General features: G+C 42.7%; 1 protein-coding gene across 1 annotated transcript; it reads left to right on the top strand.

Annotated features, from left to right (window-relative positions):
• The first annotated feature begins 43,194 nt into the window (after positions 1 to 43,194).
• On the top strand, positions 43,195 to 47,786 carry LOC125344098 (potassium voltage-gated channel subfamily C member 1-like). Its single transcript, XM_048336701.1, has 4 exons — positions 43,195 to 43,594; positions 43,855 to 44,039; positions 44,677 to 45,210; positions 45,424 to 47,786. Exons 1-4 carry the CDS (start codon positions 43,471 to 43,473, stop codon positions 46,255 to 46,257), a joined length of 1,677 nt encoding a protein of 558 aa, XP_048192658.1. The 5' UTR covers positions 43,195 to 43,470; the 3' UTR covers positions 46,258 to 47,786.
• Positions 47,787 to 72,089: the final 24,303 nt, after the last annotated feature.

Here is a 72,089-nt window from a genome sequence, read left to right as displayed (position 1 = left end):
TCCAGTTTACCAAAATCATTTACAGTAACCACATGGGGCACGCCAAAGGAAATTCACCTAGTACATTAAACATAACGACAACGATAAAATCCTCCTGTTTCCCTCTCTTGGAGTTCACTCTGCTCAGCCTCATCTTATACAATCATATGCACATAGCTGTTGAGCTACTGTGATCCTCTGTTAGGTCTATTCTAGACCATTTTATGTTTGTTTGGCAATTTTTTGGTTTGAGATACACAATGCAAATTCGCTGACCCAAACGTGGAGATACCATCTGAAAAGAAGTTTGCCACCCTGCAGACCTGATCTCCACTGTTCTTCCCCCTCACCCCAACAATCACATATCAAGGAAACCATGAGCCTATGTTCTCAGTGTTCCAGGCTTGTCTCGCTCAACATTATTTGTTCAAGATCTAACATTTCCCTGTGAATACATTATTTTTTTTTACCATTTCTAATCGCTATGTAGTATTCCATTGTGTACAGGTAGCACATTTTTTGATCCATTCATCTGTAGCGGGGCATCTGGGTTGTTTCCATATTTTGGCTGTTGTGAATTGTGCAGTGATAAACACGAATGTGCAGATGTCTTTATGGTATCCTGGGACCTGTTGTTCAGGATAAATGCCTAGGAGTGGTATCGCTGGGTCATAGGGTATGTCTATGCTGAGTTTTTGAGGAACCTCCATATTGTTCTCCAAAGTGGTACTCGCACCAACAGTGGAGAAGGGTTCCTCTTTCCCGCATCCTCTCCAGCATTTGTTGTTGCCTGAGTTCAGACTATAGGCCATTCTAACTGCAGTGAGGTGGTATCTCATGGTTGTTTTTATTTGCATTTCCTTTACTTCCAGGGATATTGAGCATTTCCTCATATGTTTCTTTGCCATTTTTATTTCTTCTCCTGTGAAGTCTCTCTTAGGTCCTTTGCCCATTTAAAAATTGGTTTACTGGGTTTGGAGGGGGTTAGTTTCTTGAGTTCTCTGTAGATGACAGATATTAGGCCTTTGTCTGTTGCTGTGCTGGTGAAGATCCTTTCCCATATGGTTGGCTGTCTTTCTAGTTTAGTGGCTATGTCTTTAGCTGTGCAGAAACTTTTTGGTAGTAGTATCATTTGTAGAGTCTCTCCCCTATCTGTTGTGCCCTTGGGATTCTGTTCAGGAAGTTCCTGCCTGTTCCTATAAGTTCTAGTGTCTTTCCTACTCTGTCCTTCAGTAATTTCAGATCAGTTAGGGAGTGTGCCTGCCTACAAAGCTAGGAACAGCCTTGTCTGCAGGAATGCTGATATCATCCAAAGACCTTGTCTTCAATTCAGAGCAGCCAGCTCTAAACTCAACTACTGAAATGGGGATATAGTTGAAGTAGATTGTTTGCATGGATGAAAATGGGACAGTGAAACTTGTTGGAATTGTTTGGGGAAATGGGGAGTGGGGTAAGGAAGAGATATGATGGGGGTGGTGTTGGTTGGGAAACATTGTATGCACGGGTGGAAATGTCACAATGACAGCCCCCCTGTATTATATACCTAATGTATGCTAATTTAAAAACACTATTCTCATTTCTGAGGTGATTAATATGTTTGGTACATTGATTGTGGCCATTGTTTTGTGGACGTCCACATAGGTGAATGCTGATCAAATTTTACAAATTATTTATTTAGTTTACTTTTCTTTGCAGATCTGGAGATTCAACCCAGGGTCTCACGCATAGTAGGAAAGTGCTTTGCCACTTGAACTGTACCCCCAGCTCTTCTTTCTTTTTTTCCTTTGTTTTCTTTTCTATATCTTTTTATTTTTGAGACAGGGTCTCACAACATTAACCAAGCTGGCCTCAAAGTCTTTGGTTCAAGCAATCTTTCTGCCTAGCCTTCTTGAGACTACAGGTGCACTGGCTGAATTTTTTACATTAAGTAAAAATTAAACAAGGAAATGTTTTGTTTAGGATCATTTCCTTTACTCTGAAGTTTAGGAGCAACCACCGCTAACATCTGCAATGTTTTCTTTTGTTAGTGCTGGGAATGGAATCCAGTAAAGGCTAAGCAAGATAGCAGTAAGTAACCTGCTCAGCCTCTAACTTGACCTCAGAAAGGACAAATTGATCAAGACCATTGATACTGGGAAAAGAGCTACGAAGCAAGGCAGGGGAAATAGGGTTGAAATGAATGGGAGTCGACATCCCCTGACCACATAGAACTGTTAGAAAGGGAAGGAGGTTACTATAGCTATATTCCTTCCTAACACTACCACATCCCTTTAGGGTCCTTAAATTGCATAATTTTAACAGAACATGCCTGGTTCACAGACGTGAACCAAATACCATAGATATTCTGGAGTGACTGGTCTGTTATACAGAGCTGATTCTAAATAATGCAGTAGCACAAGTTGTACACTAGGTGGCAGGATAAGTAAGTTCTTTATCCCATCCCTCTTCCTCAAAACAGTGGTGGCTTCATGCACATGCTAGGCAAGCACTCTACCACCAAGCCACTTTTCCAGCCCTGGGCACTGTCCCTGAGCTTTTTTTGCTCAAGGCTAGCACTCTAGCACTTAAGCCACAACACCACTTCCAGCTTTTTCTGTTTATGTGGTACTGAGGAATCCAACCTAGGGCTTCATGCATGCTAGGCAAACACTCTACCACTAAGCCACATTCCAAGCCCTGATGGACATTTTTCTAGGATTCATTATCTTCATCTGGAAAATAAGAGGTTTGGATTTGATTATATCAATAGGCTACCTTTGTGAAATTTACAGTGCAATATGGTATCCCTTCAGGGAGCTAATTTTGGAAATATGGACTAAAGACATTGTTTGGGCTGGGCACTGGGGGCTCATGCTTGTAATCCTAGTTACCAAGGATGCTAAAATCCAAGGATGGCAGGTCAGAGCCATTCTTGACAGATAAATCCTAGAGACTCCAATTAATCATGGAAAAGCCAAAAATGTGAATGTCTCTCAAGTGGTAGATCACCAACCATAAGTGAAGAAGTTTAGTGAGAACTCAAAACAATGAGTTTAAGCCCTGGTACTGACACACACGTATTCATGCATGCACATACACACACATACTCACGCACACACACATCATTCTTTTGGATGTAAGAACTGGAAGGATTGACTTTTAGGGGATGAAATTATGATGCATACTACGGAGCTAAAATGGATTGAAAGACTGAAAATTTGACTTTTGTATATTCCATCTTCTATTCTCTGACATGAGCTTATCATGCTAGGAAGGCAGCAGAGCCAGATGAAGTACAAACAAAACAAAACTTCTTTCAGGAGCATTGCAACATTGTAAGAAAAGGACTGGACCCATCCAGTAAGTCTGGGACTGAGCCTGGCCTGACCTTGGCCTACTTACTACTGCTCGCTCTGCCGCACAGTCTTTAGGATTGGGTTTGGATTGGTTTTCATGGTACAGGAGACCAAACTCAGGGTCTCAAACTTGCTACATAAGCATTCTACAACTGAGCTACATCCCAAGCTCCAGAATCTTCAGTTTTTACATACCGGCTGACAATATCCACTATACCTCTCAATCACAGCATTAGTGGCATTTTCACCCAAGTAATTTGTGGCTGGAGTTGTTTGATGCATTATAAGATGTTTACAAACATCCCTGGTCTTTACTTATGGAGATATAAGAAAGATCCATGGGAGTAAAAAAAGAAACCTTACAGGAAAGTCAGTTATTTAACCTAATTATGCCAAGCTAGAAGCCCTGAGACAACTGTCACATCACTAATTCCACTGGTGAGCTTTAGACAAGTCTGGACCTTTCTCCACTAATTGTGGGAAAATGCACTAACTGTACTATCTCTTTTGTTCTCTCTTTTTGCAGTTTGGTGTCACAAACAGTTATCCTTGCCCTAGTTTTTTTTTTTTTTTTAGTTTTTATTATAAAACTGATGTACAGAGAGGTTACAGTTTCACATGTTAGGCATTGGATACATTTCTTGTACTGTTTGTTACCTTGTCCCTCATACCACCCCCCTCCCCCTGTCCCCCCCTGAGGTGTTCAGTTCACTTACACCAAACGGTTTTGCAAGTATTGCTTTTGTTGTTGTTTCTCATAATTTACCCTTTGTCTCTCAATTTTGGTATTCCCTTTGAATTTCCTAATTCTAATGCCAGTACACACTGTTTCCCATACACTCAGATAAGATTACAGAGATAGTGTAGATACAATCACACGAAGGTGATACACGAACATCATCAATAGTAGAAACTACAGATACACATGGGATGTTGAAAGTAGTTTCAACTCTGATATAACAATGATTTTCATAAAATGGAGTTCATTTCACTTAGCATCATCTTATGGGATCATAAGGGTATAGCTATTGGGCTGTTGTGATCCTCTGCTGTGACTTGCCTAAACCTGTGCTAATTAGTTCCAATAAGGGAGACCATAGAGTCCATGTTTCTTTGGGTCTGGCTCACTTCACTTAGTATAATTTTTTCCAAGTCCTTCCATTTCCTTACAAATGGGGCAATGTCATTCTTTCTGATAGAGGCATAAAATTCCATTGTGTATATGTACCACATTTTCCTGATCCATTCGTCTACTGAGGGGCATCTGTGTTGGTTCCAGATTCTTGCTATGACAAATTGCGCTGCAATGAACATTGTTGTGCTGGTGGCTTTACTTTGATTTTGTTTGTAGTTTTTTGGATAAATACCCAGAAGTGGGGTTGCTGGGTTATAGGGGAGTTCTACAGTTAGCCTTCTGAGGAATCTCCATACTGCTCGCCAGAGTGGCTGAACCAGTTTACATTCCCACCAACAATGAAGTAGGTTTCCCTTTTGGCCACATCCCGTCCAACAACTGTTATTGTTAGTTTTCTTGATATATGACATTCTTACTGGGGTGAGATGGAATCTCAGTGTTGTTTTGATTTGCATTTCCTTTATGGCCAGTGATGTAGAGCACATTTTCATATGTCTCTTGGCCATTCTCATTTCCTCATCAGAGAAGTCTCTTTGTAGGTCTTTAGCCCACTTGATGAGTGGGCTATTAGTTCTTTGCGGTTTTGTTTTGGAGGAAAGTAATTTTTTTAGTTCTGCATATATTTTAGATATGAGGCCTTTGTCCGTTGAATGGCCGGTAAAGATCTTCTCCCAGTCTGTGGGCTTTCTGTTTATCTTGCAAGCTATGTCCTTTGCCGTGCAGAAGCTCTGCAGTTTGATGCAGTCCCATTTGTCCAACCTTTCTTTGATTTGTAGCCTTTCTGGGTCTTTGTTCAGGAAGTTCCATCCTCCGCCAAGGAGCCCAAGTGTTTCTCCTACTTCTTCCTTTAGTGTTTTCAGGGTGTCTGTTTTGATTTCAAGGTCTTTAATCCATTTGGAACTGATTTTGGTGCAGGGTGATATATAAGGATCTAGTTTTAGTTTGTTGCATGTGTTGAGCCAGTTTTTCCAGCACAATTTGTTAAAGAGGCTATCTTTCTTCCAAACTATTGTCTTAGCCTCTTTATCAAAGATTAAGTAGGCGTAGTTCTGTGGGTTCATTCCCGGGTCTTCAATTCTGTTCCATTGGTCTTCAGACCTGTTCCGGCGCCAATACCAAGCTGTTTTTATTACTATAGCTTTATAATACAGCTTGAAGTTGGGTATTGTAATTCCTCCAGCACTGTTCTTTCTGCTTAGGATTGTTTTTGCTATTCTAGGTCTTTTATTGTTCCATATGAATTTCTGGATTACTTCCTCTATTTCATCAAAAAATGGTGTTGGGATATTAATGGGTATTGCATTGAATTTGTCGATAGCCTTTGGCAATATTGCCATTTTGATTATATTAATCCTCCCAATCCAGGAGCATGGGAGGTTTTTCCATTTCCTTAGTTCTGACTTAATTTCGTTTTTCAAGGTTATAAAGTTCTCCTCAAAGAGATCTTTCACTTCTTTGGTTAAGGTTATTCCTAGGTATTTTATGTTTTTGGAGGCTATTGCAAAGGGGGTTGCTTTCCTGATATCAGCCTCGGTCTTCGGGTCGTTAGCATACAGAAAGGCCATTGATTTTTGAAGGTTTATTTTATATCCTGCAACTTTGCCAAAGTTTTGGATCAGCTCTAGTAGCTTGGGGGTAGAGTCTATGGGATTCTTTATGTATAGGATCATGTCATCTGCGAAGAGAGAGACTTTAACTTCATCTTTACCTACTTGGATCCCCTTTATATTTTCTTCTTGCCTGATTGCTCTGGCTAGGAATTTTAGTACTATGTTGAAGAGCAGGGGAGACAGTGGACATCCCTGCCTTGTTCCTGATTTTAAAGGGAATGGCTTTGGTTTTTCACCATTTAGAGTTATGCTTGCTGTTGGTTTGTCATAAACTGCCTTGATTATATTCAGGAATGTTCCCTGGAATCCCAGTTTTTCCAGGGCTTTTAGCATAAACGGGTGCTGGATTTTATCAAATGCTTTTTCCGCATCCAGAGATAAAATCATGTGGTTCTTTACCTTGATCCGGTTGATGTGGTGGATTACATTAATTGACTTGCGTATACCTACTTTGCATCCCTGGGATGAATCCAGTTTGATCGTGGTGTATGATTTTTTTGATGACCTGTTGAAGTCGATTGGCCAGAATTTTGTTGAGAATTTTTGCATCGATGTTCATCAGGGAGATTGGTCTGTAGTCCTCTTTCCGTGATGAGTCTCTGCCTGGTTTTGGGATGAGGGTTATACTGGCATCATAAAATGAGTCTGGTAGTGAACTTTCTCTTTCAATTTCATTGAAGAGTTTGAGAAATATTGGAGTGAGTTCTGTTTTGAAGGCCTTGTAGAATTCTGCAGTGAATCCGTCTGGACCTGGGCTTTTCTTGGATTGGAGATCATGTATTGCCGTTTCTATTTCAATACTGGATATGGGTCTGTTTAGAAGGTTTAAATCTACATGGTTGAGTTTGGGGGTATCAATTTTTTCTAGGAAATCATCCATTTCTTCCAAGTTCTCGAATTTGTTGGCATAAAGGTTTGCAAAATAGTCCCTTATTATTTTCTGAATTTCGGTTATTTCTGTGGTGATGTTACCTATTTTATCTCTTATCTTGTTTATTTGAGTGTGCTGCCTTTGTTTTTTGGTCAGGTTTGCCAGGGGTCTGTCTATCTTGTTGATTTTTTCAAAGAACCAACTCTTTGTTTTGTTGATTCTTTCGATGGTTTTTTTCATCTCTAATTGATTTATTTCTGATTTGATTTTAATTATTTGCTTCTGTCTATTGACTTGGGGTTTGGCTTGTTCTCTCTCAAGGAAATTAAGGTGCTTCCTTAAATTATTGAGTTGCTGTTTCTCCAGTTTGTTGATGTATGCACTCAGAGATATAAATTTTCCTCTGAGTACTGCCTTTGCTGTGTCCCAAAGGAGCTGGTACTTTGTGTCCTCAACTTGGGTGAAGTCCATAAACATTTGAATTTCCGTTTTAATTTCTTCAATGACCCTCTGATGGTTCAGCAGTGTGTTGTTTAGTCTCCATGAATTGTAGCAATTGCTGTGGTGGCTGGTTGAGTTGAGCTCTAATTTTATTCCGTTTTGGTCTGAGAGAATGCAGGGAATGGTTTTGATACTTCTGAATTTGTACAGATTTTCTTTGTGCCCTAAGATGTGATCTATTTTTGAGAATGTTCCATGTGCTGTCGAAAAGAATGTGTATTCTGTCCTTGCTAGGTGGAATATTCTGTAGATGTCGATTAAGTCTAGTTGGTCTATGCAATTGTTTAGTTCTGTGGTTTCTTTGTTCAGTTTTTGGCGTGTTGATCTGTCCAGAGGTGATAGTGGAGTGTTAAAGTCCCCAACTATCAATGTGTTTGGGTCTATGAGTGATTTTAGAGCCAGTAGTGTTTGTTTGATGAAGTTGGGTGCTCCTGCATTTGGTGTGTAGATATTTAGAATGGTTATTTCTTCCTGTAGGAGAGATCCTTTTACTAGTATGTAGTAACCTTCTTTGTCTCTTCTTCCCTTTTTTAATTTGAAGTCAATTTTGTCTGATACTAGGATTGCAACTCCAGCCTGCTTATGGGGGCCATTTGCTTGATGGATTTATTTCCAGCCTTTCACTTTTAGAAGATGTTTACTTTTGCTGGATAAATGTGTCTCTTGGAGGCAGCAGAAAGATGGATCTTGATTTTTGATCCAACTTATGAGCCTATGTCGTTTGATTGGAGAATTAAGTCCATTAATGTTGACAGTTAGGATTGAGAGATGATCGTTTGTTCCTTTCATTATCACTATCTTGTTTAAAGCTGTGTCTTCCCATTTTTTGATCTCATGTTTACTAATTAGGGTTCATTTCTCTGTCTGTATTGGGATCTTGATTATTTTCCCTGTATAGTACATCTTTAAGGATTTTGTGTAAAGCTGGTTTGGTGGTGATATATTGTTTCAGTTTTTCCTTATCGTGGAAGACTTTTATTTGACCTTCAGCTATGAAGGAGAGTTTGGCTGGGTACAGAATTCTTGGTTGGTAGTTATTTTTATTTAGAGTTTGGTATACTTCATTCCAGGCTCTCCTTGCTTTCATGGTCTCTGCTGAGAAATCTGGGGTAATTCTGATTGCTTTTCCTTTATATGTGATTGTTTTCTTTGACCTAACAGCTTTGAGTATTTTTTCCTTGCACTCTGCTGAAGCTGTTTTGATCACAATGTGTCGGTGGGATGTCCTATTCTGGTCTGGTCGATTTGGGGATCTAAATGCTTCTTGTATCTGTATAGGCCTTTCCTTCTGGATATTTGGGAAGTTCTCAGCTAATATTCTGTTAAATAGGTTGCCTATCCCATTAACCTCTTTCTCCAAGTTTTCCTCAATACCTATTATCCTTAAATTGGGCTTCCTGATCGTGTCTTGAATCTCCTGTAGCGATCTGTTTTGTTGATTGGACTGGATTTGTATTGATTTTTTATCTTTCTCCATAGAATCTAAGGAATCTTCAGCTCCCGAAATTCGATCCTCTGCTTCAGTTAGTCGGGGCTGTAGGCTAGTTACTTGATTTTGAATCTCTTTTGCTTCTGACTGGTCTTTCCTGATAATTTCCATGTCATTTCTTAGGTCTTGTATGGACTTCTTTACTTCATTAACTTCATTACTTTGGTTTTGAGAGTTGTCTCTCAAGTCTTTAAGCTGGTTAGCTATCTTTTCATTTGACTCTTGAAGTTCATTTATCTTTCTATTTGTGGATGCCATGAAATTCTCCATTAATTTTTGCTTTGGCTCCTCACGCTCTAGAATAATTGACTGAAGAGATGCGAACTTTTCATTTATCATGTTTATCAGTAGACTTTGTAGAGCATTTTGAGGGTTCTCTTCTATGTCTTTGATTGGCTGCTCTGCTTCCTGCTTGTTTTGAGTGGGAGATAAGACTTCATTGTTTGCCATCCTTCTTGTGTTTCTTCTGCCCATTTGAATTGGGGATGCCAGTCTACCAGCACCTGTGAGCACCGTTTAAGACCCAACGCAGCCCTTACCAAGCACTGTTGTGTAAATCTTACAAGTTCACAATTATGTACAGATACCCTGTATACCTGTCTATAAAATTAGATTTGGTGTTCCTAAAGAATACAATCTCAATATAACAACTGATCCTGAGCCCTGTATTCAGTAGTTACTTATTTACTGTTACAACCCTATACGCAATTCTTGTTTTTGTATTAAGATCTTTTAGGACTGGCTTTCTCTATGAACCCCTTTGATTCACTCTTATTAAGCTGGGATACCCTCTATCCAATAACCAGGAGTCATTGGAGACTGGAGGTCCAGGCAATAAGTCAGGAGGGTAAGTTGGAGGGAGTAAAGAGAATAAAATGTATTGGGGAGGGGAGGTGATGATTTTGGTTTAGTTTCAGTGATGTGGAAGTGTCAAGAAGAGTAGAATCAGTAGAGAGAATAAGGTTGCAATGATAGATAATGGAGAGTTAGCAGAAAAGAGTGGAGGTGTTCTTCATAGAGAAGTAAGTTTTAAAGAAAGAGAACGCAGAGAGAAATAAAGTAAAAGTAGTGGAAGACAGACACACACAACAGAGAATAATTATTTTAAAAAGAAGATAAAATAAAAAGGAAAAAAATTTAAAAAATCAGCAAAGGAACAACCCAAACAAACAGAAAAGAAAAAAAAAACTTGATAAAACAAACTGGTAAAAATAGAAAACATGGGGTAAAAAAAAAAAGATGACGTTTCCGAATTGAAAAAAAAAATTTTTTTTTTTTGAAGTTTAAGAAATGTTGAAAAGATAAAGAAAACAAAATGGAGTCTTCTTTGTTTGGGTCATGTTTCCCCAGTCTCTGGTTTCCTTATGATGGTCTGCAGTCTATATTCCTGATTTTCTGGGTTTGGCAGAATTCAGCTTGCTCCTCTGTTTGCTGCAGGGCCGTGGCCTTTACAGACTGCCTTTGAATAGGCTGTGAACTCAGCAGGGAGGGGCGCCTCTGGCCTCTTTTACCCAGCTGAGAGGTGCTTGCCTGTGCAAGGCTTCTGCCTCCTGCACTGGGCGGCCTCTTTCGCGGAGGTGGCTTTGGAAAGCAGCTCCTTTTCGGGCTGGGAATTGGGCTTCCTCTGTGACGGGACTGTTTAACTGTCTCAGGAACCTCAGTCTGGTGTTTCCCTGCCGCTGGGAGCTGGTGGCTGTTTTCGCTTTAAATTTAGAAGTTCCGGAGGGCAGGGCGGGGCACCTCTGGCTAAGCAGAGGCCCAGGGCACACCTCCCACCTGGGCAGGGGGCGTTCTCCTGGGCAGAGTCGTCTCTCGCTGATTGGTCCCTCTTGCCATTTACAAAGATGGCTAATTTGACCTCGCTTTTCCCAGGCCCGCTTTAGTTCCAATCTGGTCTGACCCTATGCCAGTGGCAAAGATGGCACTTTGCTCTGGTGGTGGGGGCAGGGCTGCCTTGCCGGAGTTGCTCTGTGGTCGCGAGTGAGAATATCTTTCGTGGGTACTCACGCTTTCTCGGCGATTTCAGGTCGTCCGTTCTCAGGCGCCGGCGGGTCTCCACTGTGTGCTTTACCTCCGTGGAGTGTGGGTTGCTTTGATGGGCACTGTGCCGGTGCCGCCGACACCGGCGGGGTGGTAGGAAACCGCCCAGAGCTCGAATCTGTGTTTTCAGATGTGCAAAGTTGGTTTTTCCTTCCTGGCCAGAATCCTTGTACTGTTACAACTTAGGCTGGTTGTATTTCTAGTGGTAAAAGTTTCTAAGGGGTGAGAAATCTGCCGCCCTAGTTTTTTTTTGTTTTTTTTTAATAATTCCTTCCTTCTTTCCTTCATCCCTCCCTCCCTCCTTCCCTTTCTTCTTCCCTTGCCCTTTTCTTTCTTGTACCAGTACTGGTTCCTGAACTTAGGGCCTTACACTTGTGACTAGCTTTTTCACTCACAGCCGGTGCTCTACCACTCTCCACTGTCAGTTTTTTGTCGATTAATTGTAGGTAAGAGTCTTATATTTTTTCTTCGAGGGCTAGCTTTGAACGGATCTCAGCTCTCCTGTGTAGCTAGGATTACAGGGGTGAACCACTGGCTCCCTGCCTTGCTCTAGTTTGGTTATTAGTGCTTGGGGTGATTATAAATAGTGGAGCTTTTCTAAAGTTTGTGTTGTTATTTGTTTGCAGTTCTGTGGAGGCAGGTTCCTAGAGGTTCTTGAATGCTAGGAATCACTTTTACCATGGAACACACCATCTTGCTCTAGCTTTCACCAATTGAAAACAAACTAGCATCTCCTCCAAAGGCCTAGATGGAATCTGTGAGTTGCTCACTTCTTTCCCATGAGGAACTTTTGATCAAAGGCAAGAATGCATTAATACTGATGCTTTCCTGACAGGAACTGCTCACTCTCAATACAGCTTTACCTATTCGCCAAGTCCAAGGCTGCCAAAGAATAATTGTCTTAGATGTCCTTCCACTCCTCCTCCCTATCTTCCAGTCAGCCAGAAAAACTTCAGAAGAGGTACTGAAGTGGCATGCTCGCAGAAATTCACTTGGACGCTTAAATCTGCTAATGCAAACTCATGTAGATACATTGACTTTCAAAACTGTATGGAACTTTCAGAAAATCAGCTAGTTTAGTTGTGTGTGTGTGTGTGTGTGTGTGTGTGTGTGTGTGTTTGGTGCTGATACTAGGGCTTGAACTCAGGGCTTTGTACTCTCATTTGGCTTTTGTTTTTTACTCAAGGCTAGTGATCTACCAATTGAGCCACAACTCCACTTTTGGTTTTATGCAGATCAGAGAAAAGAGCCTCACAGACTTTGGTGCTTGGGTTGGCTTTGAAGATTGATTCTCACATCTCAGTCTCCTGAGGAGCTAGGATTACAAGCCTGAGTCATCAGTACCAGATGAAATCCGCTAGTTTAATTTAATACTCAGTTGAAAGACATGAAGATAGTAATGACCAAAAAGACCAAGGGCCTAGGCCTGTGTTTGGAACTCAAGCTTGCAAATCCTAAATTATCATTCAGAAGATATGTGTGTGTGTGGGGGGGGTTGGTATTGAGGCTTCAACTCAGGGTCTTGTGCTGTTACTAGGATTTTTCTTTCATGGCTGACACATGAGTCACCTCTCCAATCTCTAGCTTGTTTCCTTAATTGGAGACATTCTTTAAAGACTCTGCAGTACTAGCTGGCTTTAAACCTCAATCTTCAGCACTTTACCTCCTGAGTAGCTAGGATTACAGATTTGAGCCACTGGTGCCTGGTTTAGAAAACTTCTTAGTTTACATCATCCTAGTCTTGGTATAGGCAATGGCATTAGATGTATTAGGTAAAAATCTAACTGCTTTATACCTTGACCTGAAAAGCAGTTTTCTTGAAAATATCAGTGTTCACACTCAAGCACCCAAACCCTTGAAGCAGGTAAGGAGGAAACAAAATTTCCAGAGGGATTAGGGAGGTTGCAGGGGCCATCATTGCCTTTCAGTGCCAGGATAGGAGGGGTAACTATTTGCCTAGTTTGGCATAATTAAAGAATTGAGCCAGGTACCAATGGCTCATGTTTGTAATCTTAGCTACTGAGAAGACTAAGATCTGCGGATTAAGGCTTAAAGCCTTCCCAGGGATGAAAGTCCATGGGATTCTCATTTCTTATTTATTAACCACCAAGAAGCTGAAAGTGGAACTGTGGCTCAAGTGATATTGTGCCACTCTTAAGTGAAAAAGCTAAGGGACAGTGTGCAGATCCTGAGTTCAAGCCCAAGTACCAGCACAAAAGATAAAAGGAAAAAAAGGACTTTCCTCTACCTTGTTTCAGTACTTTTTTTTTTCTTTTTGCCAGTTCTGGGGCTTGATACCAGGCTCTGGGCACTGTCCCTCAGCTTCTTTTGCACAAGTCTAGCACTGTACCAATTGAGCCGCAGCTCCCTTTCTGGAATTTTTCTGTTTACGTGGTACTGAAGAATCAAACCCATGCATGCTAGGCAAGCACTCTACCATGAAGCCACATTCCCAGCCCTATTGTTTCATTTCTACAAATCTTTCTCACAGTACCTCCATAAGTCAGCAAGCTGCAGAATGTCTTATTTCATTGTTTCTTGGATATACGGGCTGTGATTTTAGGCACATGTATACAATATGTTGTCAGTGAGAAATTTGTGTAGTTTTCATAAAAGAATGAAGTAAAGAGAATGAACTTTGGAAATGCACAGATGAGAATTCCAGCCCCTGCTTGAACTAACTCCATAAACTTAAACACATTACTGAATCTTTATGAGCCTACATTTCTCTAACTACAAAATAAGGGCTTGTCAGAACTCCAGTGCATTTTGTGGGGATTATAGGAAATAACGTTGGAAAAGTATTTAGCACTGAGTGCCTGGCACGTGCACTAAATTTGTGCTCAGTGAATGGAGATTGTTCATATCATGGTATGTGTTACACTAAGAGCACTGAGACCTTGGGTATATTGCTGCTACCGATCTAGGAAACAGTATCCCCATAAATTCTGTCTTTGCTCCCCAACCCCACTGTCTTCTGTTCTCTAAAAACAATTCTCGGGGCTGGGAATATGGCCTAGTGGTAGAATACTTACCTCACATACATGAAGCCCTGGGTTCGATTCCTCAGCATCACATAAACAGAAAAAGGCACAAGCTCAAGTAGTAGAGTGCTAGCCTTGAGCATAAAAAGAAGCCAGGGATAGTGCTCAGGCCCTGAGTTCAAGCCCCAAGACTGGCAAAAAGAAAAAAAAATACCACCAACAATTCTCGAGTGTGTCGAGTGTGGCTAGGCTAAAGGGAAGCATAATAATAATAATAAAAATTCCCTTTGCCTCTGTACAACATCTTAATAATAACAAAATTACATATTTGAAAAATTCCCTTTGCTTCCTGCTAGCCGGGGTACTTTGCTGGTGTTGTGGGTATGTATTGTTATGCCAAGTCACGAAACGACCACCAAGAAGGCCACCGAGACTCAGACATTTCGAAATGCAAAAGCAAGGCAAGACTTAATTTAAGCGGGGCTGCGGCCCAGGCCTCGTCCTACCAACTGACACAGCGGAGGTTAGGAGCCAGCCCCAAGCTGCGATTACACAGAGCTTATAAAGGCCAAAAAACAAAGTTACAGCAATCAGGTGTTCAAGCAAGCAAGATTACGGGTACAAATCTGATTGGCTCAGGGTTCGAGGCAATCTAGGGGCAGTTGGAGTTAAGCATTCCCAGGCGGTTAGAGTTCTTGACCAGCTGGGCCCTAATAAGCTTGCCTTGGGTTTGCTCAGACAACAAAACGGGGGCCACCTGAAAATTGGGTTTACTTTTAACTTTTCATTCCCCCCTTCATTCTCCCCTTCTGATAGGGAACTCGAGAACCAATCGTGGTTCTCCTTGCTTATTAGTTTGATTCTGACTGAGAATCGGTAGGGATAGATTGGTATTGTGCTGGCAATACCATAAGTTGTCGGTGACACTTTACTCAGTTGGTAGCGGGTGTGGCTCAGGAGGAGGTCCAGTCTCATAAAGGGCCTTTAGCTTGAGCCAGATCTCTTGGTGGACTTGCTATAGGGCTCTGAGGGGGCGATAAAAGCTCATAACAAATGTGATTGCAAGTTAGGAATAACAGTTAGATGACATCACACAAGTCCCTTAGCCCTGCAGATACAGGTACAGATAAACATAGTTTTACACCAAAGCCCCAATTCTTACCCTATTTATATTATAGCCAATTTGATTACATACCAACTTTACTCATATGCTCTAATTTTAAGACCTACTGATACCATTTGTTACATACTCACTTTTTAGGGATTGTCTTTCTCACCTTTAACATGTCAAAACCTTTTAATCTAAAGGAAACATTATTGTTTTCTCTCTCTAAAGTCTTTCCTTATACAGTTTTATAATCTGTGTCTTATAAAATTTAACATATCTCCACTCACACCATCTTCTACTTCCTCACACCATCAGTGACTTACTGGAACATTCTGTGACAATTTACTTTTTAAATCCCTTTCTTATCCAGAGGAAACCATTTCTCTATCCCTTTCTCCAAGGCTTTCTATACTAACCTTCCTCTTTACATTTCCTGGGGCTTCTTTGCTGCTAGAGTTTTAAACTGTCTACATTTTCCGGTTTATCTCAACTACATCAAGGCAATTTACTGTGACCCCACCCACAGGCTGTTGCGGAAGACAAAGAGGGGGCGACGGTCAGTCCAATGGGACTGCTGCTCCTAAGAAGCCAGACCAAAGCCAACTATCATAAGACAACTATTCTATATCTATATTCTATATCTATATACTATATCTATATTCTATATCATGAGCCAACTATCCTAGAGTGGATTTCTCCAGTTTCCAGTTCCTCCAAGTGCCTAAGGTTGGCCAGTGGCATCTGCAAGATTCACCCTCAAGAGGGCTCCATGAAGATGCCCCCAGCAGTTTAAATCTCTGTCCAGTTACCTTGGTACCTGGCACACCTGATGACAGTTACCTCCCTCTCTTCTGAGGTCACACCCTAATCCATCTGGACACATTTTAATACTCTTGGACATACCTCCCATTCCAGGTATTGCCTGGAAGTGACTCTCCAGCCTGTCATACATGCTTTGAATTTAGCAGCAGGCCAGTCTGCTTGAAAATTTCTTACAATATCCAATTTTCTTAATAGAGCTAGTTAACTCCAGTCAACTCAAGAATGCCCCCCCCCAAATTTGTTGTAGCAGATCCAAAGCACTTTCCAGCAGAAATCAGAAATCAGCTGCATGTGATAAGAGTCCCATCTGAAGATATAGATTCTTCCAGATGACTGTTAGACTCTCCTTGATCCTCACTCAAATGCAATGGGCAGGGGCCATGGTGTCAGGCAGCAATGGCTCCCAGTGGTTCCAGTAGAATGTCACACCTTCTGGGTTACCTGCAACTTTCTCCATAGACTGGTTAGAGAAGCTTAACCTAAGTTAACCTAAAGCCTAACTTTATTCAAATTTCCTAGTATTTTCCTGATTCCTTCTTAAGCACACTAGCTTTTGCAGGCTGGCACATTACTGAAAGACAAGACAGCTTTAGGCAATCAATGGCCCTTGGGTCATTTTGCCAGGGCAATAAGTTTGAATCAGATATTAAGACTAGGATTTTTTAAAAGCCAACATAGAAGTCTTGGCCTGTAACCATTTCTCACAAGTGCAGTCTCTGTATACTGTTACCTCTGTTTTCCATGCCTCTAGTTTATCCTGCCTCATATTCCCAAAAACAACTCTGGTCCGTTGGTCCTAAAAGGGGAGGCTGATGGGTGAAGATCATCCATCTTCTATAACCTCTTCAGGCTGACTCAGTGACGTTGACCTTACCTAGCCAGGAACCTATAACCTTAGTCTACTTTACAAAGGGGCTGCAGGATCAGATGTCCATTAGGAGCTTTACTCCAAACTGGAAATTACATTGAACATTTTTTTATTTGTTTATTAATTGAACACAAATTTTTTGACAAGGTGTTGTGCAAAAAGGGTACAGTTACATAGTAGGGCAGTGTGTACATTTCTTGTGATATCTTACGTCCTGTTTTTCTATCCCTTCTCTAGGTCAGGTAGACATATATACAATATACAATGTATCAAGAACATATACAGTATTCACAGACTTGGTCTCTACTGTCTCTCCGTCTCCCTTTGTTAACAGTCATATATCAAGGAGTTCATGCCCCTTTGTTTTCTGTGTTCTAGGCTTGTCTTGCTCAACATTATTTGTTCGAGTTCTGACCATTTCCCTGCGAATAACGATATTTCACCATTCGTAATCGCTATGTAGTATTCCATTGTGTATAAGTACCATATTTTTTGGATCCATTCATATGTGGAGGGGCATCTGGGTTGTTTCCATATTTTGGCTATTGTGAATTGTGCCGCAATAAACATGGAAGTACAAATGTCTTTTTGATATCTTTGGGTTTGCTGTTTAGGATAGATGCCTAGGAGTGGTATGGCTGGGTCATAGGGTAGGTCTATATTGAGCTTTTTGAGAAGCCTCCATACTGTTCTCCAAAGTGGTTGTACTAATTTGCACTTCCACCAACAATGGAGAAGGGTTCCTCTTTCCCTGCACCCCCTCCAGCATTTGTTGTTGCCTGAGTTCAGAGTATAGGCCATTCTAACTGGGGTGAGCTGGTATCTCAGGGTTGTTTTTATTTGCATTTCCTTTACTAGCAGGGATGTTGAGCATTTCCTCATGTGTTTCTTTGCCATTTTTATATCTTCTCTTGTGAAGTCTTTCTTTAGCTCCTTTGCCCATTTCCTAATAGGTTTATTGGACTTGGAGGGGCTTAGTTTTTTGAGTTCTGTGTAGATGACCGATATCAGGCCTTTGTCTGTTGCTGTGCTGGTGAAGATCCTTTCCCATATGGTTGGCTGTCTTTCTATTTTGTCAGTTGGGGTGCTAGGGCTTGAACTCAGGGCCTGGGCCCTCCCTGAGCTTATTTTGCTCAAAGCCAGCACTTTACTACATGAGCAGCCGCACCACTTATAGCCTTTTGCGTTTATGTGGTACTGAGGAATCAAACCCAGGGCTTCATGGATGCTAGGGAAGTACTCTACCACTAGGCCACATTCCCAGCACCAACAATGAGTTTTAATGTTAATGTCTTTCTGATTCTCAAGTGAAGTGAAATGAACTTGCAGAGAACAGCATGTTACAGATGGACAGGCTTTATTTTCCTTTTAAGCCATCGTTATGCTAAAGGTTAGGGCTTGTTGGTACTAGAGTGCCTAGAATGTAAAATGCAAAAATAGAACATATTTAGCAGATACAGCATAATTTGATACTTACATTCAACATGTAATAGATCTTTATTCTTTTGTGTCAGTACTGGGGATTGAACTCAGGTCCTTGCTCTTTTGCTTGTTTTTGTTTTGTTTTGTTTGTTTTGCTCAAGGCTGGCACTCTACCACTTGAGCAATAGCTCTGCTTCCAGCTTTTGGCTGGTTAATTGGAGATGAGTCTCAGGAATTTGTCTGTCTGGGCTGGCTTTGAACTAAGATCTTCCAATTTCAGCCTCCAGAGTAGCTAAGATTACAGGCATCCACTTTTGCTTACCTATAATTTATCTTAACTGTATCAGTTTATACATTCTCTTTGTGTTTGGGGGAAGTTGATCCTCCCTTACCTGGTGTATTATAAATAAATATATGCTCCCTCTTTGTTGTTTGTATTTTGATTATAGATATACAGATAGATGATAAATAGATAGACAGAAAGATAGAAAGAAATGTTTTTGTGTGGAAGTTTTAAACTAACATGTTATGGACCAGAAAAAATCACTAACAAACCAATTTTCCTTTGACGTTTTTGAAAAAATTATTTACTGTCAAAGTGATGTACAGAGGGGTTACAGTTTCATATATAAAGCAATGAGTACATTTATTATCCAACTTGTTACCTTGTCTGTCATTTTTCTCCCACCTTCCCCCCTCCCCATTTTTCTCCCCCTACCCATGAGTTGTACAGTTGGTTTACAGCATATAGTTTTGAACTGTTGCTGTTGCATTGATTCATCTTTTAATTTTTGTCTCTCCATTTTAATGTTCCCCTTCCCTTCCCTAATTCCAATAAACACATATACAATGCCCCGGGTACCGAAATCAGTAACAGTGAGACGTTTTACACAGATTATGCAAATTTTTCCAAATTTTCTTCTTCTACTTAAAGTTCTCTCTTGACTCTTTAGTCTTAAATTTGGAATTTTCTTTCTTTTGGCATAACTTTTCAAATTTAGCACCCTAAATATGTTTATTTTCTTCAGGTTTGAAAAAGCAACCATTTCCACAGAAGGACATTTCAGAGAGGATCAAAGTATCCTGAGGTCCCTGGGGATGCAGGAGACACTTTGGCTCCAGCTGTGTCAACATTTGTTTGAGGCATGTTTTATCTTTTGGAGTTGTTGTTTTTTCTGTTTTTTTGAAACAGTGTTTCTTTTTGTTTGGTGTTAGTACTGGGTTGAACTCAGTACTTGGGCACTGTCTCCTAGCTTTCTTGCCTGAGGCTGGCACTCTATCACTTGAGCCATACCTCCAGTTCCAGCTTTTTGGTGGCTAATTGAAGGTAAAGTTTCACAAACTTTCCTGCCAGAGATGTCTTCAAACCATAATTCTCCAATCTCAGTAGATAGGGTTAATTAAGCCACCAGCATCTGATTGAGACAGGATTTCATTATGCATCCCAGGCTGGCCTGGAACTCACTATGCAGCAGGTCAGGCTGTCCTCAAACTCATGATTCTCCTTCCTTAGTGCTTGAGTCTATTTATTGCCACCACAGCTGGCATAATGTCATGCTTTAGTTTAATTACACAAGGTTTTCATTACCCTTTATGTTATATGCATATATCATTTAGTATTGTCACCAGTGACCTTTAATATTAGCATTAGTAACTGATAATACTGAAGGAAAGAGGCCTTTCTGCCTGGCCATTGAGTACTGAGCTTTTTTTTTTTTTTTCCCCAGTCCTGGGGCTTGAACTCCGGGCCTGGGGATTGTCCCTGAGCTTCTTTTGCGAAGGCTAGCACTCTATCATTTGAGCCACAGCAGCATTTTTGGCTTCTTCTGTTTATGTTGTACCAAGGAATCAAACCCAGGGCTTCTTACATGCTAGGAAAGCACTCTACCACTAAACCACATTCCCAGCCCAAGTACTTAGTTCTTGATGTTGTCACAGAAAAGAATTTGAGACATTATCAAAGTGATGACCAAGAAAGTTTATTATTAAAGCCAAATGAAGGAAAGAAAGATAGTAATCAGCCCTGACATGGGTACATCTGATAACAGGTGTAATGAGTAAGCTGTAACATTATGAGTAAAAGGAGGTTGTGGTTTGGCTCAAAATTTCTTAGGAAAAATGTTTCCTTTTGATCTGACACCTGGTATATTAATCATTCTTGCTACATGCTTATCATTTGGGCTCAGAAACTTCAAGACTGGCCTGCTCATTAAACTTTAGTCATAGATGTCTGGGCATTCTTTAAAAGAAAGGATTTTTTTTTTACCATGTTCTCCCTTCAAGAAAGGTATCTGGGGGCTGGGAATATGGCCTAGTGGTTAAAGTGCTAGCTAGCCTCATATACATCAAGACCAAGGTTCGATTCCCCAGCCCCACATATGTAGAAAAAAGCCAGAAGTGGTGCTGTGGCTCAAGAGGTAGAGTGCTAGCCTTGAGTAAAAAGAAGCCAGGGACAGTGCTCAGGCCCTGAGTCCACACCCCAGGACTGGCAACAGAAACAAAACAAATAAACAGGTATCTGTCCTTAAGACAAGTACAACTTTTCAAACATAGTTTGTGCTAAGTGGAATTGTTTTCCCATGTTTTTTTTAAGGATAAGTATCTTTACTATGTCCTTGCTTATTTTCCAGAGCACTAATTATCTTGAGCAAGCAAGCAAGGTCAGACAGATGGAGAGAGTTGCTCTTTTTCCTTTGTTCCTTCCTTTCATTCTCTTCCTTTCCTTCGTTCTTTATTTTTTCTTTCTTCCCCTCATTTTTTAAACTTATTTTTCTCTTTCCTTCCTTCCTTCTTTTTTTTTCTTTTTTACTAATACTGCAGATTGAGGGGGAGGGTAATAGTTAGGGAAAACAATGCTTCTGTATTTCTAATAGAGTGGCTTATTAATGTCTCTAAATTCCTGGCCGCTGTTTCCCATGCCTCATTTCGCCTGATCTACCCTGCCTCACTATAAAATAGAAGTTTATGGCTGGATACCCATAGCTCATGCCTATAATCCTCACTACTCAAGAGGCTGATATCTGAAGATCATAGTTCAAAGCCAGCCCAGGCAGATAAACCCAAGAAATTCTTATCTCTAATTAATTACCAAAAAGCAAGTAGAGGTGTGGGTCAAGTGGTAGAGCATTAGCCTTAAGTGGAAAAAGCTAAAGGTCATCACCGAAGCCCTGAGTTCAAGACCCAGTATCAACACATGCTTGCATGCATACACACACACACACACACACACACACACACACACACACACACACAAATTAAGTTTAAAAATATACTGATTTATGGCTGGTGTGAATGGCTCAGCCCCTGTAAGCCTAGCTACTCAATGAGGCTGAGATCTGAGGACTGAAGTTCAAAGCCAGCTCAGGCAAGAAAGTCCATGAGACTCTTTTCTCCAGTTAACTAGCGAAAAGCTACACCTGGTGGTAGAGAGCCATCCTCAAGCAGAAAAGCCAAGTGAGAGCATGAAACCCTGAGCTTAAATCCCAGTACTGCCACAAAATAAATAAGTTAATAAATATAAGTTTTATATTATGTACACAATGAGTGAAGAAAATTGGCGATGCCATGTTCATCCCGTGACCTCATTGCCTTTCCAGCTTCTTCTGCACACATTGGGGCTGCTTTGTTCTCTGTGGGGTTTGCTGTTCACACTTTGCCATAGCAAAGCCCAAGGTAGGCAGCCAGGAGTGATTGGGGACAATGCTGCCTTTATTAATTTCCTGGGACTGCCACTACCAAGCGTCATAAACTAGAAGGCTTAAAACAACAGAAATTTTTCTTCTCACAACTCTAGAGACCAGAAGTCTAGAATAAGGGAATTGGTTCCTTCCTGGAGACTCAAAGAGAGAATCTGTTTGCCGTTCCTCTCCTAACTTCTGGTAATTGTTGGCACTACTTGGCATTCCAACAAGTTATTCCTGGTGGCAAAACTTCAGCCTCAGCAACTGTCTTCACATACTGCTCTTCTGGTGTGTCATATCTTTTAATTTTCTTAGGACACCAGATATATTGTATTAAGGAATTACCCTATTCCAGTACAAACACAGCTCTTATTTTTTTCTTTCTAGCAATACTGGGGTTTGAATTTATAGCCTTGCACTTGCTAGGCAAGTGCTTTAAGATTACAGGAGTGAGCAATTGTGCCTAGCCTAAATTTATCTTTTTTGGGGGTTCAGTCCTAGGGCTTGAAGTCAGGGCCTAATCACTGTCCCTGAGATAGTGCTCTACTACTTAAGCCACAGTTCCACTTCCAGCTTTGTGCTGATTAATTGGAGATGAGAGTCTCTAGGACTATCCTTCCTAAGGTGGCTTTAAGCCATTGTACTCAGATCTTAGCTTCCTAAGTAGCTAGGATTACAGGCATAAGCCACTGGTACTCAGTCTTAAATTTATCTTAATCTAATTATTTAGCTTAGTCATCAGCAATAACCCTATTTCCACACATCATTACATTCTAAGACTATGGGAAGGAATTGATTTAGGGGTGAGGTAGATCACCCAACAGACTACAGTACCATTTTGAGAAAGAATTCATTAAAAAACAGTTTGGCTGTGAATATGGCTTAGCAGTAGAGTGCTCACTTTGCATGCATGAAGCCTGGGTTCAATACCTCAGCATCACATAAACAGAAAAAGCCAGAAGTGGCACTCTGGCTCAAGTAGTAGAATGCTAGCCTTGAGCAAAAAGAAGCCAGGGACAGTGCTCAGGGCCTGAGTCTAAGCCCAGGGACTGGCAAAAACAAAACAAAAAAACCCCAAACAAACAAAAAGCAGTATGACCTTGGGTTATGACTGCCATATCTGTCTATTTATTACATTTCCTATTTTAAAACATAAATACCTTAAAAATTATTTAAGTTTAATTTTTTCTCTGATAGTAGGGCTTCAATTCAGGGCCTTGAACTTTTGCTCAGATTTTTCTGCTCATGGTTGACACAGCTCTGGTCCCAATATATTTTTAACTGTTTAATTTGAAATAGAACCTCATGGATATGTCTACTTGTGCTGCTTGTTTGTTTTATTTTGTTTTTCACCAGTCCTAGGGCTTGGACTCAGGGCCTGAGCACTGTCCCTGGCTTCTTTTTGCTCAATGCTAGCACTCTGCCACTTGAGCCACAGTGCGACTTGGGCTTTTTCTGTGTATATGGTACTGAGGAATCAAACCTAGGGCTTCGTGCATACAAGGCAAGCACTCTACCGCTAAGCCATATTCCTAGCCCATGCTTTGGTTGCTTGTGATCCCCACGTCTCAGTCTTTTGTGTGTGTGTGTGTGTGTGTGTGTGTGTGTGTGCGTGCGCACGAGTACGCACGCGCACGCCATTCCTGGGGCTTGAACTCAGCCTGGGTGCTGTCTCTAAACTTTTTTTCCCTCAAGGTTGGTACTGTATCACTTGAGCCACAGTGCTACTTCCAGCTTTTGTGGAATTTCCTGCCCCAGCTGTCTTTAAACCGTGATCCTTAGTTCTCAGTCTCCTGAGCAGCTAGGATTACAGACATGACCCACTGGCACGGGGCCCTATTTATGGAAATTTGTAAAGTATATAAAGATAGAGAAGTTAACGTAAAAGAATCATATGGGTATATCATCCAACTTCAATAATTACTGACAATAGATTTCATTCCCATCTTTGTAATGGTTTTAATCAGACATCAGTTCAATGACAAACAGTATGTATTTCTAAAAAGCAAGGACTCCGGGCTCTTCAAAATCAAGCCTTTTCATTCTTAGCCCCTATTTCCTGTCTCTGCGTACCTCTTTTTGTTGTTGTTATTGTTGTTGCACTGGGTATCAAACCAGCTACATTGGCACCTCTACCTCATGTTTTAGCTCATTATTCTGGAAACCACCATGTCCTTTCATAAATCTCTGACTGCTTTTCACATGACATTTCCTCCTCTGGGACTTTCCTTTTCCTCTTTGCCTGGAAAACTACTCAGCATTCCAAGATCCAATTCAAATTTCCCTTTGTCTCAGGGCTGATCTGCTTCCTTTCTTTTGAGTTCACTAGCATTCCTTGAATCCCTACACTACAGTACATATCTATGCATGTATATTCTATATTCTACATGTTAATTTACACATTGCCACATTCCCTAAATAATTCATGACAGTGATAGAGAGTACACTGTGATTATTTTCTCATATTATTCAATGTTTATACATTAGGGACTAGGTCATAGTCTCCACTGTGTTTTTTAAAACTTTTTATTAGCATACATTAGCTTTATAAGGAGGAGTGTGTGTGTGTGTGTGTGTGTGTGTGTGTCTGTGTCTGTGTGTGTGTCTGTGTGTGTGCCTGCACTGAGGCTTGAACTCAGAGCCACACCTCCACTTCTGGCTTGTTGCTGATTAGTAGGAGATGAATCTCAAATTTATCAGCCAGAACTGGCTTCAAACAGTGTATCTTCAAATCTCAGCCTTCTGATTAGTTAGGATTACAGGCATGTATCACTGGTGCCCAGCTTCCACTGTGTTCTTGATGCTGAGCACAGTGTCTGGGTCTCTTAGAATATTTGTTGAATGGGTGCATGAGAAAATGAACAAATGTTCTAAAGCCTGTATGTGTTCCTGGACCTGGTCTACGCTCACTGAAAAATGTTGCTGGCCCCAGGTGACTAAAGACAGAGCTGTGAAAAGCAGTGACTGCCAATTCTTAGATCTGCTGCATGGTTTCCCAGGTATTGATGGATAAGTTAGTAAAGAGGTTAACTCTATTGGAAGTCTATCCAACAGTCCCTATTCCAAGATTCTGCTGTGAATTTCTACCAGTGCTTCCTTCCCCAAGCTGAGAAGCCTGGGCAACAGAACTTAACTAGTAGGGATGAAAGTTGGTACAGAAGAAAACATGGGAGATTTGAACTCTTACAGAAGAGTTCAAATTGACTCTCATCTAAACCCTAAACTCTTCACAGATGTAGTTTTCTACTCTCTATAAGAACCTGTAGAGCTTTGGATGGGCACTAGTGGCTCATGCCTGTATTCCTGACTACTTAACAGGTTGATATTGGAAGGCTTGTGGTTTGAGGCCAGCATATAAGCAAAACTCCCTTTCAGCTGGGCATAGTGGTATGCACCTATCACCCAGCTTCATGGGAGGCAGATATTGGGAGGGATGTAATTCTAAGCCATTCCAGGCATAAAAAAGTTTGTGAGACTCCATGTCACTCACTCAAGACCCTGGGTGTAGTGGTATGTGCAGGCTGAAATAGGAGAATAATGGTTCAGAAACATGCCTAGGCAGGAACACAAGAACCTGTCTCAAAATAACCCATTTACTGGGCACCAGTGGCTAATGCCTGTAATATTAGCTCCTCAGGAAGCTGAATTCCAGGGGATCCGATTGACCAGTGTCAAATCTGAGAACCTTGTTCATCATTCTAGAAAAGAAGTCCCACCCCCTCTGCCAAAGTTTCAGCAAGAAATCCCCAGGCTGTTCTACTCCATAGGCCAGCTTCAGCTGGAGATCCAGTATACCAACTTTTTAATTATTTTTTTTCTGGTCCTGGTGCTTGAACTATGGGCCAGGGCTCTATCCCTGAGATTCTTTTGCTCAAAGTAAGACCTCTACCACTTGAGCCTCAGTGCCATTTCCAACTTTTTTTAGTTATTTATTGGAGGTAAGAGTCTCATGGACTTTCCTGCCTGGGTTGGATTTGAGCCACAATACTTAGATCTCAGCCTCTTGAGTAGGAGGATTACAGGAATGAGCCATATACCTATCTCTAAGTTGAACTTGCTTTCAAATAGTATTTTTCTCAATGTCTAGATTGTTGTGTGGCTCTAATTGTCTCTTGACTTATGCCTAGGGGATATTAGATTTTTTAGTACTTAGGGGGGAAAAACAGCTCTTGGGGAAATCCAGTTCTCCTCCTCTTAGCTTCATAAAGATAATAGACACAAAGCCTTTATTCCCTTTCTGGTTAGGGAGGACAAGATCTGGGTTGGGTTGGTGCAGATGCATGTCTCATCTGATTGTTGAAGTTCCTGGCGTGTGGTTCTGGTGGTCATTTAGCCTCTAAAATTGGGATGATATAAGGGTAGATGATGGAAGGGGCATTGAGGGTATATATACTACTGCTCTGGGGAAGATTTTGAGTAGCTGTAAGAAGGCAAGCTGCTAGGCCTTTTGTAGGCCAAAGCCATCAGGGAATTGTTGGGGATTCAGCTTGGACTTAAGGGGGGAAGGGCAACTAGGGCTCCCTTAGAGACCCTGCCCTTCCCCCAGCCCTGGGGCTGTGTGGAAGGTAGTCCCTCCCACCTTCCGGCTTCAACCGGAAGAGAAGCAAAGCAGCCCCCACCCCTGGGGGCGAGCACGTGTCTAATGGCGGGTCCCAGAACCCAGTCCTTGGGGGGCTGTGGTCTCCGCCCATAGAGGAAGTCCCGTGATATCACCTAAGGGACAGTGCTTGTAGTCAACCAGTAGCCCCTCTCCTGTGCCCACCTTTGGGGATATAAATTGTTGGCTTCTCCCTTTATTAAACCAGAATGCCCATGAGGCTTTCTCTGAGACACCCACAGGCCCTGTGTCTTCCTTGGGATGGGAACTAGGCAGGGGTCTCACGACCACATGCGAACTGAGGCTGCTTTGGGTCCCTGCTTCCGTGAATAATCCCTACTGGCCAGGGGACACAAGAGAGCAAGAAAGGACCTCACACGGAAGAGGCAGACAAGACCAGGACCCTCCCCCCCCCCGACCACGTGGATGGGGGGTAGAGTGAAGCCCGGCAAGAATGACTTTTTAAAATTCTCTAGTATCTAATTTATTGCTATAAGAATTTTTACAGAGTTACCTACGTAAGTCATACTTGACAAACCAAATGATGATGCTAGAAGAGGCCTCCATGGCTTTAACAACATTTTCTATACACTGGAGGTACACTGGATCCAAATATAGGGTAGGATGAACTGTGGAGGAAGAGAAAAAGGCTCGTGCATCTTTACCTCAAATCCCTCCTAGCGAACAGCTGTTGTAGGACAAAAGCAGCCACAGGCAATACGTCAGTAAATTGACATGGGCTGTGTGCCAAAAGAACTTTAGTTCCAAATGCAGATGACTAGCTACCCTTGGCCCCCCCACCAGTAATTTGTCGATTTCTGTTCTAACATTGAGTCCTATGAATTATGGACATATGTGTTCACAGTTAGTTCCTCTACCACACCAAGAACAGGACAGTGATTTCTTCATCATTTCTTTAACCTAAGAGGCAAGCCAGCCGGGAGACCAGAATTTTCTAATTCAACATTTATTAAATACAGACTGTGTTCAGCTCCCCATCTACACATTATGTTCAAAGAGTCTATAAATGCCAAATACTGGCACATGGTAAAAATTTGTTGAACTTAAATATGTATGAATAATTGTTGAAGCTGGGTGATGAGTTTTATTTTATTATTTTATTTATTTATTTATTATTATTTTATTTATTTTATTATTTGGAAACTTCTGTATAGATACGTTCAAAAAGAGCCAGACGCTGGTGGCTTACACCTGTAACACTACGACTCAGGATGCTGAGATCTGAGGGTCATGGTTTGAAGTCATCCCAGGAAGAAAATTGCTGGTGAGACTCTTATCTCCAATTAACCACTCAAAAACTGGAAGTAGAGCTGGGCCTCAAAGTGGTAGAGCACTAGCCTGGAGTAAAAGAGCTCATGAACAGCACCCAAACCTTGAGTTCAAGCTCCACGTGCAACAAAAAAAAGTGTCCAAAAAAAGGAAAAAGATCAAGTTAGCAGAAAGCTAGGGATACTTAGGAGTACTTCCAAAGCAATATATAGCATTAATAAAGGCAACCCAATATAGTGGGTACATGGGAAGGTAGTATTAAATTGTTTAAGTGAGCACCGAGGGTGAGAGTATGTGGAAGGCAGTGTGGTAGTGTGCCTTTGTTCCTGTTTATCAGTGTGTGTGTATGGGGGGGGGTAGAGGATATGGTTGTATAGACCAAAGGAGGTAAAAATATGACAGAGTGAACATGTTTATAGCTAAAGAGGATGAATATGAATGTGTCTGTGGCTAGATGTGCAAATTTAACTGGTTTTATACATATGTAGTATATGAAAGTTTGTATGTTGAGGAGTCTGTAACTGTGGATATTTTGTGTCATGCTCACACACTTGGGGAGGTACGTGTGTGATCATTGAACGTGAGTATGGAGTAGTATGAATATATTATTATATACTATATCACTAGCATATTAATATGTATTACTGACTCTGTGCTTGTAGGCCAAGGGAGTGTTGATGAGTCATTTAGAGGTGTAAGTGCAAGTGGACATTCCTCTGAACTGGGGAACAGAATGAATGCTATGAAAATGGGCTGACACAGCTGGGTTGGAGCTGAGGCACAGGAGGTTCCTGAATACACAGGCCTCACCCTCCTCATGAGGAGGCTGTGTCTGTATGAGAGCTGTCACCATGTTTAGACATTTGGTGAGTTGTCTAGATAACAACAGAAACATTCCCTTCTTCTGTGATTAGTTAAGTTTGCTGCAAGCTTGTTGCCCCTACTAAAAACTCCCCCTCATGGACTAGGATAAAGAGCTGTTATACATACAGATAAGATTATGATGAATCATAATTTTTAAAATGAGAAAATAATATGACTAGGGAAAGCACAGAAAGAAGAAAGATGTACTATATATTGTCAGACAGTGGTGGCTCATGTCTGGAATCCTAGCTACTCAGGAAACTGAGATATGAGGGTGGTGGTACAAAGCCAGCCCAGACAGAGACTGGGGACTGTGAGACTCTTACCTCCAATTAACCAGCAAAAGATCCAGCCAGAATGGAGGTGTTACTCAACTGGTAGAGCACCGTTCTTAGCACAAAAGCTGACTGAGAGCAAGAGGCCCTGAGTTAAAGCCTTCAACATATTTCTCCTATGCTCCTCTCTCCTCATAGTACCCACCACATCTATTATCAGCAAGCTCCATGTGACATCTAGAATCACTTGGATCTTTATTCCTTTTAATGGCCTGAGGCCTATTTCTCCTGTTGTGCCAAGTTGCAAGACCACCCCCAAGAAGACCACCGAGATTCAGACACTCCGAAATGCAAAAGCAAGGCAAGGGTTTATTTAACGAGCTGCCAACTCGGGCCTCGTCCTACCCACCGACACAGCGGAGGTTAGGAGGAAGCCCCGAGCTGTGATTACACAGGGCTTATAAAGGCAAAGAACAAGGTTACAACAATCAGCTGTGCAAGCAAGATTAGAACACAGGTACAAATCTGATTGGCTCAGGGTTCGATTCTAAAATGGGGTTCATGTGGTGGGGCCTGACTTCAAAGTCTGGCACCTCACTCCTAGAAGACAGGCCTAGATAGGGCTCACCTCTCCTCCTGGAGCTAGGCTTATTAAATGAATTGCTCAATTTTCATCCTAGTTGATTGAAACCTACCCAACTGCCTTGTCACTGCTCTGCTCCAGCACCCAAAGATCTTTTGTCCTGTTTTCTTTCTTCTATTCCCTTGCTACTTCCTCTGGTTAGGCCAGGGTCAGAGGCCCATTTTTCAACCTCCTCTCAAACAATAGAAGTACAGCTCCATACATACATGGGTAAAGTTCATTGTTGGGGGATTCAGGTTATTTATAGGAGCCAGATAAACTTCCTATCTTCCTCTGTCCTCCCTATTTCCATGGGCCGCAGATTACCTAGTTCACCTTCTTTTATAGTGCTAATTTCTTTTAGTTATCAAAACTGTATAAGTTATTTTGCCACATGGTCTGGGACAGGGTCTGGCCAGCTCTGCAAAGTATCTTGAAATACTTTATATAGATTGTGGAATGGTTAAGACTGGATAGGATTTTGGCCAGGAGCCTCTCTTAGACATCTATGGTCCATGCTAGAAATCCATGGAATGACATCGAGGACCTTGCTTTGCCTCAATGGTAACTAACATTTAGTCTTAGATTCAAGGATATCCTTGTATTGTTCATGTAAATGGAAAGCTTGTTCTGAAACATGGATGTCTTCTTCTCCAAGTCCAGCTAGTTTGCAGAGCTGCAGGCAGTCCTGTGTATCAGGCAGTACATAGGCCCAAGGCATCTCTTTCCACACCACCACCTTTTAGGTCACAACTTCCACAACTATTCTCATCCTGCTTTTGGGCTGATCTCATTTACCTCAGCTCATACTCTAAGAGTAAACGTACAGGGATAAAACACTAGCTTGAGAATTTAGAAAATTTAAGTTTGGCCAGGCATTGGTGGCTCACACCTGTAATCCTAACTACTCAAGAGCCTGAGATCTGAGGATCATAGTTTAAAGCCAGACAAATACAAGAACTAATCTCCAAGTAACCACCAAAAAGCCTGAAATGGAGCTGTGGCTCAAATACTAGAGCTGCATCCTTGAATGAAAAAGCTAAGCAAAAGTATCCAGGCCCCGAATTCAAGTCCCAGTGCTGGCACAAAAAAAACCCTGTTTTGAGTCTGGGAGTGTGGCTTAGTGGTAGAGTGCTTGCCTAGCATGCATGAAGCCTTGGGTTCGATTCCTCAGTACCACATAAACAGAAAAAGCAAGAAGTGGTGCTGTGGTTCAAGTAGTAGAGTGCTAACCTTGAGCAGAGAAAGGCTTAGGGACAGAGCCCAGGATCTTAGTTCAAACCTCAGGACTGGTAAGACAACAACAAAAGAACAATGAGTTTTACCATTCCCAATTCTGTTATTTTTATACAAATCACTTTACTACTCTGTCATCAGTTTCTTCCAGGTTAAAAAATAGATTTATTGTTAATTTTTCCTATCCACTTCCCATGGCAGTTAGAAAGGCATGATCATTGAAGGATTTGTGTAACCATGCCTATATGTAAAAATCTAGATGTGATGTAGGCCTGTTTTCCATGAACAGGGTACTTGGAGAGTGAATATGCAATGTTCACTGAACAATATAGAAATGAATGGCTCTGGTCTTGAGCTGACAGCTCAGTTGATTTTTGAAATATTCCACACAAGCCTGATCATAGTACATCACCCCTTTAGGGAAATCCTTAGTTTTAATCCTAAATCTCATCTCAGATTGTTCTTGAGTTCTTTGGGGATTTGGAGCCCCACTCTGGTTGCTCAAGAGCAACATCTGTGAACCTCTAGCTTAGAGGAAAATATGTAGCCAGGATCCTTAACCCTTTCCTCGCTCTAAAAAATATTTTGGAGGGCTGGGAATATGGCCTAGTGGCAAGAGTGCTTGCCTAGTATACATGAAGCCCTGGGTTTGAGTCCTCAGCACCACATACCTAGAAAACGGCCAGAAGTGGTGCTGTGGCTCAAGTGGCAGAGTGCTAGCCTTGAGCAGAAAGAAGCCAGGGATAGTGCTCAGGCCCTGAGTTCAAGCTCCAGGACTGGCAAAAAAAAAAAAAAACTAAACTAAAAAATATTTTAGGACACATTGTAAGTTTGTCCTAGGCTGATTTCAGGGTCCTGAATATAAAGAATGTGGGTCTCCTGTTTGATGGGAAGAACTAAACAGTGGTTGATCTGGATCGCAAGAATGAGACAAGAGGACAGAGTGTATATAGAATTTCACTTCTTTTTTTCAGGATCCAGAATGGGAGTGGCCTCCAAAAGCTACCTGCTTTAGCATTTTTCTGATGTGATTTAGAGGTGCCTTAAGGGACTTTTCGTCCCTAAGCTAGTACCCATTAGCCCATTGGCATTCTGAAAATCCCCTCTTGGGAAGTGTTTCTATCAGAAAATTCCTGGTAGTCATTCTCTCCCCTCATATCAGGGGTGTATAGCTGTATATGACTAACTAAAGTAACTCCCTTTTCAGTTTCTTCACTTCTTTGGCAGTGGTCATGGAGAGGAGAGAGGAGCCATGGACATGGTGGACCCAGAGATTCCACATTCAGCTACAAGAATCTATCTTAATACATACTTAAACAGGACCATAGTCATTACATTACACTAGATAGTCTCTTGGTGGAACTTTTCTTGTGTGTGCTGGTACTGGGGATTGAACACGGGGCTTTATGGTCCTGCTTACCTTTTTTCTCTCAAGGTTGGCACTCTACCATTTTAGCTATGCCTCTCCTTCCAGTATTTTGCTGATTAATTGGAGAGGCTCATGGATTTGTCTGCCTGGACTGGCTTCAAACCGGGATTCTCAGATCTCAGCCTCCTGAGAAGCTAGGATTACAGGTGTGAGCCACTGGCTTGGTAGAATGTTAAGAAGAGCTTCTCACATTTTGAGCCTGTCTTCACTTAGCACTCAAGCCCTGTCTAGTTGTAAAAGTGGCATCCTGCAGCAGCACTTTATGGGGGTAAGGGTTGTGCTCTGAGTGGGTCCCTGAATCCTGAGGATTCAGCATAACTACCTCCTTTTCCTTTGTCTTTTTTCTCTTAACATCTCTTGCCACTTTGCTATTACTCACCACTCTTCTTCCAACAGCCTGCCCCACCATTCTTCTGTTGTTTAGCTTCCTGCCTGTCACTCTCTGGCCACAAACATGTGAAATGAATACTCACAAATGCATCCAATTAAATATGTTGTACAAAAAGATGGCTCTTTAACTCCTGGGGGGAAACAAAACAAGGCAGAGAGGATGCAGATGTTGTAGAATATTGTTCCCAGGGTCTTCAGAACTCAGATGATGTCCCAGTGAGAATTCAAGGCCTTGCCAATCTCAGTTGAAAAAGACCTCATGCCTTACTATTCCATTCCCCTCTTATTTCTTGCTTCCTCTTTCCTTGCTTAATAGAAACCCATTTATGGGCTGGGGATATGGCCTAGTGGCAAGAGTGCTTGCCTCGTATACATGAGGCCCTGGGTTCGATTCCTCAGCACCACATATACAGAAAATGGCCAGAAGTGGCGCTGTGGCTCAAGTGGCAGAGTGCTAGCCTTGAGCAAAAAAGAAGCCAGGGACAGTGCTCAGGCCCTGAGTTCACGGCCTAGGACTAGCCAAAAAAAAAAAATTATCTTCCTTTTAAGGAATTCGTTAAGTAGTTGTACAAGGGAGGTGTCATTTAACAAAGCAGTTTATGAATACAATGTATCTTGATGTGTGTCACCCTCTTTAACAATCTCATCTCCCTTCATTCCACCCCTTTGCCTTCCTTTTCTTTAACATACATCAAGACCACCAGAAAGGTATCTGCCAAGAAGAAGAGAAATGCAATGAGAAGGGGAATGCTTTTTTCTGCATAGAAATGGTTTTCTTCTTCCCCCAATGTTTCCATAATTCAAGAGAGGGAATGGACATCGTTTCCATTCTTCCGCTTCTTTGCTTTCCCTAGAAGCAGATGGTTACTGTACAAACTGGTGAGTGGGTAGTGAATGTGTAGGCTAGATGAGATGATATCCTTCTTTCTTTGACAGTTGTGGGGCTTGAACTCAGGGTCTGGGCACTGTCCCTGAGCTTTTTTTCTCAAAGCTATGACTCTACCACTTGAGCCACAACACCACTTCCAGCTTTTTCTGTTATGTGGTATTGAGGAATGGAACCCAGGGCTTCATGCATGCTAGGGAAGCCTCTACCACTAGGCCATGTACCCAGTCCCTGGAGATCATTCTTGCAGAAGGCAATTAGTATAGGGGATTGTCCCTTTGTATTTCCATGGAGGGGAGGGAAGTAGGGAGAGGGGACAGTGGAAGGCAGGGGACATAGAGAGTACGAGGAAGCAAGAAAGAGAGGGAGAGCCAGAATGAGAGGGAGAGAGAGAATGAGAGAATGGCATCCACTCTTGCTTAGATTAGGTCCAGGCCTGGCAAAGGCAGAGGTGCTAGGCAGATAGCTGTGAGGGGCTGTGGTTGGGTTATGGGATAGACCCAAGAGTGCCTCTATCTTACCTCTGTCCTGAGCAACAGGTGAGGTGAGAACAGTAGAAAATCAAGGCAAACCCAGACTTAGTGTCTCCATGAATCAAAAATCCAGAGTGGAAAAGCAAAAACTTTATTTGGAAGAAATGTTTATTTGGTCACTTTCATGCCAAGAAGTTTTGCTGATTATTTTCCACTGAATCATGTTGACCAAAACTGACCAAATGATCTGCTTAGTTTCAATGTCATGTAGACAATTCTACTTGGGCCCCAGCTTCCCTGCTAATAGTAGTCGTATGTATGGTGACTCCTAGTTATATAACAACAACACTGACAGAACTATTTGTAGGACTAGCTTCTCTGGTTCTAGACAGTCCACATCTCCTGACCTTAATGTCAAAGTTCAAAATGGCTGCTCAAGCTAGAAGGATGCTAAATTCTGTGTGCATATCAGTCCTGAAACTTGAAATCAGGGCCTGGGTGCTGTCCTAGGGCTTTTGTGCTCAAGGTTAGCTCTCTACCACTTGAGCCGCAGTTCTACTTTCAGCCTTTTGGTGTTTGATTAGAGATAAGACTTTCACAGACTTTCCTGCCTGAAATGGCTTCAAAGTGCAAGCCTCAAATCTCAGCCTGCTAAATAGCTAGGACTACAGACGTGAGTGACCAGTGCCTGGGTCCTTTTTTTTCCACTTTAGTCTGGAATCCTGGCAAAGGATGAAGTGTTTATTTGAAATGTTGTAGTTGCTAACCTGGATGGTCTGCACAGAGTGGCTCAATTGGAACAGAACCCCAATGCTACCACCTCTTGCCAGTATTCAAAACTCCCAATTTCAAGATGAATAATGTATCCTTCAAATCTTCTGGGTTTCATGGAATTGACTAAACTTCATCTTTCCTTCTCATCTCAGCTCCACTCCATCTTTCCAACTCTTTACCAACTCTATACATTTCTCTAATAAAGACTTAGGTTTAACACTTCATGATTTGTTTCCTCTTCCTTATGCATAAGTGGTTAGCTCTGTCTGTCTCTCTCTGTCTCTCTGTCTCTCTGTCTGTGTGTGTGTGTGTGTATGTGTGTGTGTGTGTGTGTGTATGTCGGTACTAGGGCCCGAACTCAGGACCTAGGCACTGTCCCTTAGCTTTTTTTGCTCAAGGCTGATGCTCTGCCACTTGAACCAGGATGTTTGATGCAAAGCAAGTAAAAATGAAGAAGCTCCCAACTCGGAAAATAGTAAGTACCTCAAAGTCAAAAGCCACCTCTTTAGACATCCTGAATCCTGGGTTCCTGGCTCATCCCCCATACCCTAAATGCTGTGGGTTTTGGATAAAGCCTATCTTAGTGATTCTAAATCACTGCAGGTATTTAAATATACTATGCAGTCACTAGAAGTTGGCATATTGTATACTATTAATTGGAACTTGAGCATTGCAAGATTGTTTTGACTAGAATAGTCTGAGATCACTCCAGCACAGATATTATAAATGAATTAACCATATCTCTTGGACAGAGGATATAGCTCAGAGATAGAACACTTACTTAGTATATGCAAGACCCTGGGTTCTGCCACCTAACATCACAGAAGAAAGAAAACACGTAAAATAAATAAATATAAACAACAAAAAATCCCATCACCTTTGTGAAACTCAACTATTTTATCTGTACAAATGGAGAACACTCGTCATGTTCTGCCAACCTCACAGAACTCTGAGATGCTAATTAGATGTCTATCACCTGGTAATAATAGGTCATGGCTACATTGCCTCTGTGTTCTATTTGTGTGTTAGCTATTGAAAGGCAGTTGAGCCCTTCTATGGATATAGAGTATTAGCTGATGAGTATTAGAATCAGTGTAGCTCCAGCACCTGCATCCCTAACTACATCATGTGCTTGAGGAGAAGAAATGATTGGAAGAGGAACTGAGGTCTGAATCCTTGGTGTAGGGAAGGGTGGCTTACTTTATTTCTAGGAGATCCAATCCAACCAGAAAATTGGTTTTCAAGATCATTTCATTTAACCATCATTTGGCTGTATAAATTCGACCCTAGAACACAAAATATGCTTCATCTTTCTGCCTAAGCTGCTGTTCCCCCTGCTCCGTATTCTCCATTTTCCATCTCTATCATCCTTTCCTCCTCAAACCCAGTTTTCCAAGCACTCCTCCTTCCCCAGCTTGCCAACAACCAGCTCACTTAGGCCCTCATACTTTGGACAGATTCCTGGAACTCACAACCCAGATGGGAGAGGTACAAAGAAATATTCATTTACCCCCAGGACTCTTGCCTGATTTGTTGTTGGGTCTTTGCCTGATTTTCAGTCATCTGCCCCTGATTTCATTCCGGAACCTGGCTAAAGCCAGGCCTCATTTTTCCTGGCAGCCTCATTCACCTCCCACTTTTCTTCCATCCAGGCATCCAGACATAAGCCAGCTGAGGGTCAAAGATGACAGGCTTGTTGGAGGGGCCAAGCAGGTGGCCCTGGCCTACATTCAGCCCAAGGAAGCTTCTTGTTTTTTCCCCAGACTTCCAAGAATCTTCATTCCCAGATGAGGCATGCTGTCAGATCGTGGCAGATGACATGAAGTCTGTCCCCCTTTCCCTCTTCTGCCTGAGACCAAACATACAACAAGATTCCTGCAAGGAGCTGGACCAGGAAGGCTTGGGAGTCATCTAGAGTGCACTTCTCTGTGAAAAGAGGGAAAGACTTTCTGAACCTCCAAACTAGCTTGGTAAAACTATTGAAAGACTCTGAAGGTGTTTATGTCTCTAGTCCCAATCTCTGGGTCTTTGGCTCTGAATATTCCAGAGAAAAAAGACTGTACTGACATGTGAAGCCAGTTCTTAGCAGGTCAGATATGGTGAACAAATATTGAAAGAAGTAGCCAGCTTCTGAGCTAGCAGCCTTCTGGGCTGGTTCAAAAGAGACTTAAGAGATCCTCTCTTCTAAGTCCCTTTAGGGAGCTGATTCTTGGCTTATAACTTGTGGTGAAAAGCTTCTTGGTGAACGTATTCACTATATGTGTGCTGGTACTGGGGTTTGAACTCAGGGACTGGGCACTATGCCTTACCTTTTTCACTCAAGGCTGGTGCTCTACCATTTGAACCACAATTCCACTTCCACCTTCCTGGTGGTTAAATGGAGGTAAGAGTCTCATGCCAGCCTAGGCTGGCTTTGAAATGAGATCCTCAAATCTTAGCTTCCTGAGTAGCTATGATTACAGGTATGAACCACTGGCACTTGGTAGTCCTGTCTGCAAAATCTGGGGCTATGTTGAGATACTATGGATTGTTCCTGAAAGATGATGTCCTTATTCTCTCAGAAGTGAGGGGCACAAGGAGGTAAGAGAAAGGAAGAGCAGGGTGTGGCTGGGCACTCTACTTTCAAGGAACAAAACTATTAGTTGAAGCTAAGCCTTTTAGCCACTATGTGGCACCATTTACCCAGTTTTCTGAGCATAGCAAATGGAAGGTGGTTGTGTACAAAGCAAAAGAAATTTTAAAACCTAAAGCTGTCTCAGGGACTTGTTTCGAACTAGGTTACCAATGTAAAATGGGTGCTTGGACAAATCCTTTGCTCACAGTAACCCTTGGTCCCCTTCTTCTCCCCGCCCCCCCCTTTCTGTTAAATAAAATGATATGAGGATCACTGAAGTCCCTTCCAGCTTCATAATCCTACAAGTATGTGAATGCATGCCAAATAGTCATCCAAGTGATGTAATTTTGTGCCTTTAGCCTCACAGAGAGTGAGTATAGAAGAACAAGGTCCAGAGAAAGACTGAGCATGAAGAAGGAGAGGGCCAGGAAAGCAAGAGGGCTTTACAGAAATTACAGCAGAATTTCTCCTGAGCCTTCTGTGGTACCAAGGAAAGAATGAGGGAGAAATTAGGCATTGGTTGTTCACATCTGTAATCCTAACTACTCAGAAAGCTGAGATTTGAGGATCACAGTTCAAAGCCAGTACAGGCAGAAAAGTCTATGAGTCTCTTATCTCCAATTATCCAGCAAAGAGCTGAAAGTGAGGTGTGGCTGTAGTGGTAAAGCAATAATCTTGAATGAAAAAGCCCAGTGAGAGGCTCTGAGATTGAGCCCCAGCACACATACAGACACACACAGATAAGGGGGACATTCATTTGCTGAGTAAACAGCCCAGCTGTGAATGTGGTCCCCACACTTTGTGATAAACAAAAGCCTGTGGTGTTACGTGGGAATAAACCTCAAAGGCCTTTATCAACCAGTGAGAAAGATGATATAAAGTAATTAGCAGGCAAAGAAGAATGGAATTTGTGCTAAAAACAAAAAGAAATTCAAACTAGCTGAGCATCTGTGGCTCATGCCTAGCTCAAGAGACAGACATATGAGGATCTTAGTTCAAGCCAGCCTGAAAATGTGAGGCCCTGAAGAGACATATGAAAAAGTGCTCTACATCACTGGCCATAAAAGAAATGCAAATCAAAACAACATTGAGATTCCATCTCACCCCAGTAAGAATGTCATATATCAAGAAAACTAACAATAAGTTGTTGGAGGGGATGTGGCCAAAAGGGAACCCTACTTCATTGTTGGTGGGAATGTAAACTGGTTCAGCCACTCTGGCAAGCAGTATGGAGATTCCTCAGAAGGCTAAATGTAGAACTCCCCTATGACCCAGCAACTCCACTTTTGGGTATTTATCCAAAAAACCACAAACAAAATCACAGTAAAGCCACCAGCACAACAATGTTCATTGCAGCGCAATTTGTCATAGCAAGAATCTGGAACCAACACAGATGCCCCTCCGTAGACGAATGGATCAGGAAAATGTGGTACATATACACAATGGAATTTTATGCCTCTATCAGAAAGAATGACATTGCCCCATTTGTAAGGAAATGGAAGGACTTGGAAAAAATTATACTAAGTGAAGTGAGCCAGACCCAAAGAAACATGGACTCTATGGTCTCCCTTATTGGGACTAATTAGCACAGGTTTAGGCAAGTCACAGCAGAGGATCACAAGAGCCTAATAGGTATACCCTTATGATCACGTAAGATGATGCTAAGTGAAATGAACTCCATTTTATGGAAATGATTGTTATATCACAGTTGTAACTACTTTCAACATCCCATATGTATCTGTAGTTTCTACTATTGATGATGTTCTTGTATCACCTTCTTGTGATTGTATCTACACTATCTCTGTAATCTTATCTGAGTGTATTGGAAACCGTGTATACTGGTATTAGAATTAGGAAATTGAAAGGGAATACCAAAATTGAGAGACAAAGGGTAAAATAAGAGAAACAACAACAAAAGCAATACTTGCAAAACTGTTTGGTGTAAGTGAACTGAACACCTCAGGGGGGTAAAGGGGGAGGTGGGAGGGGGCTATGAGGGACAAGGTAACAAACAATACAAGAAATGTATCCAATGCCTAACATATGAAACTGTAACCTCTCTGTACATCAGTTTTATAATAAAAACTTTAAAAAAATGTGAGGCCCTGAGTTCAAGTTCCAGTACTGGCACAAGAAGAGATGGGGAAGGGAGAGGGAGAGAGGAAGCAGGGAAAAGGGAAAGGAAGGGAGGGAGGGAAGGAGGGAGGGAGGGAGGGAGGGAGGGAGGGAGGGAGGGAAGAGGAAAGGAAAGGAAAAGAAAAGAAAGGAAAAGAAAGGAAAGGAAAGGAAGACAAATACCTGGTGATGAGGAATAAGGAGGGATAAAGTCTGACTGGATGATTAAAGAATGTCTCATAGAGAAGGAATCATTTTAGCTGGGCTTTGAAAGATGACCAGATGTTTTGGGGGGAGGAGTTGGGGAAAGGGAGGGCAGGAGGGAAAGGGAAAGGCAAGAATTCTGGGAAGAAGAAATGTCTTGAAGAAAGATGGAAGATGAGTTTATTCATGTTATTTGGACAAAGTAGGGAGTTGCCTAAGGTGGCAAGAGGATTGGGAATGGAAAAGGTTGCCAAAATGGTTTGAGATCAAATTCTGGGATTATTAAGCCCTTTTTCCATGCCCAGTTCAGTATAGTTGGAACAGACTTCCAAGATATGAACAGAGTCCTTCAGCTTGGGGAAGGCAAGACCCACTCCCTCATATATACAAAAAGTTTTAAGGTGGATGGGGCCAGACAAACCTAAGTGCAAACCTGGGAGATAAAGTAAAGGGGGAGTCTGAAAAGGCACCCTGAGGGAAAGTGGTCTTCTTACAGGAAGAATTCTGCTCCTCTGATTTCTCCAGAAACTCAGAATGGCAAAATTTTAAAGCCTGGACTTCCTCTGGGCACCTGTGGTTCACTCCTATAATCCTAGCTACTCAGAAAACTGAGATATAGGGATTGAGGTTCAAAGCCAGTCCAGACAGAAAAATTTGTGAGACTCTATCTCTAATTCACAAACAAAAAGCCAGAAGCTGTGGCTGAAGTGGAAGAGTGCCAGGCTTGAGCAGGAAAGCTAAGCAAAAGTGCCCTGGCCTTGAGTTAAAGTTCCAATACACACACCAATAAAGGAGAGTTTAATAGCTAATAGATAAATCAGACATAGCTCAGTCCCTTGGAAACTCACAGATGATATAGCTGTGGTAGAATAATGCCCCCCATAGATGTCCACATCTTAATCTCTTAGAGTTATGAATGAATTGTCCTACATGGCTAATGAAATAACCCTAAAATAAGAGTGTTGGATTATCTAGTTGGGTCACATGTTATCCCAAGAATCTTTGTAAGTGGAAGAAGATGAGGCTGCTGTCCCTCTGTTTCATGCTGCGAAAACCCAGGAAGAAGCTAGGAGCTAGTGGCTCTCACCAGTAATCCTAGCTACTCAGGAAGCTAAGATCTGAGGAGTGTAGTTTGAAGCCACCATGGGAAGGAAAGTCTGTGAAACTCCTACTTCCAGTTAACCACCAAAATGTTGGAAGTAGAAGTGTGGCTCAAGTGGCAGAGCACCAATCTTGAGCAAATAATACAAGAGACAGAGCCCAGGCCCTGAGTTCAAACCCCATTAGTAACACACACACACACACACACACACACACACACACACACGAAGAGGCTACAGACCAAATACTGCCAGGAGCTTCCAGAAGCTAGAAATGGCAAAGGAAGAGGTTCCCTTAGATCCTCCACAAAGGACTGAAAAACTCTGCTGATTTTTATTTTATCCCAGTGAGATCTGTCCAAGACTTCTAACCTTTTGAACAACAACAAAAAAACCCCGCATTAATTTATAGTGTTTCACAACACGAAAGTGTGGGGCAATTTGTCATAGCAGTAGTTAGAAAATGGACATATACATGATAATGGATATACACATAATAAAATGCTTTGGAAAAAAATGCCATAGCATGTTGTAAAAATGCAGAGGTCTAGATTCTGTCTTGGGGAGAATGAACCAAGGAAGACTCCCTGGAAAGGATTGACAATAGAAATGGAGATGGAAGAAAACTTCTTGAGAGACAGCTGTGGGGGTGGGGGGATGGGAGAGTGTCTAGAAGACAGAGGAACATTGTGCATAAAAAACACAAGACAGGAAAGAGACTGGCAGGTTCGGGGAATCATGAAGCAAATGCACTGGTGTATACAGGAAAGGCAGGAAGTGTAAGAAGGGGGCTCTGCAGGAGTGAGTGAAGCCACTGCCTTTACATTCTCTACTCTGAAAAATGTTTTACCTGCATTCAGACAAAATTTTGTCATTATATATTAGAATGAATTGATTTATACTTTTGGTCAAAATTGTCCAGACACAAATTCTCAATCCATTGCCACCTCACATGGTTACAATTTATAGAAAAGACTGAACACAAGCCTGGCATGGAGGTCCGCATCTGTAATCCTAGCATTCAGGAGGCGGAAGCAGAAAGATCATAAGTTCAAGGCCAGTCTGACTTACATAGCAGAGTTCCAGGTCAGTTTGGGAAACAGGGCATGGCATAGCTGAGAAAAAAAGAAAAGAGACACGAAGGCAGAGATTAGGAGAGAGATGAAGGGAGAGAGTGAGAGAAAGACCAAGATAGAAGAAAGGACAGAAGGAAGGGAGGGAAGGACAGAAAGGAAAAAAGGAAGGAAGGAAGGAAGGAAGGAAGGAAGGAAGGAAGGAAGGAAGGAAGGAAGGAAGGAAGGAAGGAAGGAAGGAAGGAAGGAGGGAGGGAGGGAGGGAGGGAGGGAGGGAGGGAGGGAGGGAGGGGAGGGAAGGAGGGAGGGAGGGAGAAAGGAAGGAAGGAAGGAAGGAAGGAAGGAAGGAAGGAAGGAAGGAAGGAAGGGGGGAGAGGGAGGGACCAAGAATAGAAGGAAGGAAGAAAAGGCAAAAGCAGGGAAACATGCATATGTCATTTTAGCTATCGGCCGTATGAATTGGGTTGGCCCTTTTTATTCCTAGTTTGGTATTTCCTGTAGGGATCCTAATTCCTAGGGTCTTTTCATACTTCTTTGCTGATTTAAGATCCCATTTCTGAGCCAAGCCTGAAATCTCACTGGAGAAGCTGAGGCAGATGGATCTGGAGTTCACAAGTCAGAGTCACTGTAGCCAAAAAATCCACTGAGGAGGTCACCTTCCACCCCAAGCCACACAGCAAGGCCATGACCAAAAGAAAAAGAGGAGCCAGCAGACTGCTTGTGTATTCTTGAAACTTTCAGTGCAGTTGTTCTCTGGCTCTGAGGGATGGGCTGAAAAGGAAGAGTAGGATTATGGTAGGAATCTTTATTTCTTACAGAAATTTCTGGAAAGGCTCAGGGGCTGGGCCAAGGGGTGTGAGTGGGGGATATCTTGGAATTTAGAGTCATCTGGGCTGTCCACTGGGAAATCTCATCTGTAGCAAAAAGGAGACTTGACCCCACCCCAGGGATGGGGGCAGGAGTGAGGCAGGAGGCTGGGAGGAGTACATGAAGCCTGTCTCACAGGGGCTGGGGTCTCTGCTAGTCCTGGCACAGGCTACAGGCAAGCTGGCTTCTCTCTTGCTCCCCTGCTCTCTCTTTGTCCAACCCTTACCCCGGTCCTTGGCACTGGGGCCTCTGCAGAAGAAAAACCAGTGGGTAGAAACAGCTAGATGCAGCCAGGAACACATCTGGCCTCCCAGGCAGACTCCTGGTACTTGCTTCCCCCTCCCCCAACGCCCCTTCCTCCCTTGCTGGCTTCTGATAGGACTGTAGTGAAGCTGGATGGGGGGGGGGCGTGGTGGTAAGGAATTAGAGTGGGCCTGGGTGGGGGTGGAGTGAAGGCTGAAAGTTGTTCTAAATATTAGCTGGTTTTGTGCGGTGGCCTCTTGGCTGGAGGCTGACCACCTAACTTCCTGTTTTTCCTCCAGCTCTGTCCCTCCCCTCCCTCTGCTCTGGACTGGAACTGAGCCGGGGAAGGAAGGAGGAGCAGTAAAGTTGGCCAGGGTCGCTTGTCTGATTCCCTGCAGGCAGGAGGCCAGGACAACCTCCTTAAACAAGCAGGCGGGAGGGGGGCACATATAGTCTTAGGTCTGCTTGTTGCCTCCCAACACTTGTTCCTCTGACCATAGCAGGAACAAGAAGCTCCTGAAAAATTCCAGCTCTTCCATGAGTATATCCTGGCCCTGGGGCCTGAGGTCTCTCCATGCAGGAACAGCCACAAACTCCGGAGATGGTGGCATCGCCTGTCCCACCACCTCCAGCCCTGCCGCCCAGCCAGCCGCTGGTCCCTTCACTGCCAGTGTTCGTGGACCACGCAATCCAACCAAGTGAGTGAGCAGGGGCTGCCTGGGAGTAGAATGGGGGTGGGGTAGGGGTTCCTAAGCCAGAGAGTATTTGCCTGTGTCCCCCATTTTGTACTCTGGGACAGACATGGGAGGCCTGGGCAGGCTGCCTGGAGTGGGGGGGATGGGCACTGAAATGTTGATCTGAGTAGATATATTTAGTGTTTTTGTTCTCCCTGGTTTTACTTTTTGAGTTCCTCACACACCCCTCCCACCCCTTTACTCTGTTTTGCCTCTGTTCCCAGGCAAGGAACTCATTAAGCCCAAAGCAATTTTAGGGCGCCCAGTAGAGAGACCTACAGAGGTTGGTGCTGCTGGTGCTGGAGTTGGTGCTGGTGCTGGTGGTGGTCCTGCTGCTGCTGTTGCTGTTGCTGACCAGTGCCCAGGATTGGGGGCCAGGGGAATCGGAGTCAAAAATCATCGCTGTCAGGTCTGCCGGCCCCCCAGCCAGTTTCTCAAGTCAGGCACCTCCTACTCCCTTTGGAGGCCTAGGGATCTCTAAGGCCCTCCAGCTTCCCCAGCCACCCCCATCTTCAATCCCATCTCTGTATGTGCAGTCTCTGTTGGTGGCTTCCTTTTTTCCTACCTTTACCACCCCCTCTCATTGCACTGCACCCCACCCCATCCCAAATTTTCAAAGTGACGACAGAGGACTAAGAGATGTCCCTGTGTTCATCCTGACCATTTAGTCTGCGGTTGTCTGTCTGTGATTTCCCCTGCTGTATACTTGTGGCACAATTGTTCTATCAGAGCCACCAGGTGTCTCCCAAGAGCCCGGGAAAGACATCTGTTTCCAGGCTAGGCTGGTTTTTCTCCTGGAACTGCTCAAGGCCCAGGAGACACTCTGGTCAGTCGCTGTGACCACACCTGAGAGCTTGCTGTCCTCCTGTTTCCTGAAGACCCAGGAGGAAGAGGCATTCCCCCCCAGCTCCCTGCCTCCCCTGGGTGCCTGGGATGCCACATCACTTCAGTGGCCCTCCACTCCCTCCCTGCCCTGGACACGCCTGGGAAGGGAGAGGAAGACAGAAGGACCCTGTCCTAACCCCTGTCATCCCTCCTCTTGCCAGCGGATCCGAGCCAGCCGAGAAGCAGGCTCACGGTTTGCCGTGGAGGGCTTGGATGATAAACTGATCCTGAATGTAGGGGGCATGCGCCATGAGACCTACATCAGCACCGTGCGGGCCTTTCCAGGCACCCGCCTCTACAAGCTGACCGAACCACCCCCGCCTGGTACTCCAGCTGCTCAGGGTCCACCAGTCCGAGAGTTTTTCTTTGATCGCAATCCTGAGCTCTTTAGCTATGTCCTGGGCTACTACCGTACTCGGCAACTGCATTGTCCTGCCGATGTTTGTCGGGATGTCCTAGAGGAGGAGTTGGCTTACTGGGGCCTGGCTGAAGCGCCATTGGCACCTTGCTGCTGGCTCAAGCTAGGTGGCAGGGAGACCCGTACCCAGGACTTCCTGTCCTGGGAGGCCTGTGAGAATGCCCACGTGGATGAACGCCTTCTGCTGAACCCCATCGAAAGCCAGGGACTGTGGAATGCTTGGAAGCCATGGCTCTGGGTGCTTCTTGATCAACCTCGGTCATCCCTAGGGGCCAAGGTAACTCATTCACAATGGGTGGTCCCACGGGGCCTTGCCAAGTTGTCACAATTAAATGCACTTGGCATAGTCCTTGAGATCTGAATTTATGAGATTCCCTGGGAGAATTTGAGGGGGTTGTTCAAAAACAGAGGGAAAGAAGGTTGGAAACATAGCTAGAGAGGGAGGCAGTGGCTGTATGTGAGATTTCTGATGTGCTTCCTTTTCCTCCAGTGCCTTTCCCTGATCTCCGCACTCTTTGCCGTGTGTGCCCTGGTCATCTTCTTCCAGGAGACAGAGGTCCAGCTGGATTACTTCTCTGCCAACTTCACTCCTATGGGACATGGGATGGGGTTGGGGGGGAACCAGCAGCAGCAGCAGCAACAGCAACAGAACAATGGTCTTGTTTACCGCCGAGCCCCCCACTTGCTTTACCTGGAATTGCTATGTGCCCTTTGGTTTGGAACTGAGCTCTTTGCCCGGGCCATTTCCTGCCCTGATAAGGTGCGTTTCCTGTGTAGCCCTCTCAATCTGGCTGACATCTTCTGTTTGTTCCCTGTGCTGGTCAAATTAGTGGTGGGTGACAAGGCTGAACGGCAGCCCCGTCTTAGCCTGACTCTCGGGGCCATCCGTTCTCTTTATGTCCTCAAGCTGGTGCGTCTCCTGGGCTTTCTTGAGAAGTCTTTGGCCCTAAGGGTCTTGGTTCATACCCTCCATTCCTCCTGGAAAGAAGTATGTGCCTTTATCCTGATTTGGGTGGCTGAAATCTTATTCTTTGGTTCACTCTTCCTCTACGGAGAGCTCTTGGGCATGTCTAACCCAAGTCAGGGTGAGCTCCACTTTGGAGACATCTTTACATGTCTCTGGTGGACTGTCATAACTCTCACCACTGTCGGCTATGGAGACGTCTACCCCCTTTCTGCTCTGGGTCAGCTTACTGCTGCTGTCACAGCCACCGTGGGCATGTGCACTGGTGTCTTGCTGGTGCCCGTGCTCCTGGTTCGCTTCCAGCGCTATTATGCTGTAGCCTTGGCTCACCAGAAATTGAGGCCCACTGGAATCCTATAATGGGCCATTGGTCAAAGGGGGCAGGGGCCTACCTTCCCTTCCTCTTGACCATTTCTGGTTACTAATAACGATTTCTGACTTTGGACTTGGCAAAAAAAAAAAATTCCTTCAAGAAAAACCCTAGGTCATGGCAATTCCTGCTTATCAGCATCAGCTAACCAGGGCCAACAAGTCAGATTCTTTCTCCTCCTCAAGGGGGCACCCTGGAGGAAGAGCCTGATGTACAAAGTTTTCTAGGCCTCAGTGTCCCCTTGACCTACCCTAGGCCCTTCTCTTCTTACTCCTGAAATAACCAGGAAGGATAGTTTCCTGGATTGGTGCTATAACTCCCTCAACCAGTTCTGTCCCATTCTCATATTCCTGCCTTCTCCAGTGGACCCTACCTCTAGATAGGGGACTTTGGGGTGACAGTAACCATAATATATCAACTGGTTACCTGTGAATATAGATGGTGATTGGCAGTGAGTAGAAACAGCAGTTGTTTGTGACTAACTTGATAGAAACTGGTTGTGGGTATCAATTATAATTGCTACCTTCATTGCCCAGGTATAGCCAAATTGTAGCATTGCTCTGCATACTGATCCTGGGACAAAGGCTCCTTATAGTCTTTGAAGATTCTCAGAGATTCTAAACAGATGCGGGTCAGCCATAACTGAACCCAAAGCACTCCAACTCTATGACCTCTTTATCCAATTATATTTTTACCCAATCCTCCCTTCCCTACCCCATTGCTTATAATTTTTTAATAATATTTTAGACATAGTATTAGCCATCAGTAATTATGATATATTAGTCAGTATTGGCCACAATATCTCAGCTACGATAACAGTATGTAGTCACTAGTAGACATGAAATGTTATTGTTGCACAATGCATGGACAGGAATGAGGAAAATGGAATTGTTGACAAGAACAGGCAACCAATTTCCTCTTCCAATTTTTCCATATTTTAAAATTTTTTATTCATTCATAATTCTTTAAAATTTTTTTCCAAACACTTCAGTACCCACAACGGGTCTACCTCCAATCCTAGCTGCTATTTGAATATTATTACCATCCAATCTCTTCCTTTTCCTCTTCTTCTTTTTTAAATTTTTTACTACCTTCATGCTCTTCCCTCTTGGATTTTCCTGTGGTGTCCTTCATCATGCAACTCTCTGGGAACTGGTTTCTAGGAGGGAGAGAAGGGACCTCTTCAGGTCTAACACCAAATCAAGCCACTAGGTTGTCTAAGAAAGTAACACAGGCAACTTGGCTGAGCCAGGAGGTTGAATTGAGCCCTCACTGTTTCTGAAGCTGTGAGCATAATTCTGTTTACAAAACATTTAAATAAAATATCCTCTGACATCTCCATTCTAAGATTGTCTGTGGTTTTTCTTGGAAAAGCTTATAGACATCAGCAGGGATAAGACCAGTAGACCAATCATTTGCTAGGGTAAAAAGCAGCTAATTTCAATTAATCAGTTCCTCACAATAAGCTATTTTCAATCACAGACACTTTAATGGAGGAAGAAAAAATGTGTGTCCTGAGAACAAGGTGGGGAAGGGAAGAAAGTAGGTCCAAGATGGGAGGACTTAAAGACTGTCTACCTTAAAATGTATTGGTAGAAATCCTGGGTACTTATCACAGGTAAGGGGTTGTTGGGGAGATTTCTACTTATGGATGGCAAGCACCTAGAAGCCTAGAAGTAGAAGAAATTGGAAAAAGTTGCAGTTTCAGAGGCCATTTTAGTCCACTGTCCCTCACATTGGGGGAGTGAGGTCTAGAGAAGTAAGGGACATTAACAAAGGCACAAAGGGAAGAAGTGATGGAGCTTGGAGTTCAATCATCTCAAGAAATTGATGACTAAGCCAGGTACTGGTGGTTCACACCTATAATTGTAGCTATTTACGAGGCTGAGATCTGAGAATTGAGGTTCAAAGCCAGCCCAGGCAGGAAAGTCTGTGAGATTCTTTCTCTTCAATTAACCAGCAAAAATCTGGGAGTGGAGCTGTAGTTCAAGTGGCAGAATGCCAGCCTTGAGGAAAAATGCTAAAAGATAGCTCCTAGGCACTACATTTAAGCTCCAGTCACATGCACACATGCACGCCTACATACATACAGAATGACTGTGACACAAGTTTTCCTATGTTTCTATTAAATAAGAACAGGATCTCAGAACCCATCTGAAGCCTCCAGCAAGACAGCTCTGAAATCCCCTTGTGATTAGGGCCTTTTGTGAATACTGAGCACTCTCCACTAGCCTGCCTTTCTCCCGATTGGGATCTCACTCCCATATTGAGGTCACTATCTTCTTTCCAGGAGTGAATTGTTCATCCTTTGGGGAAGGTGGAGTGTTAATCATTTGTATCTTTAGTATTCCCCAAAGACCATGTGTTAAAAGGCTTGGTCATCATTCTTTAGAACTATTGGGAAGTGTTGGAAGTACTAAGTATGGTCCAGAAGAAAGAAGTTAGGTCATTGAGGTGGTGTCCTTGAAGGGGATATGGGGCCTCTGATCTCTCCCTCTCACTCATCCTCATCCTGTGAAACACAAGTTGAACAGTTCTCCTCTGCCACATGCTTTTGACATGATTTTCTGCTCCACTACAGGTACAAAAGCAACAGAGCCAAGTGACTGGGGATTGAATCTTCTGAAACCATGAGCCAACGTTAAAAATAAACTGCTCCTTTTGTGTGTGTTTGTGTGTGTGTGTGTGTGTGTGTGTGTGTGTGTGTGTGTGTGTCAGTTCTAGGGTTGAAACTCAGGGCCTGGGCATAGTCCCTTAGCCTTTTCTTTCAAGGCTACCATTCTACCACTTGAACCACAGCTGTACTTCTGGCTTTGTGCTGGTTAATTGCCAATAAGAGTTTCACAGACATTCCTTCGCAAGATGGCTTAGAACTGGGATCCTCAGATCTCAGTCTCTTGAGGAACTAGGATTATAGGTATGAGCCCTTTTTCTTACATGGGAAAGAAATATTTTGAGCTATGAGCTAACTTGTTCCTATGATTCTCACCGAACAGTGACACTCTGTTCCATAAATATCCCTCTCTATATTGGTAAATCTGTCTGCTTTACTGATAGCGGAGATTCCACTGGCCTTCTCCTAACAGGACTGGAAGGCATCCTGTTTCTAGTGGTTGTGTTGGAAGGCCTAGTCTCCTAGCCACACTCTCTGTCAGGATCCTTCTTACTCGAAGGGTCTGTGAGGTCTCTGGGGGTAACACCACCCTGTACATGGCCCTATTAGGTGAAGTACCCAGTTGTTTTCTCTGTTCCTCCTGCCTCAGCCCTTCATTCAGTATTTGTCTCAGCTTGCACAAGCCTAGCTGAGGCTGCATTTTCAGCTCACACCCATAGAGGGCAACCACGGCCAGCTTATGAGAAATAATTATGCGTGTGGTCTCTCCCTTCATTTCCTTTACAGTGCTTGTGAAATTCTAGAACTACAGGAGGTCAGAATCACAGTGTAGGTTTAGGTGATGTATATTCACATCCCCTCATGATACAGAGAAACAGGCTCTGACTCTACTTCAGTGGTACAGGGCTTGCCTTCCTTGCCTAGCATATACAAGGCACTGTCTTCCATCTTTAGCACCCCCAAAAAATTCTAGGAGAAGCTGACGCTCAAACAAGGAGTGAGTAATGTAAATAAAGTTAGACTACTAGGAACCCACATTTCCTGAATATTCAGCACTCTCGCTCTCTCTCTCTCTCTCTCTCTCTCTCTCTCTCTCTCTCTCTCTCTCTCTCTCTCTCTCTCTCTCTGTCTGCTGGCATTGTGACTTGAACTCAGGGCCTTTTACTCTCACCTGCCTATTTCATTCAAGACTGACACTCTATCACTAGAGACATACCCCCAGTTCTGGATTTTGGGTGGTTAATTGGAGACAAGAATTTCATGAAGTTTCCTATCCAGAATGGCTTTGAACCATAATCCTCAGATCTCAGCATCCTGTGTAGCTAGAATTACAGTCATGAGTCACTAGCACCCAGCCAAATGCTGTTTTTTATAGTTGTGGAAATGGAGGCCCAGGAAGGAACTTGCCTGAGGCCATGCCTGTGTCAGAGTTAGGACTTAATCTTAGGTTTTTGGAATCTCAGTTTAGAACTCTTGAAACATAGTGTTAGGCATTTAGCTCTTCTATGTATTTCAGATATAAAAGGGTCAGAGAGGGAATGCCATTTGCCCCATGTCACAGAACAAATTAATGACAGTACTAGAGCTGGCTGTTAGATTTGAGCCTGATTTGAATTTGGGACCCTGACTTCTGAAATTCAGGGGGGAGGGCAATAGTGAAAGGCACAGTCCTTGCTTAAGCTGTTTTATCCCCAATTAGCTAGACCTGGGGCATACATATGTATGTGTGTAGAGTGGCTGTCTGTCCACCCCTGTTCTGTACCCCTCCCCTCTCCAGAGGAAAAAAAAATCTCTCAACAAAAGGTTCACCTCATTTTTCCCCTTTCAAGGCCTCCAGCTTTGAGAGCGAGAGGATGACTCACTCTGAGCCCACAGTCGGCCACTGCGAGAACATAATTGCTAGCTGGGACATCACCATAGCACCCAGCCATCACATTTACAGAGCACTGTCTTGTTTTTGTCAAAGCTCTTTCCTATCTTTTTTCCCCCCTGCTTCTTCCCTAAGCCCCAGGGAGCCAGATGAGGCAGATATCATTACCTTTGCTTTTCTAAAGAAGAAAATGATTAATGGGAGGTAGATGAGGGAGGACCACGCAAGTTGAGAACAGACTGACACTAAATCCCTTGGTTTTCTGATTTCCATGTTTCTGGAATGTTCTTCATAAACACTCAAAGCCCCAAAGGAAGCATCAGTGTACCCATGCACCTGATGGCAGATCCCACCCTCATTTATTAATCATTGAGCTGTGACCTGACACTGTGTTGAACTTTCATTGGAGACAAGGAGACTCAGACTCTGTCTCTAAATATTCACAGTTTAAATATTGATTAGGTCATCACCTCACCCAATAGCAATCTTCAGCCTTCTCTTTTTCCTTTGGCAAAGTGGGCCCCATAGTGCCTTTCAATGGGTGGGCTTTGAATTAGTTTTGTAATTTTTTTCAGAACACTTGATTAGAAGTCAAGAGATTAGCATTCTTTTTTCCATTCTCCCATTATTTCACCATGCAACAGACAATAAGCCCCTTCCTATCTGTGAGAATGGAGTTGACAAGAACCTTTAGCTCACCCAGGCTCACATGTATAATCCTAGCTACACAGGAGGCTGAGATCTGAGGATTGTGGTTAAAAGTCTGCGTAGGCAAGAATGTCTGTGAGACTCTTATTGCCAATTAACCAGCAAGGAGTCCGAAGTGGAGGTGTAGTCCAAGTGGTAGACTACCAGCCTTGAGTGAAAAAGATAAAGGACAGCTCCCAGGCCCTGAGTTCAAGCCCCAGTACCAGCACAGAAATACAGTTAATGATACCACAGAAGATAATCGGACATCATAGCAACCACAAAAATGCAACAATGTAGGTATTACATATTCAGTGAAAAAAATGCCTCTTTGAAAAATGGTGTTGTCTTACAGTTTAATGATTATATATATATATATATATATATATATATATGCCTTTGATTTATTTTTTTGAGACAGGGCCTTATTGTGTAGCCCAAGCTGTCCTCAAACTTTCCATTCTCTTGCCACAGCTTCTTCAGTGCTGGGATGGCAGGCATGCACCACCACCACTCAGTTTCTATAACATTTTATTCTGCCATTTTCTTTCTTAGTTTTTTTTAGCCCTTCCAGAGTGGTAGAGGACTTGAATTTCCTGAAGAACTCAGAAGGATCCTATGTCCTTTTCTGCTCAGCAAGACTCTGGTGTTAAGAGTGGCTAAAAGGCAGGTGTCAGTGGCTCACACCTGTAATCTTACCTACTCATGAAGCTGATATAAAAAAAATTGTGGTTCAAATTAGCCTGTGCAGGAAAGTTCATGAGACACTTATCTCTAACCACCAAAAGTCTGGAAGTGGAGCTGTAGTAGAAAGCCCAACTTGAATAAAAAGCTAAGGATAGCACACAGACCTTGAGTTCAAGCTCCAGTACTGGCATGTGCATGTACACACACACACACACACACACACACACACACACACACACACACAGACACTTAAGAAAAAAGATCAGCTGAGTGCCCATGGCTCATACTTCGAATCTTAGCTACTAGGGAGGCTGAGATCTGAGGATCATGGTTCAAAGCTATAAGGGGCAGCAAAGTCTGTGAGACTCTTATCTCCAATTAACCACCAGAAAACCAGAAGTGGCAGTGTGGCTCCAAGCGGTAGAGCACTAGCCTTGAGCGGAAATGTTCAGGGACAGCACTCAGGCCCTGAGTGCAAGTCCCACATCTGACAACACACACACACACACACACACACACACACACACACACTCACAGAGAGAGAGAGAGAGAAAGAGAGAGAGAGAAAGAAGAAGAAGAAGAAGAAGAAGAAGAAGAAGAAGAAGAAGAAGAAGAAGAAGAAGAAGAAGAAGAAGAAAATCAAGGATAGAGGAACAAAAGACAGGCATAAATTATAGGACAGGAAGAAGATGAGAGGGGAGTGTCAAAAGGCAAGGAAACAAATGGAAGGAAAGAGAAAGAGTAATAGCAGGCATGCTTAGATCCCAATAGTCTTAGAGAGGTCCTACATAAAATCCTACCTCTTGAAAAAATTGAATCCCAAACTAAAATGATCTTTGGAAAAAATTAAGCCAGAGTTTTCACTGAGGTTGAGATTTGTTCATAATCACTCAGAAAGCTAGTTTTAGTTCCATGATTCAAACCCATGACTAGAATAAGGTAGCTTAAAATGGACTGGCCTTAGAGTCCAGAGGACTGGGCTTTGTCAGTCTGTCTTTGCAAGACTGTGGGCACTGCAGTAACACAGGAAGAGTGCTAACTCATCATCTGTCCTGAGAAAGCAATACCATCTAGGACTTCTGTCCTCTTCCTCCATCCTTTCTCTGAGGGCTGAAACACATGTCTATAAGGCTGACTGGGGTAAATTCAGCTCTGTAGCATGTTTGTGGGGAGATGAATTGCAGACTTCATGCAGGAAATAACTTTTGAGTTGGGCCTTGAAGGATGAAGCTATTAAGCAAATTTTTAAAAATTATTACTTAAGATGCTCTATTGAAATTTAATTGAAAGCAGTTTTTCTCATTAAGATTTGACAAATATAGAAGGCACTTCAACTTAATCTCATTTATGAGGATGTTTTGCATGCAAAGAAAAGCTGCTGTGGATCTGGGTTAGGGATTAAAGCTTGGTGCTCCATTGGCCCTAGCTCAGTAAAACAAAAATTGAATGACAAATTTAATCATCCTTAAAAAATCCAAACAGACCTGGGGGTGTGGCTCCAATGGTAGAGCACCTGCTTAGCAAATCTGAGGCTCTAAGTTCAATTCCTAGTACTTCCAAAAGAAAATTCAAACAACCTAGGAATATCTGAAGTATGTAGGGTTATGGCAAGTGCATAAGGGGGTTGCTCTTAATTAAAAAAGGAGCAGGAAAGGGCAGGAAGAGTATAGATAGGGAGCTAAGCAAGGTGCAATCCTCAAAGAGCATAAGAAAAGGCTGGAGAACCTTAGATTTTGCTCACCCCGTGAATGCCAGATGTCTGCTAGGTTTGCTTTTTCCAGCAGTAGGAAGGAAGGAAGGATTTGACATAAGAATTGGACAAGAACAAGGCTAAGATCTAGAAAGCTTCCTCTGGCAGGCAGCCCCATGGAAGATGGATTATAGGAAGATACTGACACCAGGCAGCTCTGATGGATGTTTGCTGTAGTCTAGGCAACCGACAGGTAATAAGAATCTGATGTGCTGTCACGGGGGTAGGATTAGATGTAGGGGGTGGCAAGGGGTGGCTTTTCTTAAGGCCTCTATAGAGAAAATACTCCATAGGATTTGAATAAAGACCATAGGTGAGAAAGGAAGGGAAATAATCAAGATGCAGAGAGCAGCCGCCTGGAACACTCAGACAGCTCGCTGACTTTTCCTGGCTTCAGATTAGAGAGAGAGAGAGAGAGAGAGAGAGAGAGAGAGAGAGAGAGGAGAGAGAGAGAGAGAGAGAGAGAGAGTGTGTGTGTGTGTCGTTGTTGTTGTAGAAGTGTGCATATTATTTTGTGTGTCTCCCAATGTGCGTATGTAGCCTCTCCTGCGTATGTATTTGCGTAGAGATGTGCGTCTCCAGGCATCTAAATGCGTCTGTACCTTGCTCTGTGCGTGTTTCGCCTGATCCGTGTGTGGTTAAATTGATTGGCTAAAGGAATGGCTTCACGTCGCCTTGTGCGTCTTTGGGTGCAGAAATAGCCATCCTTTCCCAAAACGTGTCTCTGACTTCTGTTTGCTAATCTAGGCTGTGATGAATTTGATTGGTTAAAAGAGCCTGTGCTTTCCATGGCACAGCTAAGGCTTGAAATCCAATTACTTCTGGCTGCAGAAATTACCATAATGTGATTGGCTTAATTTTCCAGACAATAATTTAGAACCTTACACCTCTCTATGCAAATCTGCTCAGCAAAATGAGACCGGAACTAAGGAACTTTAAAAAATACAATTCTGGTACAAATAAACAACAAACAAATCCTGTGGTCCAAACATAAACATTCTTCTGCCTGTGAAGGGAGTATGTTGGGGAGCTGCATCCCCAAAGGACCCCCCTACCTCTGATTCTGCTTAGAGACAGGGGAAGAGACTACACAAATTTTAACTCTCATAATATTGAGACCATCCCTTTGGTTTGTTTTTCCATCCTAACCTGTGAAATGGCAAGTGCTTTGTCATACTTCCCTCTGATCCTCTGAAGCCACCATCACTAGGCTGTCAACAAATATTTATTGTCTTGAATTGAATTATAGCTGTCTAAGCCAAGGCCCAGAGAAAAGGAGGAATTAATCCAAGTGCTCACAGAGGAATGAGAGCTCAAATCCTTGTTTCTGAATTCCCTGAAAAAAATTCTTGAAAGTATATCATCCTGCTGCTTGGAGGAGATAGTTCAGGTTCAGACCTTGAGCAGTGAGAGGCTTATGCTGCCCTGACCATAACTGTGTGACTGTGTCCATTGCCTTTCCTCCCTCTGGGCCTCAGTGCTCTGGTCTGCACTGTAGAGATGTTAGGCTACAAGGTCTCTTTGTCTCTCTGTCTCTCTCTGTGTGTGTGTGTGTGTGTGTGTGTGTGTGTGTGTGTGTGTGTGTGTGTGTGTGTGTATGCCAGTACTAGGGCTTGAATTCAGGGCCTGAGTACTGTCCCTTAGCTTTGCCACTCAAGACTGGAGTTCTACCCACTTACACCATATCTCTACTTCCAGCTTTTTGGGGGTGCCAGTCCTGGGGCTTGAACTCAGAGTTTGGGCACTATTCCTGAACTTCTTTGCTTAAGACTAGTACTCTACCACTTGAGCCACAGGTCCACTTCTGGCTTCTTGTTTTTTGGTGTTTAACTGGAGATAAGAGTCTTACAGATATTTCTGCTATGGCTGGTTGGGAACTGCTATCTTCACATCTCAGCTTCCTGAGTAGCTAGGATTACAGGTGAGCCATCAGCACCCTGAAGACTAAGAAGTCTTAAATGGACCTTTTACAGTTGTGCTCATAGGAATTTGTGGCCAACACTGAGAACATAAGCCTGTGGGCCCTTAGGTGGGCTAAGAGGCCAGGAAGCAGTTAGGGCCTGTCCTCAGAAGCTGTGTGTCACAACCTCCTCCCTCTCCTCTGACTCCAAATCTCCATTAGAAGAAGTAAAATAATGTTTCCGGTTTTGGAAATCTTTCTCTGACCCATAAGCCTTCAGGCCTCTGGGAAGTGGGACAGCATATCCGGTGTATAGCCTTTTAATTCCTTATAGGGTCTGAAAGGCCTAAATGGCTGGCTGAGCAGGTGGGGAAGCATTGGCCTAGAGAAATTTCCCAGTTCCAGAGAATTCTAACCCTGTTGGGGAAGGGGGTGACTGCCACTCAGGCAGGCAGGTTGGCAAGCTGGGCTGAGCTGGTGTGTTCTGGAAAGGCCAGGAATGATGTCATGGGACACTTTGGTCTGCAACAACAGGAAACCACTGAGTGTTTACATTGGCTCATGGAGCCCAGGCAGCCTGTTTTTTCTTCACTTCCTCGGTCTATCTGTTTCCTCTGATTCAAATATGATGAAGAAGGACTCATTGCCCAGGCTAAAGAAAGCAGAAGAGAGGCCCAAGGAGAAAGACCTCCTTCCCAGTCCAGAAGGCTAGATGATTGGGGCGGGGCGGGGGGGGAAGGCTGGCTTTCCCTAGCTGGGACTCTGCCAAGTACAGACCTTAATGTAGAGGAAGCAAGGCAGTTGGGACATTCTCCAAGCCTTGAACAACTCCAGGAAAGCAAGTTCAGTATTTTTTACAAGGTCTAGGAAGCAAACCCTCTTGATCTCCCCAAACTTAATCAGGCATAGAGTTCTGTGAACTGGATTCAGTGTACCCATGTTTACCAATTATGGATTTGAGAGTGAAATACTGTATCACAGTGTATGTGTATCATAGAGTCCTTGTCCTCAAGGAAGAGTGTGTGTGTGTGTGTGTGTGTGTGTGTGTGTGTGTGTGTGTGTGTGTGATGGCTTGAATTCAGGGCCTGGGCACTGTCATTTGCTTTTCCCAATTAAGGTTGGCACTCTACCACTTGAGCTAAACCTCCATGTCCAGCTTTTTGGTGGTTAATTGGAGATAAGAGTCTAGTGGATTTTCCTGCTCAGGGCGATTTAGAACTATGGTTCTCAGATCTCAGCCTCCTGAGTAGCTAGGTTTCCAAGCATGACCACTAATGCCCACCTTACAACAGACTCTTAATATGCACCCCACTTTCCAGTCTTTCCCCATCCCATGCCTCCTCCTCATGATACTAAGGTGATTCTGATTCACTCTAGCTCTACTGTTTCTGACCAAGTCCCCTATAGCAAAGTGGATTGGAGTATGGTCATGGTGTCATTCAGACATGGGCCTTAATTCTTCCTACTTTTTCTCACCATGAACCATGTGGCAATTAACAGTGTCTAGCCTTTCCAAATCCCTCTTTTTCCAGTTTAACCTTCTTCATTGGCAAATTGAACATAACAACTCCCTCAGAGGGCTGTTGAAGAAAATCAGATATATGTATGGGGCTACAGAGTTAGCACCTGACAAATGAACAGCTCTAACTTCTATCCATCACACATGTTGTTTTCTGCCTCCAGTCCCTATGCCATATAAAACAGTTTCTTTCCCTTAAATACTACTACTGTACCTGCGAGTTGAGGTGTGTAGAGTAAATGCCTAGCAAGCATGAAGTCCTGAGTTCAAACCCCAAAAAGAGAAAAATGTTTTGGACCAGAGAGAGAGAGAGAGGAAGAGAGAGAGAGAGACAGAGACAGAGACAGAGCAAGGAGAGAGAGAGAGGAGAGAGAGAGAGAGGGAGAGAGAGGGAGAGAGAGAGGGAGACAGAGAGAGGGAGAGAGAGAGGGAGAGAGAGAGGGAGAGAGAGAGAGGGGAGAGAGAGAGGGAGAGAGAGAGAGAGGGAGAGAGAGAGGGAGAGAGAGAGGGAGAGAGAGAGAGGGAGAGAGAGAGGGAGACAGAGAGAGGGAGAGAGAGAGGGAGAGAGAGAGGGAGAGAGAGAGAGGGAGAGAGAGAGGAGAGAGAGAGGAGAGGGGAGAGAGAGAGGGAGAGAGAGAGGGAGAGAGAGAGGGGAGAGAGAGAGGGAGAGAGAGAAGTAAGCAAGCCAACCAGGTGCTGGTGGCTCACACCTAATACTAACTACTCAGAAGGTTGAAATCTGAGGGTTTGTGGTTCAAAACCAGCTCATCAGAAAAGTTTATGAGATTTATTACCTCAATTTACCCAGCAAAAATGCAAAAGTAGAAATATGGTTTACATGGTAGATCTCCAGTCATGAGTGGAAAAATCAAAGTGAGCACATAAAATCTTGAGTTCAAGCTCTAGTACCTCTACAAAAAAGATTGACAATTGTTATATAGTATCTCTGTTTCTAGAGTTAACTCTAAGCACCCTATCTCATAGTTCCTTAAATACAAGAGTATCAGGGTTGGCCAGATGCCAGTGGCTCATACCTGTTATCCTAGCTACTCAGGATGTTGACATCTGAGGACTGAGGTTTGAAGCTAGTGGAGGCAGGAAAAATCAGTGAGAATCTTACCTCCAATTAAGCATCAAAAATCCAGGAGTAGAGATATGGCTCAAGTGATAGAGCACTATCCTTTAGCACTCAATGGTAATGCAGCACCCAGGCCTTTAGTTCAAACCTCAGATCGGGAAGAGAATATCAGAGTCCTTCTTAATTGTCAATATAACTTCAGGTAACTCCCTGGTTCCATGTCCTCCATTTTCTCTTGTGTCAGACAACAGCTACAAGGCCTAATCTATCACCAAAAGAGGTGGAGGGGGCAGTATTAGGTCTGGTCTAGGCTGAGAGATTTCTATGCAGCTACATTTTCCCCAAGCTCTCCCTCTAAGTTAGGAGTCCCCACAGGGGTATCTATGTATCATTTTAGGCCCAGAATTGACGTGTCAAAGCAGTGTGTCCTGGTATGATGAGGAATCTGGAAGACTCCATGGTCAAACTATCTGTATATGACTCCTGGTTATTTGAATGGCAAGTTGCCGAGATCTCTTTGACCTTGGTAATGTGCTACAAATGGGAGACTGAGGATGATAGTTGTTTTCTGGTGTTATTTCCCAGATAAAATAAGAAGATACACAGTACCATGTCTTTTGAAAATACTCAGTAGTTGTTTGCTGAACAAACGAAAGAATTAACTAATGAATACAATTCCCCTAGGGGTTTAAAAATCATTGATCAGATAAATATCAAATATAATTACTTCCCATTTGGTAAGTGTCCTAGTAAAAATGTAAGTTTTGCAAAGGCAAGGTTTTTATTTTATTTAGTGGGAGTGGAGCTGGTACTAGAGCTTGAACTCAGGGCCTAGGAGCTCTAATTTGGCTTTTTGGTTTAAGGATAGTACTCTACCTCTTGAGCCACACCTCCACTTCTGGCTTTTTGCTGAGTAACTGGCAACACGAGTCTCACAGACTTCCTTGTGTAGGCTGGCTTTGAACTGTATCCTTATATCTCAGCTTCCTGAGTAGCCAGGTTTATAGTTGTGAGCCACCAGTACCCAACTCATTTCGTATTTTGACTATTACATATAATCTTGCACTGTACATTTGCAAAAGCATCTGTCTGAGCTCTTGTTTTTAATTCCTTGAGGATCTCTACCTAGGAATGGAATTGCTGAGTCTTTTGGTAGGCTTTCATCTTAAGCTTTTGCTTTTTATTTCTTTATGCCTATACTGGGGCTTGAACTCAGGGTTGGAACACCACACTATCTTAAGTTTTTTGAGCAAGTGCCAAACTACTTTTCACAGCAAGGAACACCACACTATCTTAAGTTTTTTGAGCAAGTGCCAAACTACTTTTCACAGCAACAGCACATTTTACATTCTCAGCAGCAGTGGATGAATGTTAGAGTCTCGCCAGAATACAGCCAACAGTTACTTTTCCTTTTAGGCTTTCAATGTGACTATTTATATCTGGTAAAAACATCCATAATGTAACATTTTTCATCTTAAGGGCTTTCTGAAATATTTTATTGCTGTTATTATTAAGGTGTTGTACAGAGGGGTTACCATTTCACAATTCAGTTAATGCATACATTTCTCTATTGGACCATCTTAAATTTTAAGTGTACAGTTCATAGTATGATTAAATATATTCACATTGTTGGGTAACCAATTCCCCGAAAATTTTTCAACATGCCTAAATGAAACTCTATACACAGTAAGATCCTAGAGATCATCCTTCTTCTATCTTACTCAGTTTGACTAGCCCAAGTACCACATACAAATAGAATCATATACTATTTTGTGATAGGTTTATTTTACTTAGAAGAGTTTCCTTAAAGTCCTTCCAGGTGTTGGTGGCTCAAACATTTAATCCTAGCTACTCAAGAGGATGAGATCTAAACATCTAGGTTCCAAGCCAGTACAGGAAGACAAATGTGAGTAGGGATTTAACACTTGAATATTGTCCAAGTAGGTTATTTATGACTATGAAAATAGAAAAGGAAATCTTTTGCACATACTACTTCTTATGGAGAGGGGGGCAGGGAGAATGATAGAGGAATGAAGCAGAATACGCTATAAATATGTGTGGAGATGCAACAATGAAATCTCCTTTGTATAGGTAATATAAGGCAATAAAAACTTGGAATTGGAGGCATTGTTTCAGTTGGTAGGGTGCTAGCCAATGAGTGAAAGCAGCAGGTACCAAGTTCGTGTCCTGGTTTTTTACCTAGAATAAAAAAAGAAAATAATAATAAAACAAAATAATGCAGTTTTAATTTCAAGCCTCAATATCAGCAAAAAAAGTGGAGAAGAGAAAATGATTTTTAAAGAGATGGAATTTGTGACTAAATGAACATGGTAAAGAAAAAACTGGAAAATTCTCAACCCATCCATGTAGAGAATTAAAAGTAAAAGTAAGCTCGAGACAAAATAATAACTATGTGATCATGCAGCTATTTACTAAAGAAATTCCTGGCTTGTATGGATATGAGGAAGCCATATTCTAGCCTTCAAGAAAATGTGGCAGTAGCTGACGCCTGTAATCCTAGCTACTGGGAGGCAGAGATCTGAGGATCTTGGTTTGAAGCCATCCAGGGAAGAACATTCTGTGAGACCCTTATCTCTAGTTAACTAGAAAAAAAGCTGGAAGAGGACCTCTGGATCAAGTGGTAGAGGGCCAGCCATGAGTGAAAAAGATGAGTGAGAGCTAGAAACTCTAACTTCAATCCAGTACAGGTTGTACTCACACATATACATCGATAGGCATCTCCCACCCACCCCTACACTCAGAGATCTGAGGCAAGCTAGGATTTTGAGGGAAAGGTTTCCAGAGAGGAGTTCTCAGCATTTGCCACCATATACTACCTCTTGGGATTGCTCTCTGCTTAGTAGTACAGTGTACAGTGTTCCTCAATTCATCTCAGGTATAGCCCAGATGTGACTCAAGCAGCACAGGTTAGGAAGGTGCAAATGGCTACTCCTGGCAGCATCCACAGGGCTTTAATTGTGCAGTCACATAATGTTTAGGCAGGGAGGCCATGGAAGCCTTCACTTAGATTTCAAAGAATTTTGGCAATAGCCTGGGTGCCCAAACTGGGATTTGTCACAGGGACAGAGCTACTGCAGAGAACCCCATGTAGAGCAATAGCAAGCAGATCTCTTGGGAGTCATAGCCATAAGAGAAAATGTAGAGCTTGGGCTGGGAATGTAGCTTAGTGGTACAGTGCTTGCCTAGTATGAATGAACTGCCGGGTTCAATTCCTCAGTACCACATAAACAGAAAAAAATCTGGATTGGCACTGTGGCTCAAGTGGTAGAGTGCTAGCCTTGAACAAAAAAAGCTCAGGGACAGTGCCCAGGCCCTGAGTTCAAGCCCCAAGACTGGCAACAACAAAGGACTGTGTAGCTACAAGAGTGTAATACAAGCGTGGGAGAGCTGTAAGCACAAAACTGCAACCCATCACAAATTGTACATTAGCCCAGCAAAGCCATGGGGAATAGAGCTGCCTGCAGCCTTGGGGTCCCAACCTATACCCTCATGTGTCCATACGTTCAGAAGACAGGACATATAGTCAAAGATTATTTTGAAGTTTTTTTTCCTTAGATCTGAGACCAGGACTAAAAATCACTACCTGATGCATTTACTCATTGGCTAGTGCTCTACCAACTGGGGTACACCTCCAAACTCTATTCTGGAGTCATAAGAGTTAATGTGGCTTCCCTAGTGTGTGTGGTGTGTGTGTGTGTGTGTGTGTGTGTGTGTGTGTAGTGGTGTTCGCTGCCTCAAGGCTGAGGTGCTGTCCCTTAGCTTTATCACTCAAGACTATTGCTCTACCAGTTGAGCCACAGCTCTACTTCCAGCTTTTTAGAGGTTAGTTGGCTATAAGAGTCTCATAGATTTGTCTGCCTGGGCTGGCTTGAAAACATGATTATCATATCTCAGCATCTAAATTTGCTAGAATTACAGGCATAAGCCACCTGCACCTGGCTTTTGGCTTGTTCTTTTTTTTTTTTTTTTTTTTTTTTTTTTTTTTTTTTTTTTTTTTTTTTTTTTTTGCCAGTCCTGGGCCTTGGACTCAGGGCCTGAGCACTGTCCCTGGCTTCTTTTTGCTCAAGGCTAGCACTCTGCCACTTGAGCCACAGCGCCACTTCTGGCCATTTTCTGTATATGTGGTGCTGGGGAACCGAACCCTGGGCCTCATGTATATGAGGCAGACGCTCTTGCCACTAGGCCATATCCCCAGCCCCTTTTGGCTTGTTCTTGATTTTTTTCTTTTTTGGTGCCAATATTGGGGCTTGAACCCAGAGATTACAGGTGATCAGCCACCAGCACCTAGCATTTGTTCTTGATTTTAAGGAGAAAATGTTTAATGTTTTCACAATTGAGTGCAGTATTACCTGTGAATTTTTCGTAAGTGTCCTTTGTCATGTCGAGAAAGTTTCCTCTTATTTCTAATTTCTGAAATGTCTTCATCACGAAAGGGGATAGATTCTTGTCAAATACTTTTTCTATCTCAGTTGAGATCATTGTATTTTTTCCTTTCTTTTTATTACTATAATATATTATATTAGTGGATTTTTCTTATGTTGAATGACTCTTGAATTGATGGAATAGATCCCACTTAGTCACAGGGTATAATCCTCTTAATACGCTACTGAATTTGGTTTGGTAGGATTTATTTGAGGAATTTTAACCTAAATTCATAAAGAATATTGTTCTTAATTTTCTTTACTTTGGGGACCTTTATCTAGTTCTAGTCTCAGAACAATGTTGGCCTTATAATGAGTGTGGAAGTCTTTCTTCTTTTCTATTATTTGGGGGAGTTTAAGAAAAATTGACATTAATTGTCTAAATGTTTGGCAGAACTTGTCAGTGAAGCCATCTGCTTCTGGACTTTTCTTTGTTGGGAGTTTTTCACTATTGATTCAATCTCTGTCATTGTTATGGGTAAATTAAGTTTTTCTTCTTATTCTAGAGTCACTTCATGTAATTTCTGTGTTTCTAGGAATTGATCCATTTCATCCAGGTTATTTAATTTGTTGTACTTTTGTTCATGGTAATATCATCATCATTTGTATTCCTGCAAGTTTTGTAGCGACATTTCTACTTTCTTTCCTGGTTTTACTTACATGTATGTTTTCTCACACACTTATCTAGAAGCTGAATTTATAAATTGTTTTCAGTTTGTAATGAACTCAACCAATGTTGTTTTCTAAATATCCTTGGTTTTGTCTATGGCTTTTATAGTCTCTATTCTATTTATCCCTAATCTTTATTATTCTTTCTTTTGTTAGTTTCAATGTATAAAGTTAAACTATTGATTTGTGATCTCTTCTTGTTTAATGTAAGAATTTACAGCTATACGTTTCTTAATTTCTTAATTGTCTTAATGCAATCTCATACATTTCAATATGCTCTGTTTTCATTTTATTCATCTCTGAGAATATTTTTAATTCATTATTTTTTAGTGTTGATCCTTGGGCTTGAACTCAGTGCATGAGGGCACTGTCCCCAAGCTTCTGTGCTCAAGGTTAGTGCTCTACAACTTGAGGCATAGCTCCACTTAGACTTTTTGGTAGTTAATTGGAGGTAAGAATCTAACAGACTTCCTGCCTGGATTGCCTTCAAACCATGATCCTCAGATCTCAGAATCCTGGTTACCTTGGATTGCAGGCATGAACCACCAGTGCCCAGCTCATAACAGATTTTAAGTTTCTTTTGTCCAGTATCTGTATAAATACCCAGTTATCCAAAATATCATTTCCCACCTGTGCAACATATTTGCATCTTGACTATAGAAAAACTATCTTGTGAACAATGTATAAATTATGGGTTTTTGGGGGTCAGTTGTGGGTGCTGTCCCTGAGATCTTTTGCTCAAGGCTAGGACTCTATCACTTTGAGCTGCAGCTCACTTCTTGTTTTTGAGTGGTTAATTGGAGATGAGAATCTCAGACTTTCCTTCCTGGGCTGGCTTCAAACTGTGATTCTCATATCTCAGCCTCCTAACTAGCTAGGATTACAGGCATGAAACACTGGTGCCAGGCCTAGATACTTTAAATTTTGATGACATTAAAGAGGTAACATTATTTAAAGGGAGAAAATGTTTTTTTTAATAAAAGCAGAAAAAAAACCAAATAGCAAAAAGGAAGAAGAGAGTTTTCTTTTTGCTTATCAGCAGTTATCTTAAATATAAATTGATTAAACTATCTGTTAGGTGTGTCCAGGAGAACAGCCCCTTCTGCTTTCCTCCACATCTGCCAGAAACTAGTAATCACCTGTCAATCACCTGACTGTGACTCAGCAAAGGATCCCAGGCTCTGAGTTCACTTCCTCATTTTCTGAGGCCATTCCCTAAACAGCCCTGGTCACACGCCCTTGGACAGTGAGAGGTTCCCCAGGCTCTGAGATCACTTCTGCACCCACTGTGGTCCCACCTCCCACCTTACCCTATATAATCTGGCTCAACACGAGTCCCCTCCTCTTTTTCTCCTTTTCCTTCTCTATTTCTGTGCCTCTATCTTTTGTGGACAAGCAGTGTGCTCTCCTCCCAATAAATTCTTTTCTGCCTAAACCATGTGGCAGTTTCCTTTTGGTAAACCTTACACTATTTTATGAAAAGGGAGAGAGATTGGGTTGCTAGGTGGCTCCCACCTGTAATGCTAGCTCTTCAGGAGGTCAAAGTCTTAGTATCAGGATTCCAAGCCAGCCCAGGCAAACAAATCCAATGGGTTCTTATCTCTAATGAACCACCAAAACACCAGAAGGGGAGATGTGGATTAAGTGGGAGAGTGACAGCCATGAGCAGAATAAGTCCTGAGTTCAAGATTCCATACCAGTATAAAAAAGAGGGGAGAGAGACTTATAACAAAATCTAGTGAACCGGTGGCTCATGCCTGTAACTCTAGCTACTGGGGAGGCTGAGATCTAAGGTTTGGACTGCAAAGCCAGCCCAGGCAGAAAAGTCCTTGTGATGCTCTTATCTCCAATTAACCACTCAAAAACCAGAAGTAGAGCTGTGGCTCAGTGTGGTGGAGTGCTACAGCTTTGAGCAAAAGAGCTCAGAGACAGTGCCCAGGCCCTGAATTTAAGCCCTATAACTGACAAATAAATAGCAATGATCGATTTTTTCTAGACTTACTTTGGTTTATTTTACAAATTTTCCTTTAGCTCTTTTAACATGAGACAGTAGAGTATGTTTAAAGACTATCTAACAAATTCAATACTTGGACTTCCTCAAGAATAGTTTGTTTCTAAGCTGAATGACAGTAGCTCATGCATATAAACCTAGGTACTCAGAAAGCTGAGATCTGAAAAGTGTGATTCAAAGCTATCCCAGAGACAAATCCAAGATACTTTCATCTCTATTAACCAGAAAAAAGCCAAAAATGAAGCTGTGGCTTAAGTGGGAGAGCACCATCATTAAGTAAAAAAGTCAATCAAGAGCTCAAGGTCTTGAGTTCAAGCCTAGTACTGGTATGCACACTCATGTGTTTGTGTGTGCACACGCTCACACACATACACACAGAATGGTTTCTATGTATTTTTGAGGCAAGGTCTTGCTATATATGTAGTCCAGACTTGCTTCATACTCTCAATCCACCTGCCTCATCCTCCCAAGGACAGGAACTACAAATATGTACCATCATGCCTGATGTTCTATTTTTAATTTTGTGTTGTGTTGTTTTGAGGCAGGGTCTATAACTAGTAGATAAAAGTGATTGCCTGCATCTGCCTTTGAAATAGCTGGGAGTATAGGCATGTACCACCATGCCAACAGTCCTGCTGCTCTTCTCTTTCTAATTATCCTTCCTTCCTTCCTTCTTCCCTCCCTCCTTCCTTCCCTCCCTCCTTTCCTTTCTTCCTTCTTTCTTTCTTGTGGTACTGAAAATCAAACCAAAGGCTTTATGTATAATAATGGTATACTCAACCACTGAACCTCACCTCCACCCTCTCAGCTTTCTAAATTTCAGACATTTTCAATCTAAGAAACTTTGTTTCCTTTACTATTCATTCCCATTCCCCTTTGCCCCAGCAATACGCAGTGAAGACATCTAAACAGGCCCAGGAGGGAGGCAGGACCTTTCCTTCCATGTACATGGCCACACAGGAAGTGGGGTTATAGCTCAAGTGGCAGAGCATCAGCCATGAGAGAGAAAAAGCTAAGCAAGAGCATGAGTCCCCCAGTTCAAGCCCCAGAAACGGCACAATAGATAGATAGATAGATAGATAGATAGATAGATAGATAGATAGATAGATAGATAAACAAATAAGTAACCAGGAATATTCTGTGTTTTGGAGTTTTTTTCCTTTAAGCTCCTATTGTTTGGTTGGTTGGTTGTATGATGCTGGGAATGATTAATTTGTTGTTGTGGAACCTGGGGCCTCATACATGTAAAGCAAATGCTCCACCACTGAACTACATTCTCAAGCACTGTGGACTTACTTTGAAGCTGAATTTGTGTCAACAGTCTGCAGTATATGGTGGGTGTGAGTGACTGATGATACTGCTGTGCAATTACAGGGGTCATGGGCTGGCTACCATGCTCACCTTGCATCTTGTCTACTATGCCCTCTGGGAATAGGGGCTGTCAGTGTCTCTAGGTCATTAGAGTCTATAGAGACTACCCTAAGGCTCACCTCAGGCCACGAACTTTTGGTATGATGAAGGGTTTAATATGGGCAAAGAGCTGAGACACACACTCCCCCTGTGCGCCCCGCCCCCAATCTCTTGGTGCTAATACTGGCACTTGCACTCAGAGCTTCATGTTCTTGTTTAACTTTTTCACTCAATGCTAACGTTTTACCACTTGAGCCAAACCTCTATGTCTAGCTTTTTGTTGGTTAATTGTAGATGAGTGTCTTGGATTTGTCTGCCTGGGCTGGGTTTGAACCATGATCCTCAGATCTCAGACTCCAGATTAGCTAGCATTACAGGCATGAGTCACCAGCACCTAGAAAAACTTCCTTTCTTTCCTCTTACTCTTTCTGGATCCTACTCTCTTTTGTTCTCATTTTCTGTTTCTTTCTCCCAATTTCTCCCTGAAGTTTTTCTAGTTACAACTCTTACTCTTTCTTTGCCCCAGGTTCTTGGATTGCTGCTCTATCTTTTGTCGCCCAGTCATTTTTTTGTCTTTCTGTCTTCCACACATTTCATCATCTTTTCCCTTTGCTTCCTTACCTGTGTATGTGTGTGTGAGTGTGAGTGTAAGTGTATGTGTTAAGTCTTATCCTCTCCTTGTCTTTGTCTCTTTTTCCTTTCCATCCCACAGTCCACAAGGACCTTGAGAGAGGGTAAGCTGCTCTCTTTAGAGAAGTTAGGGATGGAGACTGAGAGCTAAATTTGAACATTGTGTCTTGGGTGGGGATATCCAGAAGACAGTTAAGGAAGAAGGAGAGAAAAGTGACTTATTCAGTCAGGGGATGGAGCCTGGGTGGGAACTTGGCAAGACTGTGAGTTCCAACATTCAGTCTGTGTCCTGGCCCTACAAGATCTCTCTCACTGAGTCCTTGAGGCCATTTTTGGAACCTTTCAAAATATCCCAGAAGGCAGGGTCTTTCCCCTCCATTCAGCCTGGATGCCAGAGGATTCGTTGAAGATTGAGTAATGGAGGCCTGTCCTATCCTGGCCTCTTTCTCAGCTCTGGAGAGCCCCTGGGGAAAATACTTGTAACACTGCTCCACATTTGGGCACTATGGAGTGTGTGTGTGTGTGTGTGTGTGTGTGTGTGTGTGTGTGTGTGTGTGTGTGTGTGTGTGTGTGTGTGTGCAGCAGGAGCCCCTGATGAACTAGCCAGAGAACAGAAGGAGGAGAATAAAATATCTCACATCCCAAGATCTCAAATGTCCCAGAAAGGATTCTAGAAATCAACTAATGTTGCTCCAATGGCATTTACATGTGAAGACTGGAGGGGGCACTATTAAAAAGACTTTCTTCTAGCCATCCTCTTCACCTCTGCCCCAGTTTACTATCTGTAACATATATTGTAACAGCTTGGTGTTTCTTGTCTTCAGTCTCTCATTGAGCAGTTGAGTTTCCATTACTGACCAGAAAGATCTATCATATTTTGGAAAAGAGAGACAACTGTGACTATGTTAATCCTGCTTAGAGCTTGCCCTAGATTCCCAATACCTATTGGATGTAATCTCAGTTCTCTTGGCCTAATACACAACCTAGTTTGTGATTTAGTTCCCACTTGCTTTTCCAAATTCTCTCACTAGCCACCCTTATTCATATTCTCTCTGCTCTCTCTCTCTCCTCGGTCTCTTCCCCCCCCCTCCTAATAAACAAGTGCCTACAGGTAAAGAACTGGAAACAAACATGTCATTGGAAAATAAGACAAAATTACTGCTTGTGTCAGTGGCTCATGCCTGTAATACCTAGCTAGTCAGGAGTTTGAGATTTGAGGATAGAAGTTTAAATCCAGCATGGGTAGAAAAAAAAAAACCATGAGACTTATCTCCATTTAAGCACCAAAACTTTGGAAGTGGAGATGTGGCTGAAATCAAGTGGTAGAACACTAACTTTGAGCTAAAAAGCTAAGAGACAGCACCCAGGCCCTGAGTTCAAGCCCCAATACCAGCACAAAAATAATTTATAAAAGAAGAAATATAAATATAAAGGACTGTCTTATCATGAAAAGATGATGAAGTTCAATAGGAAATAAATGATGAAAATAAAGACAAAGGGAGTCGGGCACCAATGGCTCTCATGCTTATAATACTTAGGAGGCTGAAACCTGCAGGTTTGCAGTTTGAAACTAACCTGGACACTAAAGTCCTTAAGACTCCATCTCCAGAAAAAAGCTGGACTGGAATCAAGGCTCAAATGGCAGAACACCAGCTGAGCAAGCAAGGTGAATAAGAACAAAGATCTGAGTTTAAACCTGGGCACCAATAAAATAAAAAAACCAACAAAAGGTTTTTTGCTTTTCTTTTTCAAGTCTAGCATGTTGGCAGATATTGAAATAACCAATGGTAGCCAGTTTTGCTGGGCATTTTAAAGCACAAGCACTTGTATTAGAAGTTAGGCACCCTCTCTGAATGCTGTTTTACAACATGTATTGAGTTTTGTAGCTGGATATACTTAAAACCACCTGTAACCCTAGCACTCAAGAGAGTCAAAAGGGTTGTGAATTCAAAACAAGCCTGGGCTATATAGTTAGACTCAGGGTGGGGTAGGGGAGCATTGAATTTGTCTGCATCTCAACAGCAAATTCCTTTCCCTCTGGTATCCTACTTACATTCTCAATTCCAACTTTGTTGGGAATTGATTCCCCCATATCATTAGGAATGATTATCCTAGCAGAACTTAGTGTTTAGAACAATGGTCAGGATATTCTTTATTTAAAAAAAATACTAAGAGCCAGGAATCGGTGGCTCACACCTGTAATCCTAGCTACTTTGGAGACTGAAATCTGAGAAGTGCAGTTCAAAGCCAGTCAGGGCAGGAAAGTCCATGAGACTCTTATCTTCAGTTAAGTACCCCACAAGCTGAAAATTACATCATGGTTCAAAGTGGAAGAGCACTAGCCTTAAGCATAAGAGCTCAGGGACAGTGCCCCGGAACTGGTACAAAAAAAAAAAAAAAAACACGAATAAAGTGATCCTGGTGGCTCATGCCAGTAATCCTAGCTATTTGGGAGGCAGAGAATGGAAGGTTCGAGATTAGAGATTAGCCAGGGCAGAAAAGTTTGGAAGACTCCTTTTTTTCTTTTTCTTTTTCTTTTTTCTTTTTTTTTTTGGCCAGTCCTGGGCCTTGGACTCAGGGCCTGAGCACTGTCCCTGGCTTCTTTTTGCTCAAGGCTAGCACTCTGCCACTTGAGCCACAGCGCCACTTCTGGCCATTTTCTGTATATGTGGTGCTGGGGAATGGAACCCAGGGCTTCATGTATATGAGGCAGGCACTCTTGCCACTAGGCCATATCCCCAGCCCCTGGAAAACTCCTTTTTTTAATTGAACTTTTTTCTTTAGTGTCCAAGTGTGGTACAGAGGGGTTACAGATTCATATGTAAGGCAGTGAGTGCATTTCTTGTTCAACTTGTTACCTCCTCCCTCATTTTCCCCCACCTCCCCCTCCCCCCAAGAGATGTGCAGTTGATTTACACCAAATGGTTTTGTAAGTATTGCTTTTGGAATCGTTTGTCTTTTTGTCCTTGTCTCTCAATTTTGATATTCCCTTTCCCTTCCCTGGTTTTATTATCCATTTAAACAGTATCCAGGGTATCTGGATGAGATATAGGTAGTGGGGGTACAACCACAGGAAGGGAATACAAGAGAAACAAAACCAAAAAAAAATCAAACAAACAAACAGAAAAGAAAAAAATACAAAAGGTACAGTTTCACATGGCATGTTGATAATTATTACAACAGTGGTATAACTCTTGTCTCCGTAACGTGGAGTTTATTTCACTTGGCATCATCTTATGTGTTCATATGGGTGTAGCTATTGGGGTATTTTGATTTACTACTGTGACTAGCTATTCCCTGTGAGGGACACCATAGGTAGGGTTTATGTTTCTTTGAGTCTGGGTCACTTCACTTAATATGATTTTTTCCAAGTCCTTCCATTTCCTTACGAATGGGGCAGTGTCATTCCTTCTGATGGAGGCATAGAATTCCATTGTGTATATGTACCACAATTTCCTGATCCACTCGTCTACTGAGGGGTATCTATGTTGGTTCCATGTTTTGGCAATGGCAAGTTGTGCTGTGATGAACATAGTTGTGCTGGTGGCTTTAGTGTGGTCTTGCTTGTAGTCTTTTGGGTAGATGCCCCAAAGTGGGGCTGCTGGGTCGTAGGGGAGCCCTATGTTTAGCCTTCTTAGGAACCTCCACACTGCTTTCCAGAGGGGTTAAACACCTTTGTATTCCCACCAACAGTGTAGTAGGGTTCCCTTTTGGCCACATCATCTCCAGCTTTTGTTATTATTGGATTTCCTGATAATGGGCATTCTTACTGGGGTGAGGTGGAATCTAAAACAGCCCTAAGTAGAAAGAACAGTGCAGGAGGAATATCAATACCAAACTTTAAGTTGTATTACAAAGCTACAGTAATAAAAACAGCTTGGTACTGGCACAAGAACAGACCCGAGGACCAATGGAACAGAACTGAAGACCCAGAAATGAACCTGCAGACCTGTGGCTACCTAATCTTTGACAAAGGAGCTAAAAATATAGGTTGGAACAGAGACAGCCTCTTCAACAAATGGTGCTGGCAAAACTGGGTCAACACCTGTAACAAACTAAAACTAGATCCCTATTTATCACACTGCACCAAAATCAATTCCAAATGGATCAAAGACCTAGAAATAAAATCAGACACCCTGAAAACACTACAAGAAGGAATAGGAGAAACTCTAGGACTCCTTGGCACTGGAAGAAACTTCCTCAACAAAGGCCCAGAAACGCAATAAATGTAAGAAAGGTTGGACAAGTGGGACTGTATCAAACTGCAGAGTTTCTGCAGGGCAAAATATATAGCTTCCAAGGTGAACAGAAAGCCCACAGATTGGGAAAAGATCTTTACCAGCCATATAATGAACAAAGGCCTGATATCTAAAATATACACAGAACTCAAAAAATTAAATTCCTCCCAAACAATCAAAGAAACAACAGCCCTCTCAACAAATGGGCTAAAAACCTAAAAAGAAACTTCTCTGAAGAGGAAATGAGAATGGCACATGAAAATGTGCTCTATATCACTGGCCACAAAAGACTCCTTCTTAGCTCAGAGTTAGACACA

Source organism: Perognathus longimembris, chromosome 28 (assembly GCF_023159225.1).
Source record: "Perognathus longimembris pacificus isolate PPM17 chromosome 28, ASM2315922v1, whole genome shotgun sequence".
NCBI lineage: Eukaryota > Metazoa > Chordata > Mammalia > Rodentia > Heteromyidae > Perognathus > Perognathus longimembris.
This window is presented reverse-complemented; position numbering and strand designations above follow the sequence as displayed.

Bases quoted from the DNA above. Each gene is read 5' to 3' on its own strand.
- LOC125344098 (XM_048336701.1), top strand. From the start codon at position 43,471: ATGCAGGAACAGCCACAAACTCCGGAGATGGTGGCATCGCCTGTCCCA. The intron at 43,595-43,854 runs GTGAGTGAGCAG...CTCTGTTCCCAG, and splicing joins GGACCACGCAATCCAACCAA to GCAAGGAACTCATTAAGCCC. The intron at 45,211-45,423 runs GTAACTCATTCA...CTTTTCCTCCAG, and splicing joins GGTCATCCCTAGGGGCCAAG to TGCCTTTCCCTGATCTCCGC.